The following is a 72,089-nucleotide window of genomic DNA, read 5'->3' on the forward strand; positions in this document are numbered from 1 at the left end:
TTCGTTTCTTTTTTTACATTTTTTGTTCTCGTTTCTTTTTTTAATTTTTTGTTCTCGTTTCTTTTTTTACATTTTTGTTCTCGTTTCTTTTTTTTTGTTCTCGTTTCTTTTTTTAATTTTTTGTTCTCATTTCTTTTTTTTACATTTTTTGTTCTCGTTTCTTTTTTTAATTTAAAAAAAATTAATTTTCGTTCCTTTTTTTCTTCTCGTTTCTATTTTTTTAATTTTTTGTTCTCGTTTCTTTATTTTAATTTTTTGTTCTCGTTTCTTTTTTTTCTTTTTGTTCTCGTTTCTCTTTGTAATTTTTTGTTCTCGTTTCTTTGTTTTAATTTTTTGTTCTCGTTTCTTTTTTTTCTTTTTTGTTCTCGTTTCTTTTTTTTTTAAGTTTTTGTTCTCGTTTCTTTTTTTAAATTTTCTGTTCTCGTTTCTTTTTTTTAGTTTTTGTTCTCGTTTCTTTTTTTAAATTTTTTGTTCTCGTTTAATTTTTTTAAATTTTTTGTTCTCGTTTCTTTTTTTAAAATATTTATGTTCTCGTTTCTTTTTTTGTTCTCGTTTCTTTTTTTTAATTTTTTGTTTTCGTTTCTTTTTTTTACATTTTTTTGTTCTCGTATCTTTTTTATAAAAATTTTGTTCTCGTTTCTTTTTTTTAAATTCTTTGTTCTCGTTTGTTTTTTTAAAAAAAATTTTTTTTCGTTTCTTTTTTTCTTCTCGTTTCTTTTTCTTAAATTTTTTGTTCTCGTTTGTTTTTTAAAAAAAAATTTGTTTTCGTTTCTTTTTTCTTCTCGTTTCTTTTTTTAAATTTTTTGTTCTCGTTTCTTTTATTATGTATTTTATTTTGGTTATTTCAATTACTTATTTTCAGATCAACAAAACGAAATGTCAAGTTAAAAAAAATGTGCACTTTCGACACATCCTTCTCTTTGCATTTAATCGAAGTTTCATTGCTGCAAAAACTGCTCGTGATATTTATGTTGTGTATGGGGAAAATGCTGATATTTGTTGTGCATGGGGAAAATGCTGATATTTATGTTGTGTATGAGGAAAATGCTGATATTTATGATATGTATGAGGAAAATGCTGATATTTATGTTGTGTATGAGGAAAATGCTGATATTTATGTTGTGTATGAGGAAAATGCTGATATTTATGATATGTATGAGGAAAATGCTGATATTTATGTTGTGTATGAGGAAAATGCTGATATTTATGATATGTATGAGGAAAATGCTGATATTTATGTTGTGTATGAGGAAAATGCTGATATTTATGATATGTATGAGGAAAATGCTGATATTTATGTTGTGTATGAGGAAAATGCTGATATTTATGATATGTATGAGGAAAATGCTGATATTTATGTTGTGTATGAGGAAAATGCTGATATTTATGATATGTATGAGGAAAATGCTGATATTTATGTTGTGTATGAGGAAAATGCTGATATTTATGATATGTATGAGGAAAATGCTGATATTTATGATATGTATGAGGAAAATGCTGATATTTATGTTGTGTATGGGGAAAATGCTGATATTTATGATATGTATGAGGAAAATGCTGATATTTATGTTGTGTATGAGGAAAATGCTGATATTTATGATATGTATGAGGAAAATGCTGATATTTATGTTGTGTATGGGGAAAATGCTGATATTTATGTTGTGTATGGGGAAAATGTTGATATTTATGATATGTATGAGGAAAATGCTGATATTTATGTTGTGTATGAGGAAAATGCTGATATTTATGTTGTGTATGAGGAAAATGGTAATATTTATGTTGTGTATGAGGAAAATGCAATGGCCAACAGAACCGCTTGTTACTGGTTTGCCAAGTTCAAAAAGGAAAATTTTGATCTGAACGATTAAATCGTTGTTAGTTCTTATTTTGCTTTTAAAAATATAAATTTAAAAAAGGCAAGAACTTAGTTGCCAACCTAATACATAGAAATGAATGTAAACATACATGCAATTATCCAATGCTTTGTATAAGTATTTCTTCTGTCATTCAGTTTGTCATATTTTCTCAAGTTCTGTTGTTTTGATCCAAGAACTGAGACCAATTTAATTCTGAAATACATTCTTAATACAATAATTTTATGAATTCAACAAATCATTATGAGAAGAATAATGGATTCTCTTGTAGTTAACAAATTAGTGTTTATAAAATCAAGAAAATGGTAAAACATAAAAAAGATCGAATATGTTTATGGATTCAGATTTTCCAAGTTTTAGCAAATTTGATTTGCCAGGTTTTATTAGAAATGAAGTTATGATGTATGTTTCACTACTTTACGTTGATATATACATAAAATTATTTTTTAAGTGCCATTTCTGTCTTAATTTTAATTTTCGTGCATGCAGACTGTTTTGCAAATTTTAACCATTTTGTTTTTATTTTTATTTTTTTTTGCCAGGTTTACTTCAAAATGATGTATTTTGAAATACAAAGGTCATGATTTTACTTGAAAATATGTAAAATATAACACTGTGCGTATTATGTATACATACAAATCGCATGTTGCAATACAACATCTACACCAGCACAACAAACACGACGTTAGTCATGACCGCCATTCTTCTACTCTTGACGATAGTGACAAAGAGTTGTTAAGGCAACCAATGCCCACAAGTAACCGCCTCCATATAGCAATAACTGACAATGTCCGCCAGTACCCCCAGGTGACAGTAACCACCTAAAAATATCACTATTCCACACTTACTGCTGATAACAGTCATAACCGCCAATGGATGACAAGTAAAGACAGGGGATTTCATTTCGTAGCAATCCAATGGACGCCGTGCTTGACAATGAACGATTGTTGCAGAGGCAGCCTGTGATCATCAAACACTTCAAAATAACACTACAGGCCAGTGACCACGAGTGCTCACCACTGGCATCGAGTGACAGACAATTCAACCACCATGAATGGACAGTGACAGTCGCAAAGGCAAGTTGCAACGACAATCACCAGTAACTGCCTGTGCCAACAATGGGAGTCAATGGAGTCCGCGACCTGACACTGCCAAACAATGCACGACAGTAGAAGCCAGATATTTTGGCCACTGCTGCCAATGCCCACAATTTTCTTGAGCCGAGAATGGCTACCACTAGCAACCACTGCTACCTATCTGTGTTCTATATTAATATTTTTTAGGTGTTTATCCATGGTCAATAATTTACGTGGCATATACGAACATGTACTAGATAATTATAAGTATTTTTTGTTTTCAGGGAGGAAGCTTCATTGTAGCCGTTCTGGCTTTGAATCATACTTCCACTGGGCAACGCTGGTACACAGGTCCTGTTATATATATATATATATATATATATATATATATATATATATATATATATATATATATATATATATATATATTATTAATGAATTATTATGGTCACGTGTAAATTTGTTATTTCATCATTTATGTTACATTACAATACATATCATGATCCATCCATTTGTGTTAATGCAACGGACGTCTTAAGAAGCTGATTTTGAAGAAGCACCCCGATTATTTTAATCGTTGCTCTTCTTTATATAGTTTTTCTATTCGCATTAATCTTGACACGGCCACTTTATGTAGTATCGACTGAAGATAATTCCCAACACATATATTCATGTATGTCCGTGCATTGTTTGATTTAATTTTGGGTGTATTAGATTTTGGAGAGTTTCAGTTCTCTTGGGATCGTGTGATATTATTTCTGTATAATTTCTATATTATTCAAGCATCATTATGGTCACATTTAAATGTTATTTCACATTATAATTCGTCTTATAATCCATTTCTACATTATCTCTTTAATTTGCATGCATTCATCTTCAGTCCATTTTATTCACACGTATTAATCATGCCCCCACCCTCCATCGACATCGGTGTTCAGTCTCTCTTTCCTCAACATAAGATATCTCTGGTTCTTAATTATCCGTACTATTAAATATATAAATATATATATATATATATATATATATATATATATATATATATATATATATATATATAAAAAGCACACAAGAAAAGAACAAAGACATAAACGAAAAATAAAAAGACAAAAATAAAGATAAAAAATACATAAAAAGACAAAAAAAATAAAGAGACAAAAAAAAAACACTCATCGTAAGCAGTAGTGAAGACATTAACGGCTCTTTTCTCTTCAAAACTAACGATATAGATTATTCAATTATCAATTCAGTAATTGATGCTTGTGATTCAAAAACGACTGGTTTCTTGTCCGTCGAATGAAAGACGACGAAAGGGATGGCTATTCCGATATTGGCTCATTCATAATTCATCTCTCGCCAACATCTGAGGATGAACGTTGTTGTTGTTCGCTGTAATTAAAGTCTCTACATTTAAAGGCAATCTCTTATCTGAAAACTTAAATGTAATTATCCAAATGACAATTTACACAGCTTGCCAAAAAACAAAAACAAATATATGTGTGTGTGTGTGTGTATATATATATATATATATATATATATATATATATATATATATATGTATATATATATATGTATCTCTATATATATATATGTATATATATATATATATGTATATATATATATATATATATATGTATGTATATATATATATATGTGTGTGTGTATTTTGCGGTATGCGGGTATACCTACTACCTCAGAGAGATGAACGCCTCTGCCTTGCATAGTTTCGGGTCACCCTTGGGCAAGTTGTAGTACCTGTTAGCCTCCCTCTCAAGTTCTGGAGGGTTACTATATTGTGAGAACTAGGGATATATATATACATATGCATATTTGCTTGCTTATGTGTATGTGTGTGTATATGTCCAGCTGCCGGAGAGGTTAAAACTCTGTGATAATAAAACATGCACACTATGCCACAGTCATCTCACTATTTCAGTTTGTCACTGTGCAACCAGTGGTAGCGTGCGAGAGGGTACAATATGTGTGGCACAAGCATGTTGTGTCGCGATCGTTATGTGCAGATATTTTTTGAAGAAAAAAAAAAAAGTAAAAGTCCTATGGCGATAGGTGAATGGCCACGTGCACAGGCTTAGTGGGCTGGAAGTGCAAATCTGCACATAGGCGGCCAGTTATTTATCTAACATCGTCGACTAAATCGCTTACAGGGTGGAAGCAACTTTGGTGGATGATCTGGCGGCTGAGCAGCCTTTTCTAGGGATACACTGCTCACCCATGAATTTGGGAAGGGTCTAGAAAAGGTGACCTGTAAATTGTCTACCCTTTTATTAGCTGGTCAGCTTCCTGCGGTTGGCGGCTGCTCTATATTTGCAGGAGAAACAAGATAAAGTTGAAGAAAAATAATAAACAAGGAAAATCAAAATTTTATCAGATGAAGAATAACCTAACTGTTGCTACGTGGAATGTGAGAACATTGCTAGATGTCCTGGATAGTGAAAGACCTGAGCGTAGGACAGCTATTGTTGCAAGAGAAGTCGCTAGGTACAGCATAGACATTGCGGCATTGTCTGAAACACGATTGAGTGGTGAGGATCAATAGGTGGAAGTGAGCTCGGGATACACCTTTTTTGGAGAAGAAAACCATCGGGGCTGAGACGAGAAGGTGGAATTGGTTTTGCTGTGCGTTCTGATTCGGTGAAGAGGATTGAACAGCCAATCTGTGTAAGTGACAGAATTATGATGATGCGCTTCCCCCTTGCACACAGTAGGTATATGACGATTTTATCTGTGTATGCCCCTACCATGGGTCATGATGAAGACACCATCATGGCGTTTTACTGAGATCTCAGTCGTACCATTTCCTCTATTCCTTTATCTGAGAAGATCTTACTCATGGGTGATCTAAATACAAGGGTTGGCAAGGATCATCACACCTGGGACTTACTCGGCCGGTTTGGTGTAGGTAGGGTCAACAGTAATGGTCTGCATCTTCTCCATCTATGCACTCAGTTTGACCTTGCTATCTGTAACACTTTCTTCGGCCACAAAGAGGTTCATAGGTTTACCTGGACACATCCTCGTTCAAAACAAGATCACTTGATTGATTAGATTATTTCCAGGAAGGCAGATTTGCGGGACGTCTGTAATGTGCGTGTTATGCATGGAGCTGAATGCAGCACAGATCATTTTTTGGTATGCGGGAAGTTGAAAATCTGTATAAGGAGGAAGTGTAGGTTGGGTGGTGTTGGGATTCCCAAGCGGGTTGATGTGTCCAGGCTGGATGATCCAAGCGTATGTGAAAAGCTTCGATCCATAGTTAATTCTGCTGATTTTGATAGGTCGTGGGCACATTTTAAAAATACAATCTATGAAATAAGTGTAGATGTTCTTGGCTTCCGCAAATCTAAGCATCAGGATTGGTTTGATGATAATGATTCTTAAATTACTCAACTCTTAAGTGCTAAAAATGAGTTGCACCATAAGATGTTGTCTACCTCTGATGGAGGTCGAGAGTCCCTCCAACAGTCACTTAAAGCAAACAAGGGTATTCTCCAACAGCGACTCCAACAAATGAAGAATCAGTGGTGGGCTAAACTCGCCAACCAAATCCAGATGGCTTTTGATTGTAAAGACCTCAAACGCGTTTACCATTTGCTTAAAAAAGCTTTTAGTCCTCAAACACTATCTAGACCTCCCCTACTCTCAAGTGATGGAATTGCCCTTATAAAGGATCCTAACAAGATTCTCCTTTGTATGACCGAGCATTATTCTGATCTCTTTGACAACCCCTCTAATGTTGATGAGGACGTCATCAATGAATTTTTATCACAACAGAAGCTTATCCATGAAATGTCCATGTTCCCATCTGAGAATGAAATTAGAGATGCAATCAAGGAAGTGAACGTTGGGAGGGCTCCAGGGCTTGATGGTATTCCTGTGGAAGTCCTCTTACATGGAGATGATAAACTTGTTCATGAAATTCTTCATCTTATCACTGATGTCTGGAAGGGTGTTCCCGTCCATCAGGATTGGGTTGATGCAATTTTTATATCACTGTACAAGGGAAAGGGGCCCAGAACCAACTGTGGAAGTTATCGTGGGATAAGTTTGTTGGAAGTAGTTGGCAAAGTATTTTCCAGAGTTCTACTCAATAGATTGTTAAAGTATATTTGTCCATCCGTCATTCCAGAAAGCCAAAGTGGCTTTCGTCCGGGCAGAGGAACCACGGTCATGATCTTCTCTGCTCGGCAGTTGCAGGAGAAATGTACTGAACACCATGTTCCGTTTTATCAGGTTTTTGTTGATTTGACCAAGGCGTTTGATACGGTGAACAGAAGTGCCCTATGGATAATTCTGGGGAGGTTGGGATGCCCACCTCAATTTCTACGATTACTCAGGGAGCTCCACACTAATATGAAGGCTCGCCTGAACTTCAACGGATGCCTGTCGGAACCCATATCAGTTGACAATGGTGTGAAGCAGGGTGATATCCTAGCACCTACACTTTTTTCAATTTATTTTGCAACTATGTTATCGTATGCCTTTAGGGAATGTTCTTTAGGTGTTTATTTGCAGAGGTATAAGTATTCATACAAAGATCAGTGTCTATCAATTTTGTATTTTACCATCCCTGCTTTACGTTTCTGAGGCCTGGACAACTTATGGTAGACACATAAAAGTCATGGAGAGAGTGCACCAGAAATTCCTGAGATACATTCTGGGCATCAGGTGGAGCACTTTTATACCTGATATGGACGTTCTCATGCGGGCTGACGTACCTTGTAGCGAGAAGTTGATTATACGCAACCAGATGAGGTCGGCTGGACATCTGACAAGGATGGACGACGATAGATTGCCAAAGTGCCTGTTCTATGATGAAATTACACAGGGAAAGCGTCCACAACATAAACCGAGGAAACGCTTTAAGGATAACATCAAAGATAATCTTAAAGCTCTTGGTATTGACGTGTTCAGTTGGGAAAGTGCTTCCAATGATCCTTAAAAGTGGCGCTCCTTGGTCTATCATGGCTGTGAGAGTTTTGAGAAGAAAAAATATGAGCATGCAAAAATGAAGCATGATATCCGGAAGAAAAATCTGTCAGATATATCAGGTCTGTCGGAGGATTTTATGCAGAACCACACCTGTAATTTATGCAGTAAAATGACTTTATCCGGAGCTGGCCTAGCTAGCCACAAGCGTTCACATGGAGATCAATCTTTCTTTGATAGGGGAAAACATTGCAGGGCACAAATGTTCTGTTTGCTCTGTGGTCTGTAAATCGAGTGGAGGCCTGAAGCGTCATATGAGCGTCCACAGTAGAGCAGCACCAGTTGGCATCCCTCAATCTCAGCTTAAGTGTGACCTTTGCAACAGACTGTGTAAGAGCAGGGATGGTCTGAAGAGCCACTTGCGTTCCCTCAGAAAATAGGAATTGATGCATCTTGATCACATCTCCACATGTATATACGTACGTGTGTATAAGTGTATATATGTGTATATCATTTAAAAAAAAAAAAAAGAAAAGATATTTCAAAAATACATGAAAATGAATGAGTAATCAACAATAAAGCAAGGGAAAGATGGTCTTCTTCTCTCAAGAAGTGACAATCACCATATATATATATATATATATATATATATATATATATATATATATATATATATATATGCACAACTTCGAATATTAACCACTTACCCACTCACCGTAATCCACATAGATAGCCATCCATTTACAAGCACCTATGTTACTCAAATGTTAAACATCTATGCTTCTAACTCCCGTCCATTATAGCCTTTGCTAAAACTATGAAATCTGGTCAACTTTCTGTATCTTCAAGCTGAATAATATATTATATAAATCTCACCTGCCTGTGTTTAACAAAATAATAAAATACAAAAACTGGGAAAAAAAGATTACAAAAAGAATACATTTTTCTCCAGAAATTAGGATTTAAAAACGATCTTACTAAAACTGCATTGTTAACTGCTTTTATTTTTTAAAATAATTTCAAATAAAAAAAAATGCTTCTTGAAAGAATATCTCTTTCATTTATAAATATATTTACTCAATTGACCCTTTAATATTGAGCACTATCAGATAAGATCGATATACTAACTTGATTATTGAATAATAATAATAATAATAATAATAATAATAATAATAATATAATCGGTCTTTAATTTTCATTTTGTCATCTATATGAAGAAGTTCAGCTAGTTTAGAGCTAAAACTAAAACATTCTTGTAAATGTGTTGTTGAAAATGTTTAAAGGAAAAGTTTTACACCAAATATACAGCTCTATATATTATTGAGCACTTTTCTATAAACATAGTGAAATTGAAGGATTAGCCTTGTGGATATAAACTTATCGTGGTCATAGTGTATATATATACATATATCAGTATATCTGTTCCAGAACAGGTAAAATTCATTCCCCAAATAAAACGGCTTTCCACCACTTCATATCCGTTTATATAAATTAAAATCAAAATATAATGATACTAAACCTTATGTCTAGAATCTTTATTCTAATCTTAATCCAACATCCATGACTTGTCTAAAATTTAAAACTTAAAAGTTCTAAATAAAAAATTAAAATTAAAAGTTGGAGAATTTTGCTTAATTAGTGTTTAATGATTATGAATCAAACTTAATGCAAATCTGAAATATTCAAAGTTTCAAACGTGAGATCATGTACATCGTATCCCCTCCTCAACCCATTAAAATACTCCCCACCCCAAAAATGAAAGTTTGAAAATATTTATTAATTGATGTTAAATATTATTGTTAAAATTTCACCAAAATCAAAGATGTCTGAATTTCCACTCTCTATAAATATAGCCCACATTACCAGCCTTAACGCTTAGCAACTGAGTTTCAAAATTCATTCGAAATGATCTGTTAATTAATTTAGGAATGAATCGTGTACATATTTAGACATATACACATATGTAACTTTATATATATATATATATATATATATATATATATATCATCCACATACAGTACTGTTTCGCTGCTTCACAGCTCATCGGTACGACTAGACAAGTAACTACCTCAAGCCAGGATCGAAACCCGACCGCCCATATGACAGTCAGAGCTTCTAACCATTGCGCTATTCGGCTGTTACTATGCGTGCAGTGAATTAACAATATTTTGACATTGTCCAAATACCTAAGCTCAATTTGTTTACACAAAGAGCATCGCTTCATACGTAATTTGTATATCACTTCCCAATATGCTCAGCTCAAGATAGGGAGCATCACTACTCATCAGTGTGGTTAGATATAGCCAATACCTCAACACTGAAATTTGAAACTGAGATACTAAGCACCCTCAACCATAACAACTGGTGTCTAATTCTCTAACATCTAGGCTAACAAACCTGTTACTGTGAGTGTACGAAATGATATTGTTTTTAAATGAATTTTATTCATTTGTTTACAGTTCATGATACTGATAGCCGAGAAAAATCAATTATTTTTAACGAAGAATATTGTGTTATTCTAAGTGGAAATATCAGATACACACGATATCTATACTTGTATCATTACTAATGTCGATATTATCGCTAAATATATGGATATTGTTTTCAAGTGGGTTAAATCTATATATATCAGTATTTGCACCAAACAAAATAAAAAAGATCATTTTGAAAAAGTCAAAGCCGCCGATAAATTAATCTATATCAGTTGCTATGGTAACCACATAAACGATTAGGCTTCCATTTAAGCATGTTTTTTTTTTTTAATCTCTATAAACATTTTGATATATGCGGAAGCCCAAATATCTGTATGTGTGCATGCATAATTATTTCCATAACATAAGATTGAATCGCAGTTAATAGGAATTTTTTTTTTCATATATTATCGTTTGTTTCCTTAATTAGATTCCTCTATCACAACATTAATCCATTTCACCAAACACTAATCAAAAAGAATCCCAATCTTAATTTTATTACATCCAACATTCCAAGAGCTCTTTATAAAACTTTTGATGCAATTACAGTTGTTTGGGAGCTTATCGGTGTTTATATCATTATCATTTCTGTTAATATCACATACTCTCATTATCATTGATATTAACACCATATATTATCGTTATCATTAATATTAATGACATATACTACCTTTACTATTAATATAATATACTACCATTATCATTACTACAATATACTACTATTATTAGTAGTATTAAAACCATATACTACAATTATCATTACTATTAGCACCATATATTATCGTTAATATTAATGACATACACAACCATTGTCATTATTTTTAATACCATATACTACTATTATTATTATTACTACCAGCTGTACCTGCCTAGCCACACGTTGCCATGGTTGAGTCTGGTTGACACAGGTATTAGATTGAGATGTACCACACAGACACACGCACACACACACACACGACCAAAGACATACACAAACACACACACACACACACACACACACACACACACACACGCACAAGCATATACACACACACACTTTGTAAATAGTCAGGAATAGACAGTTGAAGGCTTTGAAATCACACATAAGTAGATTTTGAAGTCTATGAACTGTCACTTTCTGGTTATAATTAAATGTGAGAATCAAGCAATATACGTTACTGTGTAAGTTTTTGGCAAAAACCGGGTCTCGGCTACATTATTCACTTAATCAGTTGTATTTTTTTATTTAGCATAAAAAGAAAGAATTTTAGTCAAATGGTAAGTTATAGACAGTTTAAAGGCTTCCAAAGCCTATATAAGGAGCTTTTTGAAGTAAATAAACTGTCAGTTTCTGGTTTGTCAAAAAGCTTGGTCTATTCCGTTTTATTTTTTATTTAGCGTAACTAAAGAAAGAATCATAGTAAATCGTAATTTTAAAAAAAATTATGTAATTAATAAAAAAGATGAAATAATTGATTATCAGTATGTGCTGATGTATTGGAAAACAGTATTCACTAAATGACGCCATATTTGAAAATTTCTGGAGCGTTCGTTTTTGCAATAAGATTTAGATTCTAGAATGAACGAATTGTAAGCTGTCAGCCAATGAGATTTGGAGCAACGTGAGAAGGGAGAATTTATTATTTTTGGATTTGGAAATGGAAAGATCATGGTATGTCTATGAGTATAAGATCCAGTTAATAAGGGTGTCACCCCAGATCTGTCAAAAGTGCAGAATTCCTCCTGGTGATGACTGGGGGCGGTAGAAGGTTAATTAGAGGGAAAAGTAAGAACTACTTCTTCTAAAGATGGTTGTGATTGTGATGATGTTGCTCCTAGGATGTAATGTAGGATTTTATTAAAACGACTAAAATGGCATTCTAAAGTTGCATAAGATAGTGGCTAATAGACATAATAAATTTGTATGTGGCATCTATTGTTACAAACCTACGGTACTTTGGTCCAGAGGGGGATTTCTGCAATAAAAATATTATATGGGAAATTAATGCCATATACTACCATTATCATTACTATTAATACCATGTACTATCCAAAAAGGTGTTTTATTGGGTTCTATCAGAGGTCTGTTGGGACTTAATCATAATTAGTTTCTGAATTTTGGAGATGAGGATTGATAATTTGTATTTTTTTTTTTTTTTTTTTTTTTTTTTACAAAGGCATCACCACATTATCAAGGCCCAGAGGCCACTCAAGGATAAGGGTTAAAGAGTGTACAGTAGAAGTTGGTCAATATAGTAATCATTAGTAATGAAAATTTGGTAAATTTAATAACTTATATGGAACGGCTCACCAAGAACTTATTTACTTTAGACTTGAACAAAACCATATTGTAGTCAGCCGGAAAGCAGGAAAACGGAAGACAATTCCACAGGCGTGCAGTTCTAAGAAAGAAGCTTTGTTCATGGAATCTACGTTTAGGTTTAGGCACAGATAAAGAGTGGGGGAAATTATTGATAGTGTTTACAGCTAGACGAGTGTTTCTTGTGAAAGTTTGGCGAGGGGGGACCATAGATTGAAGCTCAGTTGAACACTTTCCATGAAAATAACGATACATCAGAGACAAACTCGCAACATCTCTTCTGTGAGATAGAGGTTGCAAGGAGGAGAAAAGGACATCTCCTACGAGGCTACGAAGTCTATTTTGAACTCTATCAAGGCAGGACAAGTTCTTTCTAGCAGCTCCTGCCCAGATGTGGCAACAGTATTCCATCCTTGGACGTACCTGGCTCTTATATAGATAGAGAATAGCATCAGCAGTGAGATATCTACTGGATCGATAGAAAGATCCCACCATTTTTCCAGCGGCCGTGGCAACAGATTTGATATACGTGTTCCATTTAAGATCAGGAGTAATGGTCAAGCCCAGAAGCTTGTCAAAACTTGAGGCCTCCTGAAGACGAGAGCCATTCATTTCAATTGATGACAAATGTGGATTAGAATGTTGATGATGTAAAGAGAGAAGCTTGGTTTTAGATGCATTAAAAGTAACCAGCCACTCCTTTCCCCATTGTACTACGTGCTCAAGATCAGAGGAGAGAGAATTGGAGAGAACTTGCTCGTTTACTGTCTTAGATGTGGTACCATAAATGGTAGTGTCGTCAGCATAAATGTCTACAAATGATGTAAGGATATGATTTGGAAGATCATTAATGTAGATCAGGAAAAGAGTTGGGCCCAGGATGGATCCCTGAGGGACACCGGCATTAATATTGTGAGCTTCTGATTTTTGCCCCTCAACTACTACTCTTATGAATCTATCAGAAAGAAATGATTTAATAATTGAGAAGACTTTTCCAGCTATACCATAGCTAGTGATCTTATGAAGTAAACCTTTATGCCATACCCTATCAAAGGCTTTAGATATGTCAAGAGCAATTGCCCTAGAAAGATTGCCACCGTCGAGAGATTTGCTAATCCTATGCGATATAACTGTAAGGACATCTGCTGTAGATCTAGCAGAACGGAAACCATATTGAGTGTCACTAAGAAGGTTATTTTTGTTGAGATGTTTGATTACTTCTGTATTTAATACAGATTCTAGCAACTTACTCATGACGCACAGGAGACTTATTGGCCTGTACTGAGAGGGGGATGAGCGATCACCTGAATTCTTAAATACAGGGCATACTGATGAGATTTTCCAGGGAGATGGGAAACTATTCTCCTTAAGACAACGTTTAAACAGTTTTGTAAGTATGGGCGCTAGTTCAGGTTGAAGTTTTTTGAGTACTATGATTGGAATACCATCAGGGCCAGTTGCTTTACTGGAATCAAGGTTTTTGATTAGTTTGGCAACATCACGTACAGATATACGTATATCACATAGCGTGTTTTCTGATACAAGAGGAAATATTGGGGGTTGGCGGTCTTGGTCGCAAAGGGTAGAATTAGCTGCAAAGTTCTTGACAAAGAGTTTGGCTTTGTCTGATGCTGACGAGATTACCTCAGATCCATTGATAATAGTTGGGATGGAGCACACGCTTCTGTTCAGGATTCTGTTTGCTATTTGCCAAAACTGGTGGGAACCAAGCCGCTGCTCAGCTACTTTGGACTTAACAGATTGAGCATACAACTTTCTTGCGTTCCTTATTACTTTCTTACAATGGTTGCTGGCAGTCCTGAAAACGGCTTTAGTTTCCATACATCTATTACGTTTGAAGCAGTGGAAAAAGTGATTTCTGTGCGCAATGGCAGCAGCACATTCTGGAGAGAACCATGGCTGGCTGTTAGGTTTTTGCTGAAACTTTTTAGAGGGTATGAAATGGTCAATGCCTACAATTAACCATTCAGTTAGGTCTAATACTATAGAGGACACATCCTTTTTAAACATGGAATGCAGAGGTAGATCAGATATAAATGTACGGAAGCTATCCCAGTCAGCCTTAGTGTATCGATATACTGTACGATGAAGAGGTACGTCTGGGGACTTATTACATTTCATTTTTATCTTAATTGATACAACAGAGTGGTCGGAAGATCCAAGAGGCGACAGAACAGAAACTGAACATAGTTCAGGGCAAGTTGTGAGAAAAAGGTCTAGTAGGCTCGCATACTGGCCGTCATTATCGGGCACACGGGTAGGTTCCTGAACAATCTGAGTGAGGTCATAGGCAATGGAGAAATCATGACAGAACCTCCCCTCATCATCGGTCTTGTTTGAGTGGGTCAACCATTCGACGTTGTGAACATTGAAGTCTCCACATACGTGAATGTTAGCTGCAGGATAAGTAGAAAGGACTTGGTCAATTTTCTCAGATATGCTTTGAAAGATAGTAACTCCGCTGTTGTGGGGGCGATAGAGAGTAAATATAAATGCAGTAGTGTGAGCTAAAGCAACCCGGAAGCACATATAAGGTAAGTTAGGATCTTCCCTGGAGATGTCCCTCCCACATGGAAAGCTATCTTTAATATAGGCACATATTCCATGCCCATGGCGATCTTGGGGGTCAGATTTAGAAGTTAAGTTAGAGTATCCTGTAATTGCAAACTCATCAAGGGAAATAGCCTGTCCAATGCCAGTTTCACTTAAAAATAAAAGGTCTGGTTTAGTCTCCTGTAATTGGGTTTCAACCTCTGGAAGGTTAGAACGTAGACCCCTGATGTTGGAGAAGGAGACATGGTAGTAGGGGTCTACGTTGGAAGTTGGAGAACCGGGTTTAATCGTGTATTTTTTCTTGAAACTTGTCATGATGAAATTTTGGAATTTGTGGACTAGGTCGACAGATTTACTTAGAGCAGGACAGAGAGGGGAAACTAAGAGAGAAAAAGAAACGAAGAATTTTTTTTTTTTTTTTTGTACCACATGATAAGGTAAAGCCGTAACAATTACCCACTAGTATGGCATCGAGAGGCCCCACCAGAAGCTACTGCATGGTCCAGATTCCATTCACCAAATGGCAATACAGCAGCCCCAGTACTTTGCACCTGCTGATAGGACAGCCTCCTTAGTGGTTAATCCAAGGTTCGGGTCCCTGACTATCAGGCGGATAACGTCAGCCCAGACAAAACGTTTACCTCCAGCACCCTTACTAGTGACATGGCTACAAGGATAGACATAGAAACAGAAAATTTCCACCAACTCTGCCAACTGTTCGCGCAAAAATACTGCCAACCTAGAAAACAGCTTTTTCTTCTCCCTTTGTCAGAAAAATCACTCATTTAAAAATGAGGACTGAGGGACAAATAAGAAGAAGCGAGAGTAACAGGAGCTGCCGATAACGCATCCACAATGCGTTTTCTACTCTCCATTAAAAAAAAAAATAAAAAATAAAAAAATAAAATAAAAAAATAACTATTAAGTATTGTACTTAATAAAAGTCCAACGGACCTGTTTAAGGGAAAGTATGGTGATAGATTCCCCTCCCACGAACTAAAAATGAGTACAATTAGGTAATCTATTTTTGCAATCAACTCGGTAGATAAATAAACATTTATGGACGAGAAAAAAAAAAAAAAAAAAAAAAAAAAAAAAAAAAAAATTAAAGCTAGCATTTAATACAACAGAAATACATAAATTAAATACTGAAATAAAATGTAGTTATTAATATTTGAATCTTAAAATAAAAAGTGCGAATTAATAGAGAAAATCACTTATCACAACAACGCATTCCGTCTCCAAACTAGTGAAGAATTTAACTTTTAATAGCGTTCAGAAGATTTTTTTTTTTAAATTAACCGTTAAGAGAAAGCGTGATTTTATTCTGAACTTTAACTAATCACGTTTTAAGCAACTTATGATATAAAACAAAATCGGATGGGGGGGGGGTTCTTCCGAAGTTAGTTGGTGACGATTATAAGTAATTGCGAGATAAGATGGGAGCCAGAAATTAGGGGTGGGGGACTGAAAATGATAATATAATGGATTGATTATACAATATTTAAGATCAACTTGGTAGATAAACATTTATGGACGAGAAAAAAAAAAAAAAAAAAATAAAAAATAAAAAATAAAAAAAAAAATTAAAGCTAGCATTTAATACAACAGAAATACATAAATTAAATACTGAAATAAAATGTAGTTATTAATATTTGAATCTTAAAATAAAAAGTGCGAATTAATAGAGAAAATCACTTATCACAACAACGCATTCCGTCTCCAAACTAGTGAAGAATTTAACTTTTAATAGCGTTCAGAAGATTTTTTTTTTTTTAATTAACCGTTAAGAGAAAGCGTGATTTTATTCTGAACTTTAACTAATCACGTTTTAAGCAACTTATGATATAAAACAAAATCGGATGGGGGGGGGGGGTTCTTCCGAAGTTAGTTGGTGACGATTATAAGTAATTGCGAGATAAGATGGGAGCCAGAAATTAGGGGTGGGGGACTGAAAATGATAATATAATGGATTGATTATACAATATTTAAGATCAACTTGGTAGATAAACATTTATGGACGAGAAAAAAAAAAAAAAAAAAATAAATAAATAAATAAATAAAAAAAAAATTAAAGCTAGCATTTAATACAACAGAAATACATAAATTAAATACTGAAATAAAATGTAGTTATTAATATTTGAATCTTAAAATAAAAAGTGCGAATTAATAGAGAAAATCACTTATCACAACAACGCATTCCGTCTCCAAACTAGTGAAGAATTTAACTTTTAATAGCGTTCAGAAGATTTTTTTTTTTTAAATTAACCGTTAAGAGAAAGCGTGATTTTATTCTGAACTTTAACTAATCACGTTTTAAGCAACTTATGATATAAAACAAAATCGGATGGGGGGGGGGGGGGGGTTCTTCCGAAGTTAGTTGGTGACGATTATAAGTAATTGCGAGATAAGATGGGAGCCAGAAATTAGGGGTGGGGGACTGAAAATGATAATATAATGGATTGATTATACAATATTTAAGATCAACTTGGTAGATAAACATTTATGGACGAGAAAAAAATAAATAAATAAATAAATAAATAAATAAAAAAAAAATTAAAGCTAGCATTTAATACAACAGAAATACATAAATTAAATACTGAAATAAAATGTAGTTATTAATATTTGAATCTTAAAATAAAAAGTGCGAATTAATAGAGAAAATCACTTATCACAACAACGCATTCCGTCTCCAAACTAGTGAAGAATTTAACTTTTAATAGCGTTCAGAAGATTTTTTTTTTTTAAATTAACCGTTAAGAGAAAGCGTGATTTTATTCTGAACTTTAACTAATCACGTTTTAAGCAACTTATGATATAAAACAAAATCGGATGGGGGGGGGGGGTTCTTCCGAAGTTAGTTGGTGACGATTATAAGTAATTGCGAGATAAGATGGGAGCCAGAAATTAGGGGTGGGGGACTGAAAATGATAATATAATGGATTGATTATACAATATTTAAGATCAACTTGGTAGATAAACATTTATGGACGAGAAAAAAAAAAAAAAAAAATAAAAATTATTATTATTATTATTCAGACTACTAGTCTCATCTTGAGTGTTAGTCACACAGCGTTTCTTCAGGTGTATCCTGTCAAACTCAGGAATTTTTCTGTCAAACTCTGGAATCTGCATAGAATTTTAGTAGAAACCTTTATTTGCAAGGACCTATGGCATAACAGATAAGGTACTAGGTAAGTTTAGTTGTAAGTGACACTCTTATAAAGGTTGACGGTTCAATTCTCAGTGCAGGCAGTATCTAAAATACAATTGTAAATTACTCAAGGAATAAGAACATACAATCGCCTTGGATTAAATAAAAGGTTCTATTCAAAATTTCGTGCAGATTTCAATGTTCAACAGAAAGATTTCCAAGTTCAGCAAGACACACCTGAAGAAGGTCGGAGATTACATCGGCTGAAACGTTGTATGAATAATACTCAAGATGAAAACGGTAGTTGAAATAATCTAAATAATTCATTCTAACAAGTATTCTCGAATTTATTACATCCAATATTCCAAGGCCTCTTTATGAAAATTTTGATACAATAACAATAATTTGGGAACTTATAAGTGTTTGTAATAGTTATTAATATTACTTGCAATATATTTGGTATTTCCCTTCAGATGAAGAAAGAGATTTTATGAGGGAGAAAAAGGGCAGTCTGGATGAAACAAAAAATAAAAATTAGTCCAATCGAGGATTTTTTTTCCTTTGATTGAAACCAGAACAGAAACTACAATTTGATCCAAAGAAGAGGAAGCTTGTTTGACACCCCTATGATATACTCAGCATAATAATGGCTCTTCATGCTGAATTTTGTGCAATTCTGACCAATCCTTTTGGATGATCTAAGTGTTTATTAATAGTCCTAATAAGAATAGCAGTAGAAATAGTAATAGTAGTAGTAATAGTAGGAGCTACAATTTGGACCCTCTATGACGCATAACATTTTCAGGGTGTTTCATGCCAATTATGACGGAAATCTTCACTAACTAGTTATTGAACCACAATTTTTTTTTTTTAGCACAAGCAATAATAGCCATAGTATAAAGAGTCAATAGTTTTGCAGCGATGAATTCATCAACTCTGCTACAACAGAGGTAATTTTACAGCTTATTGAGGAAGCAAGATTGGGCAAAACATTTGTGATAGAGTTTGGATAGGAATGTGTATAGTTCAACAAAGAATTTATTTGTTACTAAGACTTTGTTACTAAGATTTTGTTACTATGACTTTGTTACTATGACTTTGTTACTATGACTTTGTTACTAAGACAGAGATAAAGTCAGGAGGACATGCTTTGGATTTGTCAAGATTTTATGACGTCATGGACATAGGGGTGATGATTATATATATAAGTTGACTGACCTAACATTGCCTTGATGTCAGCTATAATATGAACTCGAAACCGACTCGGCCAATTTTTATTAAATTTCACACAAAGGTACTTAATGTGTCTGGCAGTGTTCTTAGATATGTTTTGCATCAAATATCTTCTATAAGTATCAATAAAAATTAATCCGATGAAAGAAGGAACAGGCGATTTTGACCAAAGTTAACATCTTACACAGCCTAACATCACAAATGCATTTGAGAAGTTTTATTTCCACACAAGCCAAAAGGCCCGACATATAAAATCAACAGTAGGTTCTTTGATGTAACAAGGACACGTTCGAAATGAATGTTTCTGTTTAGAGCACAATTGAACTATGATACTTAATTTTTGCATTTTAAACTTTAATTCAAGCCATTATAAACTTAATCGATCATTATGAATTTTAGAAAATAGCTTCTAGGCATAAAAATGTGTTCGATCATAGTCGAAAGCAAACAAAAAGCTTCAGTTTCATAATCTACTAAAAGGAGGTATATGGTTGAACGCTCCTCCTTTCCCAGGATTACTCCACTTATCCTTGACCATCACTTTATAATGCCTAGTGTTTAGTAAGAGGCATCAAGTTTTTTTTTTTTTTAGTCTTTTATATGATTCTAATGAGGATCGAACGTTGGTCGCTCAGACTATTAGTCAACAGTCTTACCATTATGTCAAATGACCTAGTAAGAAGTCATAATGTGGGCTATATTTAGTTTTAGTTTCATGCAAAGAGGCTAAAAAGAGGATAAAAGCCGTATGAGAAAGTTGTGATACCTCTGATTTAAATGAAATTGGAGCAATAAGTATTAGCCATCACTTATATATACTCTAATTTATAAAACTCACTTTGTCTGTCTCCATTTTTTTCAAAGTGCATCTCCTCCAACACACAAGGTCGTAGAGAAGTATAAGATGGGTCAAATGATTGCATTTTTTTGTGAACCATTCTTTTATACATTCTCAGTCGATAAAAATAGCTGTTAAGAGGTGAAAATCTTTTAAATTTTCAACTTGGCAGGCGTAAGTTGATTTTAAGTGCTTTTGTACGCATGTGCAAATATACATTTATACTTTAAAGTTGGTTCATTTTTAAACTCTTTCTTATCCATCTGACAATAGGTCAAATGTGAATGACTAAGGCTAGAGCTATAAATGTTTTGTTTCGATTCTAGCTGATGGTACCTAATCTTTTTCTTTTTACTAATCGTGTCAATGTATTTATGTATTAATTTGCAAAGCCTACCGAGTCATCTTCCAGAAATGGCATCGTTTCAACACTTAAAGGATCACTGAAACGCTAAAGCTATGGCACACTCATCAGCTATAGACTAACAAGTCCTCCCATATCTGGTTACTTTTCATTCTTTTCATAAAAAATGCAGGCAATTCTATTCTCCTTATTTAGCTATTATATGACAATATTACTATAAAAGAGAAAAATGACTAGCTTTTTATTAAATTAGCCAAACAGGATCGATATTTGCCTCAAAACAGATGTAAACAAGCCTTTGTGCTTTGTCATTAAATGATTGGATGAACCATAAAACAATGAAGGCCAGATTTATTATTTTATTATATTTCAGCAGTGGATAAACTTGAAAGGGTTGATATGCCATAAAAATGGGATAAACCTTTTTATTGTCTTTAGGCATTAAATAACCATAAAAGGCATCAGATGTCATAAAAACCAAATGTGTGTCAGCTAAAGCATTTTTTTTTTTTTTGAAAAAAAAACAAGAATCTATTAATAATCGCTTTTATTGATAAATTATTAAAACGTATTTACATATTTCATCATCTAAAAAAATCATAAGTGGTATGCCGAGGACTCGTGATGTCCTGGAGATGACTCTTTGATGCTTTACCCCAAAGACTAAAGTATAAATCTTAATACTGAGAAATATGAGAGTAATATAGTGTTTGTTAGTTTGAAGAGGATTAGATGACCCCCGCCCCATACACAAAAATTGGTGCCTGAGGCCATTCTTCTATCCCCCTCGTCTCTACGCGTCACTGATGTACACCCTTTATAAAAAAATGATGAAAAAAATTATTCTTCGCCATTGTTCACACCAATATTCATGTAAAATAACGTATAAATCGGTATAGTTTAAAAAAAAATGAGAAAACATTTTTAACAGGAAAGTTTTAAAAAGAAAAAGAAACGGTTCAATCAGTAAAGAAAGGAAGGAGAAAGAAAACGTTTCATTCTGGAAATAATTTGAAGGATTTCTTTTCTAATTCATTTCGGAACAACAGGGGAGTTTGTCTGTCTTGCCATTTGCTTTCTTCCTCCCCCTACATATTTGAAATAATTTCGTCCGGCAGGCAGGTTTTTCTTTTACTCGTTAGTTTTTGTCCGATTGTAAATCATATCGATTAATACAGTTCTGTGGGTTTGTTGCTACAAAGGTGGAGTTTTGATCATATTAAAAATAATCGCCCTCCCAGGCTTTACCTTCTCTTTAAGAAGAGGTTAGTTTATTGCTAATCGCCGTTCAGGAATTTGATGTAAGGCAGAGTGCATTTCACGTACAGCGTTAGCTTTTCAAAACCCCACCCGACCTTGTGTCTCATCTGTAGCAGAGGAGGCAAATATATATAAAGCATTTAAATCGCAAATCTCTTAGATCACATAACTATTTGCCTACAAACTATGGAAACAGATAAAAACACAAATACAAAAACCACTAGCAACAGCTGCTATTCTTGCACTCCTATTATTACGAGTCTTATTTAATGATAATTCAATTTATATTTGTCTTCCATATTTTCAAAACGGCTAATTAATGTTTTCAAAATTGAATAAACCTTTCCACCTTATCAAGACTGGTAAAAAATTACTTCTTGACCCTTATTTGAACCTTTCAAGCGGTTACACATTAAATTAAAATCATTTCTTTTCGAAATAGTCTATAGTAATTAGTTTACCTGTCTACCACACCAGTAATGTTGGAAACAAGATCAGTTTATGGTGAGGAACTGACTAGGTGCAATTTGAGCCAGAATTACATCAGACGGCAGTCTATTGTGAGGATGCCACAGGACATAAGTTAACCGTGTTCTAAAAGACGAAGTGATGTTCTAAATGTTTTTGTCAAAGTTGCTGGTGTATTTCATTTATTTCTTGACAATACTTATCCACCGTAATGGATGAGTCTGCAGTTGAAAAACTGTAATGGATGAGTCTGCACTTAAAAAACTGTAATGGATGAGTCTGCACTTAAAAAACTGTAATGGATGAGTCTGCAGTTGAAAAACTGTAATGGATGAGTCTGCAGTTGAAAAACTGTAATGGATGAGTCTGCAGTTAAAAAACTGTAATGGATGAGTCTGCAGTTGAAAAACTGTAATGGATGAGTCTGCAGTTAAAAAACTGTAATGGATGAGTCTGCAGTTAAAAAACTGTAATGGATGAGTCTGCAGTTAAAAAACTGTAATGGATGAGTCTGCAGTTGAAAAACTGTAATGGATGAGTCTGCAGTTAAAAAACTGTAATGGATGAGTCTGCAGTTGAAAAACTGTAATGGATGAGTCTGCAGTTGAAAAACTGTAATGGATGAGTCTGCACTTAAAAAACTGTAATGGATGAGTCTGCAGTTGAAAAACTGTAATGGATGAGTCTGCACTTAAAAAACTGTAATGGATGAGTCTGCAGTTAAAAAACTGCAATGGATTAGTCTGCACTTAAAAAACTGTAATGGATGAGTCTGCAGTTAAAAAACTGCAATGGATGAGTCTGCACTTAAAAAACTGTAATGGATGAGTCTGCAGTTAAAAAACTGTAATGGATGAGTCTGCAGTTAAAAAACTGCAATGGATGAGTCTGCAGTTAAAAAACTGTAATGGATGAGTCTGCACTTAAAAAACTGTAATGGATGAGTCTGCGGTTAAAAAACTGTAATGGATGAGTCTGCAGTTAAAAAACTGTAATGGATGAGTCTGCAGTTAAAAGACTGTAATGGATGAGTCTGCAGTTAAAAAACTGTAATGGATGAGTCTGTGCAGTTAAAAAACTGTAATGGATGAGTCCGCACTTAAAAAACTGTAATGGATGAGTCTGCAGTTAAAAAACTGTAATGGATGAGTCTGCAGTTAAAAAACTGTAATGGATGAGTCTGCAGTTAAAAAACTGTAATGGATGAGTCTGCAGTTAAAAAACTGTAATGGATGAGTCTGCACTTAAAAAACTGTAATGGATGAGTCTGCACTTAAAAAACTGTAATGGATGAGTCTGCAGTTAAAAAACTGCAATGGATGAGTCTGCAGTTAAAAAACTGCAATGGATGAGTCTGCAGTTAAAAAACTGTAATGGATGAGTCTGCATTTAAAAAACTGTAATGGATGAGTCTGCAGTTAAAAAACTGTAATGGATGAGTCTGCACTTAAAAAACTGTAATGGATGAGTCTGCACTTAAAAAACTGTAATGGATGAGTCTGCAGTTAAAAAACTGCAATGGATGAGGCTGCAGTTAAAAAACTGTAATGGATGAGTCTGCAGTTAAAAAACTGCAATGGATTAGTCTGCACTTAAAAAACTGTAATGGATGAGGCTGCAGTTAAAAAACTGTAATGGATGAGGCTGGTCGTAGACCACAAAATAGTCAACATGACCTTTTTTTGGTGCAACTTTAGCTTCACAAAATGTGAAATTTTGTCGGCATCTAACCACTTAGCTGAGCATCACTGGTTGTCATAAGGAACACACTTTTCATCGCAAGTCCGCACATGTTCTTGTTGCATAATAGAAGGGAAGATGACACTTCATAATGGCGTTTCTTTTAGTCGTCATTCAATTTGTGAGGCACCCATTTAACAAGTTTTTTTGTCTTTTCAATCTCTTTCAAGTGGTTGGAAATCATTGTATATGTTACGTCTAGTTCTTGAACTGTTGTGCATGGATTGACGTCGACCAAGACTCTTAATTGATCGTTGTCAACATCCGATGACCAACCACTACACTCATTATCTCCAAGACTCATCGCCACCACAAAATTTCTTAAACTACCATTGTGCTGTGCCAAATGCTTCATTGATATTGTGAGTTGTTACAGCAGCTTTTCAGCCTAACTTGAATTGGAATAATATTGTGTGAATTTGCATTTCCATTTTCTATTCAACGTTCTGAAGAGAAGACCTAATTTGTTTTAAACGATTGTAATTTAAACTTAGATAAAGCGAAAAACGCTCTTTACAATGGTATATAAAGCAAAGGTATTATACCGAAAACTAATTTGAAAATACATCAATTGAAATCAAAATTAAAAATCCAGCACGAACCTTCTTTTCAACCTAATAAAATTCCAAGGTCCATTTAAAATTTCTTTGTTTTTGTTATTTTAAACGTTCATTGTTTTTTGTTATGTTAATGTTCTGTTGTTTTTTGTTATGTTAATGTTCTGGTGTTTTTTGTTATGTTAATCCTCTGTTGTTTTTTGTTGTGTTAATGTTCTGGTGTTTTTTGTTATGTTAATCCTCTGTTGTTTTTTGTTATGTTAATGTTCTGTTGTTTTTTGTTATGTTAATCTTCTGTTGTTTTTTGTTATGTTAATGTTCTGTTGTTTTTTGTTATGTTAATGTTCTGGTGTTTTTTGTTATGTTAATCCTCTGTTGTTTTTTGTTGTGTTAATGTTCTGGTGTTTTTTGTTATGTTAATCCTCTGTTGTTTTTTGTTATGTTAATGTTCTGTTGTTTTTTGTTATGTTAATCTTCTGTTGTTTTTTGTTATGTTAATGTTCTGTTGTTTTTTGCTATGTTAATCTTCTGTTGTGTTTTTTGTTATGTTAAACTTGAAACTCTGTATGAATCGGTTGGGTAGGATATTTTGTCTAGCTTGATTGTTTTTTTTTTATTGGCATTTGTTGCAGCGATATAATCAAGTGTTCAAAGGCGGGACAAATAAAGGCTGCCAATGAAAAATGCAGCAATGTAACTGGCAGAACTCGAACATGGAACAAAGAATCCTCAGCCAATATTGTCAGCCACACCGCCACAACCACCACCTCTTGTTACCATGATATGAATTCATGAGATTCTTACATTAAAAACGGACAATATTTTTGTGAGTTTCATTCTTTTCTTGTGTTTTCCAATTGAGGCATAGAAAACTCCATGAATGAAATGGTCGCTGTCCACTGCTCATCTCATTCTCTACAGATCGCATAATAGAGCCAGGTCAGGAAAAAAGGGGGGGGGGATTGTTGGAAAGCATGTGACCCACAAATCCACAAAATGAATAAGATCTATCATCTGAAGAACTCTTGGAATAATAAAAACTGGTATAGAACAACAAACTTTATTGTATCTCGCGAATCAAACTTGGATTTCTGATTTTCATGTGTCCTTGCATCTATTTTAGAAACTTTGTCTATCAGTCATTAGTTGGGCTGTCAAATACAGTTTGTAATAGTATATTTGTCATAAAACCTGCAGGATAGCTATGCAATATATAATAACATTTTTCCATTGGAAAGTCAGTCATGTTTTACTTTGGAATAGCATTTTAGTTATTCTGTTATAAATAGCATTTTTGGTTTGTCATGCTTAATTTCAAAATGGCATTTTTTATGTATCCGTTAAGTTTGAAATAAAATTTTTGTTGAGGTGTCACCCTTACATTTGAAATCGTATTTTTGGTCTATTAAATAAATAAAAACATATCGATCTATAATGCTCATGTTTGAAATAGTATTTTCATTGGTCTGTCATGTTGCATTAGTAATTGTATTTTTGGTCTATTAAATAAAAAAAATATCGATCTATAATCCCCATATTTGAAACAGTATCTTCATTGATCTGTCGCGTTACATTAGTAATCGTATTTTCAGACTGTTATGCTTAAGTTTAAAATCGAATTTTCGTCAGTCTGCCACGTTTATGCTTGAATGACCATTTTAGTCACTAAGCTAAATGTGTGGATCTTATTTTATAGTTTCTATTAATCAATTTGAAATAAAAAATTTTATCATTAATTTCAATTTTATTTTAAGTTACACATCTGTTTAAAAAGTTTTGTTCGCCTGTTGGTCTGTCATGCATTTGAAATAAAAAAATTTTATTAGTCTGTCACACATCAATTTAGAATAGCATTTTTGGTGCTTCTGTATTGTTATGTACACATAAACTATTTCTGTCTTTAATTTAAAAGAGTGACATGAGAGAGGGAAATAATTCAAACTAGGAGGGGATGATAAAAGAGGCAGATAAATAATCAAGTAAAACTTGTCAAATCTGATTTCTCCAAATATGGACTTAAACGATATGAACCAGAAGAACTGTTTTCTTTAATTACAGATAAGTGCAAGTTAATTCATTTTTTGCAAGCACATATACTTATTTCAGGTACTGAGACTTGCGTTCAAGTTAGGTTTAGTTAAACTTTACTTAAAATCAATCACCTATTTATTATTATTATTATTATTATTATTATTATTATTATTATTATTATTATTATTATTATTGGCTCACATGGAGCTTTCACACAAGTCAACAAACGATCTGATTGGAAACCTGTGGTGTTCTCTGGAAGCTGAGTAACAACAAGTCTCCCCAGACGTCCAGCTCTCTCCACCTCCTTCGATAGCATTTGCAAATGAATTTGCGTCATCGTAACAGCCTCTTACTCTTGATTTCTAACTAGCAGTGACCATTGGTTTATACTGGAATTTGAGTGGCACTAAGCCTCCCCAAGGTCCCAGTTCTCTTCGCGCTTGTCTAGCCGAGGTCTGGCCAGTGCTCTCTCCTTGGTCTTTCAATTCTTGACGCTTCTCGGCTCTTTGATATCACTTTTCTATTGGGAGGAACGATGGTGAGACAATAGGGGGGGGGATGCGTGATGGGGGTGTAGAACTTGTAGATATGCAGCTTTGGTGTTCTTCATTCCCTGTAACGCTTATTCGTTATATTGTTTTCTTGTATTATTATTATTATTATTATTATTATTATTACCACTACTACTACTACTATTATTATTATTATTACTACTACTACTACTACTATTATTATTATTATTATTAAAACTGGTTTATTAATTATTTTATATTTCATAGGTGAATAACGATGCAGAAGCACTTAATTTTCATCATTGAACACGTAAATTGAATGGACGTTTCTTCTTTTGCATGCGTCTAGCCATCTCTTCCAGAGGCTCTGTCAATCAGGAGTATCACGCTTAAGTCTGAAATACTATTTCTATTGGTCTGTCACATTTACAGTAGAAATAGCGTTTTTTGGTTTTTATATACTTAGATTTGAAATAGCATTTGTCGCTCTACAATCTTTAAAGTTGAAAAAGAATTTTCGTTTGTCTGTCACAACTGTATTAGAAATAAAATTTTCAGTATATTTAAAATAGGATTTTCGTTGGTTTTTTACACCTATATCAGAAAGAGGATTTTCGTCATTCTTTCACATTCAGAGTAAAAATATCAGTTTCATCATTGAACGTATAGATTGAATGGACGAATCTAAGTTGAGATGCGTCCAAACATCCAAAATAAGAGACTGTCCGTCAGTCTATCGCACTCAAATTTAGAATAACAGTTACATCACTAAACGTGCAGTTTGAATGGACGCATCCTAAGAATATTCCTTCTCATCTTTTTTATATAGCGTTTTTTTTTTTTTTTTTTTTTTTTTTTCTAATGACAATCGTAGACAGAAGGTGAAGTTTTAAGACCCAGCAGAGCAGGATGTCATCTTCCACAGAAAAGGATTCAAAGAATGGCTACGCACGGCCAGGCTGGACATCAAGCAGGACCGGGGAGGAAAAGCATAAAGACTATACTAAAGGATATTTCAGTATTAAAGAAGAGTTCAAAAGTCAACACCGGCCAAACATGCATAGGAGACATACAAAAACGCATCTGCATACTGATTTCCATGAATGGAATGTGTACGTGTCCATGGAATTTGGCCAAGATGATATCTATACGTACTGGAAATAATTTGTTACTGGTATATATATATATACATATATACATATATATATACATATATACATATATACATATATATATATATATATATATATATATATATATATATATATATATATATATATATAAATTTTTAGTCATTCAATGAATTTAAAAAATTTATGAAGTGAAATGTTTAAGTTTCAAATCATAAGATTTTTATTATTCTATGTAAAACAAAGAATACATTTGAAATATAGTAACTCCTTATCCTTTAGGATTTCGATGTCTAGCATCTCTTTAGAGGAGAAAATATTAGCAAATAGTTATAATGGTTTACACCTTATTTGCTAAAGTCAGTGAAAAGACATGGAAAAAGTAAGGGGAAGTTAAAGAAAAGGATATATTAAAGTGTTTTTAACATGTTTTATTAACTCTTAGCTCATATATATATATATATATATATATATATATATATATATATATATATATATATATATATATATATACAATTTTAGTCATTCAACGAATTTAAATATTTATGATGTGAAATGTTTGAATTTCAAATCAAAAGATTTTTATTATTCTATGTAGGACAAAGAATAAATTTGAAATATTATAACTCCTTATCCTATAGAATTTTGATGTCTACCGTCTCTTCAGAGGAGAAAATATTAGCAAATAGTTATAATGGTTTACACCTTATTTGTTAAAGTCAGTGAGACCTGAAAAATCACAATTAAAAGTTGTTTAAGTATTTAAATGTCATAGAGTAAGGGAAGTTAATGAAAAGGATAAAAAAAATTCACATCCAAATTGCATGGTAAAATCCGAAGTGAATATCTTTGATAGCAGTGTGATAAAATGATCCAAACTGTATTTTGGGTCACCCACATCACAATGTAATGATCCGGAATGCAATTCAACGATCCATATATAGCAAAGTTGTATTTTCTTTTTAAATAAATAGGACAAAAAATGAATATCAATACACGAAACACCAAATTTATAGATATATATGTGTTTGTGTGTGTGTGAAATATGAATGAAAATAACGGATAATGCAAAGACGATCCAAATAAAACATATAAAAGTCAACCCATGAAATTAATATTTCACCTGAAATTTTATTAAGGCTTTCTCAAGATATTTTGGGAGATATAAAAAAACATGAAGTATTTATATATGCATAAGTGATAAGAAGTAAGATTTAAAAAAAGAAAAAGAAGCGTTTGGAGTAAGGAGAGATTCCAGGATTCCCATCTCACTACAACCTTTGCAAACTCTTCTCTCCCACCCCCATGCACATTTTATAATCACACTCACCACCACTAGCGTTTTTACAAATACTTTGATACAAAATACAAGCAAAAGATAAAGAATCTTGTAAACAAAAGGTTTTAGGCAACATATTTTTCTTTTAGATGAGAATCATCAATTATCAAGGCCCAAAGGCCACTCAAGGAATGAATGTAATGAGGTCACTGAGACAATAGCATAATGATCGTTGGCAGTGGAAATTAAGTAGAATTTGTTTATTTTAGGGGGCAGCAAAACAATAACTTTTTTACATTAGACTTTAAGCCGACCATGTTGTAGTTAACTGGAAAGCAGGCCCGTGGAACAGAGTTCCATAGGTGGGGAGTTCTATAAAATAAGCTTTGCTCATAGAATTTGTGTTTAGATTTAGGTGCAGATAGAGAGTGGGGGAAATTGTTGATAGTGGTTGTAGCTAAATGAGTGCTTGTGAAAGTTTTGCAGAGGGCAACCATAGATTAAAGCTCAGACGACCACTCGCTATGAAAATAGGAATAGAGCAGAAATAAACTAGCAACATCTCTTCTGTGGGAAAGAGGTTGCAGTGAGGAGAAAAGGACACCATCTACTAGGCTTTGAAAACAGTTTTGAACTCTGTCAAGGCAGGATAGAATACTCCAAGCTATTCCTCTCCAGATGTGGCAATAGTTTTAGGACGTATCTGTCTCTTATACAGGATTGCGTCGGGGAAGAGATATCTTCTGAAGTGATAGAATAATGCAACTATTTTTCTAGCATCCTTGGCAAGAGATTTAAAGTGTCTTGCATTTCAGGTCAAGAATGAAGTTTAGTCCTAGAAGCTTGTCAAAACAGGATGCTTCTTTGAGACGAGAGCCTTTCATATCAATTAAAATCTTATTCTATATTTTTATTTTATTCTTCATATTTCATTTCATTAATACATTTGTGAGAGTTTCATCCATTAAATCATATACATTTAAACACTTTGTCCTGGAATGGCTTTTGGTCTTGATAAGTTTAAAAAAAACAATAAAAATATCATATATTAAATTAAAAACAAAAACGGTTTAAATTTTCTGGAGTTCTCATGGAATATAAAATATTATTGGTAGGAAAATTGAACAAGTCGGAAATAGTCCGAAAACAAAATATCCATTTTTTTTCATTATATAATTCAAGTTTTGATTATTCTAGTTAGAGTCAATTAAAAAAATGGATTTTTTTTTAAACAAAAATTTGCGTTTCTAGATTTGTGTGTTTCACATTTTCAGATTTTAAAATAATTCTCGTGCTTACAAAGAAAATCTTTTAGGATTTAATGTGATTTCTATTTGATTCTTTACTGTTTTTTTTTAATTTAAAAAAAAAAAATTTTTATTTTATTTTTATTTAAAAAATTTGTTTTTTTATTCTTTTTAATTAAAAAATGTATTTATTTTATTTTTTATTTTTTTTTTAATTAAAAAAATTTTTTTTAATTTATTTTTCATTTTTTAAAATTTAAATGGAAAAAATTTTTTTTCCTCGCTTTTTTTGTGTTCTCCGCCATATTTCCATTTCATATATATTTTTTAATAGTAATTATACCTTGATTTAAATCAGTCGAGCAAGGTACGAAATCGGTCACGTTTTAAATACATTATGTTAAAATTTGGTCTATATCAAGCTATCATAAAATTATGTATCCTAAAAAGATATATCCTTCCCCAAACCTCTAGCCTTGATGGAGGGGAGACTAAAACTTGCTACTGTGGTTTCAAATGATCTGAAATAATAGCAAGGGGAGACTTGATTCCAAATATTTCTCATATGTTATATCTTCACTCATTTCGAAATAAGGTATGGTTATGAATATCTCCAGTATCAAATAATCCTTATACACTGTGAAATTTACTTTATGCATAAAAACCAAAGAGGGAAGATATAACATATGAGAAATATATACATACTAGCAAAAATACCCGTCGTTGACTGGGTTCAAAAACAGCATACAGAAAATGGACTCTGATTTATGAAAGTATGATAGGTTATGAAAAGGAAGGATTGTAAAGAGATAGCTTCGAATTTGGGGGTATCAAAACGAAAGCAAAATGAAAGTAAAAATAAAATAGATAAACCCCATAATTTATTATACCATACCTGTTCACACTGTAACACTTATCACAATATTCTGTGGATCTATATTAAAAAAACCTTGTTAAACTTTGTGACATATTTCCATTCTATGGAGGTCAGGCGCGAACGAACACTATAATTTATTATACCATATTTCTTCAAACTGAAACATAATTATCAAAGTATACTTACGCAGATAGATATGAAAAGTCTTTATTAAAGTTTGTGCCTATTTCCATTCTATGGAGGCCAGGCGCGAATGCAGACCCCACAATTTTATTATATCATCCCTATTTAAGTTAAAACATACTTATCAAAGTATTCTTATGTACATCTATATCAAAAACACTTGTAAATGTTTTTTTTTAATTTTTTATTTCCATACTTTGTGGACCAGGCGCGAACGCAGACCCCACAATTTTAATGAACCACCGTTCTGCCAGATCAAACATACCCATTCCTGTGTCTCGATACATCTTCTATCATTATATGTAATCAGTTTTTTAAAATAGTCAACCATATAGGAGCCTATTCGTGACCACACACACACACACACATTCAGCTTTATATTATATATTTATATATATATATATATGTATATATTAGTGACCTGGAAAGGCCACAGGGGAAACAACTAAGCAAAAAAAAAAAAAAAAAAAAAAAAACAAGCAAATTCATTCCAAAACAATAAAACTAAAGGTGGCTTGCCATGAGATTATATATACAAAAGTAGGCAAATTTGTGCATATTTTATTGGTTTGAAAATATAGGTCTTTTTTACCAATTGTCATAAAATTTATTCCCTTGGGTTAATATTATAATCTTCAAAAAGCCTGTAAATTTTCATGTGGTTTCGTCCCGTAAAACTAAAGATATAAACATTTCAATATTCAATTTGCCTGTGAGAATATATATATATATATATATATATATATATATATATATATATATATATATATATATATATATATACTACCTTTTCGGTAATTTTATAAGTTCGAAATCCTAGTTACTATTGATCAGAATTTTTCAAATGAAGGCTCGTTGAAAAGCTAACGACCTGTTATATATATATATACATATATATATATATATATATATATATATATATATATATATATATATATATATATATATATATATATATATGAGTACAATAAATTGTGGTTTCACTTAATGCCTTAACTAGCAAATTCTAGCGTTGCTACAAATATAATTTGCTGATTTCTTTATCCCCTCGGATGAGAAGAATAACAGGAATAGCATTCTTTGAAACTCCGCAGAATAAGGACTTTGTAAATTGTTTTTTGGAGTATTCAGTCGAACAATAAATATTGATTGTAAAGTTCAACTTATAGTTTTAATTTTCTTTCTCTTATAATAAGCTCTGCTCTCTATTGCGTATTGAACTTTTTTTATTCGGTTGGGATTAAATTTTCTATATATGAATACTGTTATTTATATAAGTTTACCATTGCGTATATCAAGTAAACACTACATCCCTTTGATTTCATTAATATATATATATATATATATATATATATATATATATATATATATATATATATATATATATATATATATATAGTTACGCTCCAAAATTCTAAAATTTATTTTTTATGCAAAACAGTTCCCCAGCATGTTAAAATTTCGGTACAATTTTAGAGATCCGTTTCGTTATGTAGAAACAAGCGATTATTATTATGTCAATACTATCTCTTTTTCGTGCATATACTCTTCAGAAAAATGAAATGAAAAATTCTTAGATAGAAAAAATGCATGACAATATAATGCTGCAGGAAGAAAAAAGTTCACAGAAGACTCTACATCGTGTGCTTGTTCCGACAGCCGCCCCCGCCGCCGTCGTCGTCGTCGTCGTCGTCGTCATCATCATCATCATCATCATCATCATCATCATCATCATCATCATCATCATCATCATCATCATCAACTATAGTTTATTTACTATTAAATATCATAACGTTTTATAAACTCTCTTTTTCCCCCACTCTTTTCTATGTATTAATTGTCTCCACTTGATATTTATTATTTTTAAAACGCTAATAAATTTTGTCCCACAAAAAATCTTATAAAAACGTTTTACAATTTGCATATCCAAAGCAGTCATAAACTTAATTGTTGTTAATAAAACAAAATTAAGACAATCTTGCTCACCGAAGTGGCATTTATCGATTTTCAATCTAAAAGCTGATCTATGAGTCAATAATCAATATTAAAATAATTCTCTTCAAATCGAGATAAAATAAATTTCCTTGATTTCTGCAAATGCTTTATTTTTCATATTAAAATTTGCAAAATTTATTTTACAAGTATATAAGTAGATAACTTGGTCTAAGAAAATGTTACAAACCGAACACAGACGGATATTTTAGTTCGTAGATTGCGAATAAAAAGGACTTGTGAGTTTGGAAAAATCCTGTCTATTTTTTGGCGTTGTTTTTACGTATATGAAAGATTTATCTGTTTTTACGTATATGAAAGATTTATTTGCGTCTGTGCGTCCAAGTTTGCGACTCTGGCCATACACGCGCGAGTCTACAACTCTATCTGCGAATTTTGACAAATTACTTGCTTGTTTTGTAGTGTGACCGTATTTGCATAAATTTATTGATACACCGTTGAAGTTTTGTAGCTACAATTCAATCTTGGGAGAGCAACATGACGAGATTGAAATTACGCTTCCAGAAAACAGCTTGCAAAACAATTCCGACAAGACTACAAGTTCTGACTAAACAGATTCCCAACTTTGTCGCAGACATCAGATCTTTTAGTAAAAAGAAAAGATCTAACAGATCAGCTCGAATCACGTGGCTATTATTTGGTTCCATCATTTTTTATTACCATTCTACACGGCATAATAATTGATTGACAATATTGGTCGAGATGGACGAACAGATCGACTGAAGAGACAATGCGTGATGAGGCTTGTTCATCGATTTTAAAGATTGCAGGATCTTAATTAAAAATCGCCGCAAGAATAAGATATTAAAAAACGAAATAAAATATATACTTTGTTATGCAAATGAGATTTTCTGGTAAAGTTTCATGTAATTTTAGACGATTTTTACAGTAATTTTTTTTTCTAATTATATTATTTTTGTGATGTCTCTATCGACATCTCTTTTCAGAGATGCAGTTGAAAAATAAGTCTTGTACAAAAATTAAAATTTTCAAGAATTAAGAAACGAATGGCGGTGTTAATTTTTGGACCTTTATCTTTTTAAAAGAACTCCGCCACTAATGCATTTTGCAAGAAAAATTTCATCATAATCCCTTAAAGAATTCTAGATCTATAAGATCAGAATATTCTTAGCCCATGTCTACAGATCTATATACGATTTATGGATTTTACCAAGTTCCAATCAACTTCACTGACTGAATCATGTTATTCTCTAAATATATCTTCGTACGTGGACTTTAATTTAGATATCCTTTTTTGAATCTGTATGTATATCTTTCGAATATTATTTCTTTCAAACGTTGAAGATTTAATTTTTTTTGCTAACCAGCAAAATTATAGCTAGTCTATATAAAAGGTCTTTTGCTAACTTTTTTTCGTCTGAAGAAAAAGGCCAATTTTCGAAACTTCATGGAATAAGGAAATAATTACGTTTATCTTGTATCCCTTGTGTGCGAACAATAAATGTTGGAAATCATAATTTGCAAATATTTTAACTCCTTTCATATACTCATGCTCTATCTTGAATATATATATATATATATATATATATATATATATATATATATATATATATATATATATATATATATATATATATAAGTGAAAGTGTCTGTCTGTGTATCTGTGTGTACATTTCCCTACGCAATAACTCTGTCAATTTTTAGTCTACAGACTCGAAATTTGATATACAGGGTACTGAGATTGGGAAAAATCGATGTGATCGGTTTTCGCCCGGAAATTTGGCGATTAAGGGGTCAAAGTTCAACGATTTGACCTTTGAGAACTCTACCAAACTCCTCCGACAATTTTGTGTCTAAACACTTGAAATTTTAGGTATAGGTTAATTGGACATGGATCTAACATAATAACTTTATTTGAGCCCAAAACAGTAAATGTTAAGGGGGTCATAATAGGAGTCAAAGTTAAAAAAATTGACCATTTTTTTTTTTTACTCAATATACATCTCCAAATACCCGGGCAACGCCAGGCACCCATGCTAGTATATATATATATATATATATATATATATATATATATTATTACTATTATTTATTTATTTTAAATAGTAATCTACTGACACGCGTGTTTCAGAGCCCTACTCCTCTTCAACGAAAGACACGAAACACGCCTGTGCGTAGATTACTGTTTTAAAAAATAATAAATAAATAATACGTCCAAATAAAAAATGGGCGGCTTTATAAGAAAAATACCGGATCTCCGAGGCGAAGACGTTAACCTTAATATCGTTTAAAAAATCGACAACAAAACTACATATATACGTATATTAGTTAAGAAAACTGATAAAAAATTTATGAAAATATTTATAAATTTTTCTAAATTTATTTTATTTATATTTACTACTAAAAATTTCACAACTTCTAAATGGCATAAAATATAAGCAAACTTTGATCCAAACACGTATATGAACACTGTAAACAAAAAAAAAAAATATACTCAGTACAATTGATTAATAGATGAGTAAAATCTTATGAAAGAACATCCCAAATCAGGAACATATGAGGAATCTTGTCAATAAATTAAAAAATAAAAGCATGAAAAAAAAAAAAAATAATAATAAAAAAAAATTTGATATGATTAGTATGATTCAAAAAAATCAGTCAATGATGTTAAATCACTTCTAATCTGACTTTAATTTGAAAATGGCCGCCAACAAAATGTAACAGGCGAATATTGAAAGAGATTATATAGTCTCAACGTCAATAACACTTGGAAGTACTTTAGGGATCAAGTTACAGTTCATATTCTTTGTCTTCCTTGCCGATTATAATTTGGTCGTTCTTCAAATCTAATGTCAACAAATTCTTATCTTGAATAGCTTCAAAAGTAATCCAACGCAGTTCATACCATTGATCAATATTAGTACTTTCATAGTGCTCATCATCTTTCGGCTGGAAAACATTCCCATCTCATTAACCTTTATCCTCGAATCTCTCCTGTAACCCCAATAGTGATAAAAAATTGAATTTATTATAACGATTCTTACACCAGTCACTTGCTAGAATCTAAGTTCACTCTATCACTCTATATGACAAGTGATAGAAGCCGACTTTTTTAATACTTCTATAACAATGCCAGAAATTGTCAAGAAAGCCTAGACGAACTACAAATGCACCCTACAACACACACTGAGCAATGTAGGAATATATCTTCTGATATCCAGCAAGCTTTTAATGCCGAATCTAATAATGATATCAATATTGTCTAAGCATAAACATAAGTCTTCCAAAGATAGAAGAACTTTGTTGAGGATTGTGGAACGAATAAACCGTCAACTATGGAGAACCTCTTTTGAGACAAACAAAGTGTAGTATATGTTCTGATGCTTCTTTGTTATTGTCGTTCAGTGAAAAACAAACCTTTATTGGTATTTTTGTTTCAATCCAGAATGCCTCTTTTTGGGAGAGCAGGATTTTCCCCACATTAAAAACCAACCTTATATTTAACTATTCTCAAGAGGAGGTAAGTAAGTAGAAAGTATATAGAATCTCCCACAGTTTGACATTGCTTCAAATGGATCAACTTTCCGTTGCTGACATGGTTAGACTGACAATTCATAATCCTCTGTTTAAAATATGTTTTATATTCATTATTATTTTTGACATCTAAACCGACCTATCTCTCATCCTGCTACAGCAACTGCTTTATAACCCAAAAACTTTCACCCATTCTTTTGATGTGACCATACCAACAAAGTTTCCTGTTCTGTATGCATCACCCTATACTGTCCATATATAAACTTCTTCCAAAGTCATTAGTCTTCTATTCTGCAATAACTCAGATTAACCATTGCAAAGCACTTGGTTGAGATGGTATGCATTGTTAAAATGTTTAAGGTTGGAAGTTAGAATGCAACAACCGTCATCCACCTTACTTGGCATGGAACTCAGATTCTTCAAAATTGGATCAGATTATCAAATGAGAAGGATGGTAACAATATGTGGTGACTATCATTAAATACCTTTGAGACGTTTGACAATGTGGTAGGATGGAAAGAGAATAGTTGATATGGTATTTGCCGCAAGAAAGATAAAGCAGAAACGTACATCAGTTCAGGTTATTTCAACTTTGCCAAAGCATTTGTCAAGATAAATGTACTCTGGATAGTACTTGCAAAAGTGCACTTAAGTTTGTGAGTATGGTCAAGCAGCTTTATATAGATATGAATGTTCATTTGTTGATTATTTTGAATACTGTGTTTATCATGGGTGAGATTCTCACAAAATTTCGGTCGATGTAATCTCCTACCTGCTTCAGGTTTATCTTGTCAAACTCATGGATTCTTTCTGCAGACTTGGGGAATCCACACGAATTTTCGAAGTGAACCTGTTATTTAACATGCTTTCAATCTGTCACCTTTAACTGAGTAGAAATTTTAAGTAATTTGCAATTGTAATCTTTTAACCTTCAACTTCCAGAAGAATGCTATTTAAAACTAGATTTTATTTAGCATTTTATATCACAGGTCCGATATGGATAATTCTAATATGAATTTTAGTAGCCTTAAACTTATTCTTGTTTTCAGGTGTAAAAATCTTACTAGAGATAACTATGGATCAATACTTATCACTGTAAACCACTATAGACCACTACCTATCATTATAATTACTATGTATCACTATAGACCACTACATATCACTATCGACCACTACATATTACTAAAGAAATCTACTTATCACTATAGACCACTACATATCACTATAGACCACTACTTATCACAATACTCACTACATATCACTATAGACCACTGCATATCATTATAGACCACTACATATCACTATAGACCACTACGTATCACTATAATCACTACATATCACTATAAACACTACATATCACTATAGACCACTACATATCAATATAATCACTACATATCACTATAAACACTACATATCACTATAGACCACTACATATCACTATAGACCACTACATATCACTATAATCTCTACATATCACTATAAACACTACATATCACTATAGACCACTACATATCAATATAATCACTACATATCACTATAGACCACTACATATCACTATAGACCACTACATATCAATATAATCACTACATATCACTATAGACCACTACATATCATTATAGACCACCACATATCACTATAATCACTACATATCACTATAATCACTACATATCACTATAGATCACTATATATTACTATAATCACTACATATCACTATAATCACTACATATTACTATAGACCACTACATATCACTATAATCACTAAATATCACTACAGACCACTACATATCACTATAATCACTACATATAACTATAGACAACTACATATCACTATCGACCACTACATATCACTATAGACCACTACATAACACTATAGATCACTATAGATCACTACATATCATTATAGATCAATGCTTATCACTATAGATCACTACATATCTCTATAGACCACTAAATATCACTATAGACCACTGCATATCACTATAGACCACTACTTTTCATTATAATCACTACATATCAATATAGACCACTACATATCACTATAGACCAAAACATATCACTATAATCACTACATATCACTATAGACCACTACATATCACTATAGACCATTACATATCACTATAATCACTACATATCACTATAGTCTACTACATATCATTATAGACCACCACATATCACTATAATCACTACATATCACTATAATCACTACATATCACTATAGACCACTACATATCACTATAATCACTACATATCACTATAGACCACTACATATCATTATAGACCACCACATATCACTATAATCACTACATATCACTATAGACCACTATATATCACTATAATTACTACATATCACTATAGACCACTATATATCACTATAATCACTACATATCACTATAGACCACTACATATCACTATAATTACTTCATACCACTATAGACCACTACATATCACTATAGACCACTATATAACACTATAGATCTCTACATATCATTATAGATCAATACTTATCACTATAGATCACTAGATATCTCTCTAGAGCACTACATATCACTATAAACCACTACATATCACTATAGATCAATGCTTATCACTACAAATCATGGAAACATTGTGCGAATTAACAGTCAAGATTAATAAGTGAAATAATACAAATTATCAATCCTCATCTCAAAAATTTTATTTTAATGTTCAGCTGTCTGTTAACAATGGTGAAGTGTTTTCTTCATTTTGCTATTTTGTTTGCACTGTACACAACGGTGACATGGACATCGATTTGCGATTTTCAACTTCTGTTGAAGTTTGCAAATAAAAAAACTTTCCAGACTCTAATCAGAGAGCTTCTTTATGCAGACGAAACTGACTTCTTGTCACACTCAGAGGTTAATATGTAACACATCCTGAATTGTTGCTCAGATTTGTGTGCAGCATTTCATCTTATAATTAACCATGCAAAGATTAAAGTAACGTGCCAGCATCTGGAAAACTGAATACCAAGTCTTATAATTTTTATTTTTCAGACTATTATTCGCATCTTAAGTGCTATTTTAACAACATTTCGGTCGATGTAACCTATCACCTTCTTCAGGTGTATCTTGTTAAACTCGAGAATTTTTCTGCCAAGCGTAGTAATTTGCACGGAATTTAAAATGAAACTCTATATTCAATCCATGGCAGGTAGCATACACTCGTTCTGTCAGCCATTCAATTGTATTTGGAGCATTGACCACATCGAGGATTGAACCTTCAACCTCGAGAAGATTGTAACTTCACCACTGAATTTCACTAAGTATTTTATCCACTATGCCATGGGTCAGTAAGAATGAGAACTGTGATAGAGCAAAACAGGCGATCTGTGGATGACTATATAAGTGGAAATATTCGTTTGTAAACAGAGTCAACAGCATCAGATGATTAGCAGGTTCTTAGCTGCCATTTTTTCAAACTTTGGAAACCATACCTTTATAAATATAGCAATGACTTCCTTTAGTCTAGCATGTTTGACCCGATGGTCTAGTGATCATCAATTTACTGTTCAGATACCTCGTTATTATTGAAGAAGGTCAAAGTTTGAATCGACCGAAACATTGTTAAAATGATACTTAAAATGAGAACAGTAATCCAAAGAATCCAAATAATATGAAAAATTAATCCTCATCTCAAAAATTCGTAAACACCAAGTCTAATGTTTTGGTTCATGAAATAAGATTGATTGACATGTTTGTCTAACTGAGGTAGCTTTTGACTTCGTAGGCTAGCATCTTTTCTCCAGACCACCAGCAATTAACATACAAATGGAAAGAAATTAAGTGCCCATAAACGCCATATCGACGGGTGTTCACAGTAAAGGTAAATAGTCAGAGAGAGTATTCAATGACCACAAAGTCGGAATATTACACATGCTAGCTGTATCTATGTGATGTTACACAAGGTTGAATAATATCATTTTAGTTTTTATTAGTAAATCACATATTTTATTAGATATTAAAAAAAGAGATCCTAACATAAGGGAGATAATTCCGATTTAAACCTTCAAACTAATATTTTAGATTATTTTAGTTATGCTTAAAAATAAAGACATTGTTTATGAATCATGTATCTGCCGCTTGCATCAGTACAATAAAAACCGTTTAAGTAGTTGCTTTAAGAGGAAAAAGTGTTTTACCTACTTCTATGTTAATTAAATAGTTATAAGAAATGAATAGGCAATTATCTGGTGAAACTAATATAATTGTTTATTTTCTCACTAACAGAAGGCAAGAATGAATTTTCTTTTTCAAGAAATAAGCTGATTTTTGCATTTTCAGACCTTATTTAAAAGTATCTTCAGAATATCAATCCTTTGGGCTGGAATACGTTTTTTTGGAAAGAAAGTAAAGCGAAATATTTTAAAGCAAAAAAAAAAAAAACACTTTACAAGAATGATACATAAAAATTGGTTAGGCAGAATCAAATATTGATTTGTGAGATGCATTGCTATTTAGCTCTACTTTGCAAAACCCAACTAACACACACACACACACAAACACATACACATATTTATATATATATATATATATATATATATATATATTAAGGAGACAAAGGAAGGGAGAGAGAGAGGGCGAGATGTGTGGGTAGGGGAAAGCAAGCTATTTATTCATAGATATGTTATGCATCCCAAACTGAAGCTATATAAAGACGTTTATGCTTGCAAAAAAGCGTCTCTATTGATGACCGGCCATACTTATCACCAAAATACAGGCTACTTATCGCTCGCACTGCTTATATATATATAATCCTGTAGGTGTGACAAGTATTTATTATTGGATGGCGATGAAAATGGACAAAATTAGAAAAGGAAACATCTTACAAAAGGATAAAAATTCCAGGTTAGTTCTGCATTCGGAAAGCAGCATTATTAAGAACGTGATAAAGTACACATACACACATGCACACGTGATAATTCTGAATAATAATATGATGAGATATGTGCAGCCATGGATATTTCGATGGCCACGGTGAAAGAATGGAGATATGTCATTCTCTCCCACTGTAAGAACTTTGGCACCAGGGTCGGAAAGTGGGATTGAGACGTCAGCACCCGGGAGAAGGGGCACTTTGATCTACAAAAGTGCATGGACAGCCTCGTCAGCATTCCCCGGCAAGGGCGCCTCAGACGACTAGCAATAAAATAACCTCTTCTCAAAGAAAGAAGGCAAAGCCTTGGAGGGTAGACCTCCTAGAATTGCACAGGAACAGCAATACACCACAATCAGCAGGGACCAAATCATGACAGGAATGGTGTAATCTCTGTTGATTTTGGGGTCCGAGGATAAAAAAGTCCAGGACTGAGTTGATAAAAGAATGGATTTCAATTTTTGGGTTAGCTGATGCAAGACCAATTAAATGGGTAGGTTCAGTTCATAAAGGAAGCCCCCCCCCAAAAAAAAACATGTGAGAAAGACCTGATCAGAGATAGGTAAGTTTAGAAGTCAAGTTTCTAAAAGCCAGCATTTAAAACAGACATTAAAGCTAATATATGGATCATGATAGTGATGATATGGCTTCCATTCTTCTGCAGTGCACATTTACAATTTCTCTTCAATCCTTTCCCTCCAAAATAAATTCCATTTAAGAATATCCGAGAAGAACAGCTGCTAACAATCAGTCTGTTTTATTAATTTGCTGTTTTGAGAAAAATATTTTTTATATAATTAGTCTTTCTCTTATTTCGTTTTAATTGATTAATACTGTACATAAAAATGTCTCCATCGTAGCTTGATATATGATAGGCATAAGAAGCAATAAAAAATGAAATCTCTTCATCATGTGATGTTTATTCATCGCTTGCAAAAATGGCGATGATCATGCAATTGTTTTGTGGTTCATCAGTCAGATTCGAACTCTGAATTATCTCCTGTATGTGGAACGCTTGTGGGACGATTTTGTAGCAGATTGCTCTCTCTTTTCTAGTCGTACTTTACTCTCGAGTTCTTCAATGTGTGAAGATTAAGCAATCATAGCTCCTTCATGGCTTGCAGTATGCAAGGGACATCTGTTTTGGGTTGGGCTTTCCCACAAGTTGTAATACAAACCGAATTGTTTGAGGGTTGGTTGGTTGGTTGTTTTTGTTTTACGGCATGTCAATCTTTTTCAGGTTATTTAATGCCAAATCCAGTGATTTTTAAGAATTTTTTTTGAATAGAATATATATATATATATTTTAAGTCGGTTTCTATTTAACCCATAGTTGGGACCCTAACAGGTACTACCAGTGCGGGTCAGAGTGGACCTGGGAGCAATGGCAATTAAAGGGTGGATCCACACTCCCCAAAGCCTGCAAGCTGGGGCCTCACCATCTGATATAGTTTAAGGTCATATACATGACCAATTGTTTGAGGGAGACCTTCAAACTTTCTTTGAACTATTTCTGCTACGTTGTCCACACTTTTTCACTGGGAAAATATCTGGATTCAATGACAAACCATAGTTGAGGCGACTGGAGATTGTTTCAAATGCAGGAGTTGCCAGAAATTTGCCAAAATTTAGTCAATGTAACTACCTATGGGATTCCATTCTGAAATTTCTTTCAGGGTTCTTTCTCTTATAGTAGACTGCTAACTCCACCTATCTGAATCATCCAATGTACATTAACAAAAGATTCCCTTTAGATAAAACTAATTTGATAAGTATGCTAAAGTTTATTGCTTGAATTGAAGTAAATAACTCCATTTATATAAAGTTAAGCATGTGTTTATTTATACTATTATTATTATTATTATTATTATTATTATTATTATTAGTAGTAGTAGTAGTAGTAGTAGTAGTAGTAGTAGTAGTTAATTTATTTCACTTTACAAAGTACCTATTAAACCAAGGATCCTTCATGCTAAATTCAGTTAAAATCTGACCAATACTTTTGGGTACTTTAAGTGTTTATCATTTACTGTACTATAAGTAGTAGTATAATTTGAATGAAAACTGACGTCATATCTGGCATGTGAAGATGTGAAATTTGTCAGAAACCTGTTGAATGTTTGCAAGTCTCTAAGCATTGATACTTGGACAATTAAAGAGACATGCCCCTAATTTCTTGGGTTTTGTCTGCATAACAGAACAGACATATTTTCGAGGGTCTCCTCTCTCCTCTATGGATGGCGGATAGGGCGTGTACTACGAAATAAAACTACACTAAAAAGAACCATTAAAGTCCAAAGTGAAAATGTGTACTGTTATCAATGCATATCGAAAGAATGATTACATCTTCAGTTATGAACAGAAAGACATATGCAACTCTATAGTCGATGCTATCATAAATAACGTTTTACTGGTGCATCATATGACGTGTACAGGTCATCTGTTGAGCTGACAAACAGTTGAGAAGATGGCTAAAAAGGAAGGTGTCTCAGGTGGCATAGAAAGCAGGTTATACTAAATTATTACCTGCCATCAACAGGTGTGCCCACTAGTTTATAAAAACAACAGGTATATGCTTATGTCTTTACACACAGGTACATATAAATATTTAATTACGAAAAAGGAAGAATTGGTCAATGACATTTCAGTTTTTGAAAATCTATTAATGAATTATTATTATCATGAAAATCTATTTATTAATGAATTATTATTATCATTAAATTCTATTTATTAATGAATTATTATTATCATGAAATTCTATTTATTAATGAATTATTATTATCATGAAATTCTATTTATTAAAAAAGAGAATGGACACAATGTAAAAAAAAAAATTAAATACAAATAAATGATGTCGCTTTTGGGCAGTACGTGAAATTAAAATATACCTTCTGCATTTTCTGGCTAGGATCTAAGGATATTATCTGTTCTATCTAAAGATGGTATAATGGTATCATGGGGTTTCCGTTCGCGTCCATACAATGAGAATATGGGAAATCCCATTAAAAATCTTTGGGGATGGATGGCAAAAGAAGTGTTCAAGGATGGAACCCAGTATGATTCGATAAAGGAACTTTCTGATTCAGTTTTCAGTACATGGGATAAAATTCCTTTGCAACTGATAAAAAACTTAGTCGCAAGCATGCCGAAGAGAATTTTTAAAGTAATTCGTAATAATGGAGGCTATACTAAATACTGAGACCCTTTTTAGTAATTTATAATTGCCTTTTGTTAGATAAATTATCAGTGGTCTTATCATTTTGACCAGGTGAAAATGTTTGTTTTTTAAAAAATAATTATTAGATCAGGGTTACGGTTTCGAATGAAGCAGATTTCATTTTTTTCCATCATATTTTCCCTTTTGGCAATGGTTTCAAGCATTTGTTTGATTAAAAATTCAATAATATATGTAAACGCTTACTTTCTTAAGTGGTCTTATGATTTTGACCAGATGACCAGAACTGTACACACACACACACACACACACACACACACACACACACACACACACATATATATATATATATATATATATATATATATATAGTACTGATTTCAAAAGTTTTAAATAGTGTCTTTGGTGCCATATGCTATAATCGAAACCAAAACATTTAGCACTCCATATACGTTCTCTTTCGTTTAAGTTATCGACAAGTAGATATAAAAGATATAAAATTAAACCACTACAAGTTATGGATGAATTTGCGCTTGCACAAAAATAATGTAAATATCTCGGCAAGTTGAAATGAACATTTTTCATTTTAACTTGCCAACATATTTCTGTAGGCGTTATTCATCCACCCCAACAAAATTGTTACTCTTTATAAACTGCCCTTGGTGTACGATTACTGTTTCCTGTCAATTTCAATGTTATATAGCCAGTAGTTAAAAAGTTTATCGGTTAAATATTTACACACATACATACATACATCTACTGTTTTATTTATATAGATTATTCGTTATTTCCATGGCAGGTGCTCGTCTGAACTCCAATCTCTGGTCTCCCCTCGCCAATCTTTCACGAAAAGCACCCGTCTAGCTGAATCCACTGTGAAAAATTTCCCCCACTCTATCTGTGCCTAAATCAAAACGTGGATTCCATGAACAAAGCTTCCTTCTTAGAACTGCACGCCTGTGGAACTCTGTTCCGTCTGCCTGCTTCCCACCTGACTACAACTTGGATGACTTCAAGTTCAACGTTAACAAATTCCTAATGAACCGCCCCCTTAAGTAAACACTTCATCAAATCTCCACACTAACGTACTGTACTTGCAATAACCCTTATCCCTGAGTGGCTTCCGGGCCTTGATAAGTGGTGACCACTGTGTAAAAAACAAAAAAAAAAAACGCAAATGTTCAGAATTATAGAAATAAAAAAATTAAATTGAAATTATAATATGTGATCAGGTCTGGGAGCATAAGTACACAGGGGAGGTCCTCATTTCATTCCCAGATAACGCTGGAACTTTCTGTTAGTCTGCTGACAGCTCATCAACATTTATTTTAAGCAGTAGCTAAAGTTGGATAAGTAGAAAAATTAATGTTTTTCTTTTTTTACTTTTTCTGCGGCGGGGGGGGGGGACTATAAAGAACTTCGGCTCCTTTACGATTCTGACTAAAACTGGAATGGCAAAGAAGATGGCGGCTTCAAAAGAGATAGACACTCCCGTTTTCAGATTAGGAATGATTGAGCAGAATTTCCAGAACCATTTTTAGATTTTTGTCCGTGAGACTGTAAGAAGGAAGTTAGTTTGCGCATGCGTGTGTGTGTGTGTGAGGGTGGGGAGAATTTGATCTTAACAAGCAGAAAGAATAAAAAAAATAGAAGAAATGATAATGAAAAAGAAAACAATAAATGAAAAGACGAAACGAAACAAAAGAAATGTTGGTCAATGGTGCTACATTTTCGATTTAGAATTATTGTGCACGATTAAAAATAAAGACAACGTCAGCATTTCTAAGACTTCAGAAATACTTAGAACTCTCAAAATATTATTAATGCTAAAACACAATAAAGGGATTGACTATGGGTGGTTTTATGGCATATCAACCCATTTTGGGGTGATTTAATCTCTCTCTCTCTCTCTCTCTCTCTCTCTCTCTCTCTCTCTCTTTGATGGAATGGTCATTACTGACCAGCCTTGGAACTCGTCACAAATCGTCACTATTGACTCTGGTACTGTGCCATTCTGAGCAACTCAACCATGCTAATGTCCACAATTCCTTCATCTTGTCTGGCATTCTTGTTTTTGGTCTTCCACGTCTTCTTTTCCCAGGGGTTGTACCAAAGAGCAGATCTTTTGTTAGGCCGTCTGTTCTGGCCACGTGTCCCAAAAATTGCAATTTCCTGTCATTGATGTTGTCCAGCAGTCTCCAACCTTTAATAGTGAAACAAACTAAAAAGTTTGTCTTATGTTTTTTTTTTTTATTTTGGGAAATCACTCCAGGCAAGACATGTTGCTACTTGATGTAAGAAGCTAAGAAGAACAAAAGATGATTATCATAAAGACAGGAGATATCTATTGTCTTTACTTTAGAAAAAATACAAGGTCATGAGTAGGAGGAAAACAATCAGTAGTAAGAGAGTTCCACAAGTCTGCAGTTCTTGGGAAGAAGCTACTGGAATAGGAAGATGTACTATATACGGGCATCAAAACAACTAATTTGTTAGGACCACTAAACAAATGCGTCACACAGAATAGGAACAGAGAATAAATAAGACAATATCATGATAATATTTACAGACAAAATTGATACGAGTAAAATCGTGTCAATGAGAGACAGAGAGAGAGAGAAAGAGAGAGAGAGAGAGAGAGAGAGAGAGAGAGAGAGAGAGAGAGAGAGAGAGGATGCAGAGAATAAAGTTTTATGGCATATCAACCCCTTTGGGCTTATTAGTTTATATCGTTACTTGTAATAAGTTATTTTCCTTCAAACCACCGCAACAAAACATATTGTTTAATTTGGATATGGATAACTCTTGAATCAATCACCATTATACCGACCATCCACTAAAATATTAAATGACATTTTCATACTTACAAAATATACAGAGGCATTAAAATTGTTTATGAGAACATCAAGATGATACATTGAAAAAATAAAAATAAGTTTACGTTTCTTTGTTTAGAACAGCAAACATTTTTTTTTTTTAAATAGGGATCCCCACATATCAAGGCCCGGATGCCACTCGATGATAAGGACTAACCAATAGCCAAGTAATAATTAATTGTGGAAATTTCGTATAATTAGATTATTTACTAGGATGATTCAATAAGAATTTGTTTACGTTGGACTTGAAGACGACAATATTTTAGTCAGCTGGAAAACAGATCAGCAGAAAAGAATTCTACAGGTAAGCAGTTCTAGGAAAGAAGCTTTGTTCATGGAATTCACGTTTAGGCTTAATCACTGAGAAAGGGTATGGAAATTTATTGATAATGATTTGGGCTAGACGTGTTTTTTTTGTGAATGATTGACGAAGGGAAACCATAGATTGGAGCTCAGTCTAACACTTGCCATGAAAATAACAATAGAGCAGAGACACGCTTATAACGTCTCTTCTGTGGGAAAGAGATGGCACCAAAGAGAAAAGGCATCACCTTCTAGATTATGAAGTCGGTTTTGAACTCTGTCAAGGTAGGATAGGGTGCTTCGAGCAGCTCTGAGCAGCTCCGACCTATATGCGGCAACAATATTCCATCATAGAACGTGCTTGGCTCTTATACAGTTAGAGGATTGCATCGGCAGTGAGATATCTGCTGGAGCAGTAGAATGATCCAAACTTTTTTTCTCCCACAAGGGCAGATACGGACACAAGATCAGTTTTTAATGTGGGAAAAAATCCAACTCCCAAAAAGAAGCACTGAATTGGGACAAAAATTAAAATTTTACCTCACGTCTAAAAGGATTTCCCCTCTTACTGCTCAAGGACAAGAAATAGCAGTATTAGAACAAATACTCTGTTCCGTCTGCCTGCTTCCCTCCGGACTACAACTTGGATGTCTTCAAGTCTAATGTTAACAAATTCCTAATGAACCGCCCCCCTAATTAAACACTTCATAAAATCTCCTCACTAACGTGATGTACTTACAATAACCCTTATCCCTGAGTGGCTTCCGGGCCTTGATAAGTGGTGATCACTGTGTAAAAAAAAAAAAAAAAAAAAAATACTACACTTTGTTCAAAGGCAAAAAGGTCAAGGGAAGGTTGCCACAATAGAACACTGTAGATATAAACATCCCATTCATTACTTATTACAGTTTATGTTATTATTTCAATATTCCCGCTTTTTTTATTATCATTACTGTTATTATTAGTAGTTCTCTTAGCTAAATAATAATACTCATCTTCATTTTTGCGTTTTGATCCAAGTTTCATCACATCATATTAGTATCAAGTTCCAATATAAACATTAGCTGGATGATTGTCAGTTTTACTATTATCTATATAATAGTCTGCATGTTTCTTCCTTAGTTAGTCCATACGTTACGCTTTCATCATCATATCTTATCACAATAGAAATTAACCCATCGCATGGCAGTGCTGTTTGCCTCCTTAAGGTCTTGGTTTGAGCAATGAGGACCCAATCGGCAGTTTTCCCTAAGGTGGTGCATCGTTTGTACCTCTCCACATGGACATAAAGGTGAGGTGTCTAGGCCCCACTTGTGGAGATTGTCTTTTGGCTCTGGCTCTATTTAGAGTCATCCAGTTTTTTCTACCAAGGTTTGAACCCTGGAGGAGTGTTTCTTTTGGGTCTGGTAGGGCTTCATTTTTATTCCTGCTGTTATAGTCTCACCATCGTTCCATCCTATAGGAGGCAGCTTGCCTGGGATCGATTTCCTCTATATTGATAAAGCTAGTGCGAGATTTTAGTCTTTGTCTCACTGATTGGTGGCCAAACAGTGAATGCCTGTGGTCGTTAAGCTGTTTGTACCGTTCTATTCTGTTGATGACTTCTCGCCTGATATGTGATGGTGGAATACCAGTTAGGCAGTATAGAGCTGACAAGGGAGTTGGTCTTAGGGCACCAGTTATTGTCCGGTATGCCTTGTTCAGCTCTACATCAATTTTATGGGCATGGCATGATCTTGCCCATACTGGGGCACGATACTCCGCTGTGGAATGGCACAGTGCGAGAGCTGTTTGCCTCAGTGTTTTGGGGTCGGCACCCCAATTGCTGGTGGCAAGCTTACTGAGAAGGTTGTTTCGTGATGACAGCTTGCCTTTCAATTTGGTAATGTGTTTTCTAAAAGAGAGTGTTCTATCCAGAGTTACCCCCAGGTAGACTGGGAAAGGTTCATGTGTAAGCATGTTGTCATTCCACATAACTCTTAGTTTTTCATTGAAGGTAAAACTGCTTTAAGAATGTGAGAGTGAACTCCCTTTGAGATAACATCGTTTAGGAATATCATTATAATAATATCACTGTTGTAATGGTGTGAAAAATGAATGCATAGTTTCGACGTACAGCGGTTCTTCACTGAAGAAAGAAGTCAGCAAAATGTTATATAAAAAAAGGAACATTTGAAAAAAAAAAAACGGGGGGAAAAAAGAACATTGTCTGCCAAGAGGTGCTGAACTGAAGGAGTAAATTAAAGATTGTCCCTTAAAATGTGATTTTATTATTGTGTTTAACTATGTAGCACTATATTATTTTCTTAGTATTAATAAATACTAATAAATTTGAAAATACAATGAACACTATTTTCATAGAAATGTTAATAAATTCATATCTGCTGCGTGTTACTTGTTTTTATATAAAAAAACTCATTTTTTTTCTACCATCTATAAAAAAATTTTTTTCTGCCATCTATAAAAATATTTTTTTTTCTGCCATCTATAAAAATATTTTTTTTCTGCCATCTATAAAAATATATTTTTTTCTGCCATGTATAAAAATATATTTTTTCTGCCATGCATAAAAATATTTTTTTTTCTGCCATCTATAAAAATTTTTTTTTTCTGCCATCTATAAAAATATTTTTTTCTGCCATCTATAAAAATATTTTTTTTTCTGCCATCTATAAATATATATTTTTTTCTGCCATCTATAAAAATATTTTTTTTTCTGCCATCTATAAAAATATTTTTTTTTCTGCCATCTATAAAAATATTTTTTTTCTACCATCTATAAAACTATTTTTTTTCTGCCATCTATAAAAATATTTTTTTCTGCCATCTATAAAAATATTTTTTCTGCCATCTATAAAAATATATTTTTTCTGCCATCTATAAAAATATGTTTTTTTCTTCCATCTATAAAAATATATTTTTTCTGCCATCTATAAAAATATTTTTTTCTGCCATCTATAAAAATATTTTTTTTCTGCCATCTATAAAAATATTTTTTTTCTGCCATCTATAAAAATATTTTTTTTCTGCCATCTATAAAAATATTTTTTTCTGCCATCTATAAAAATATTTTTTTCTGCCATCTATAAAAATATTTTTTTTCTGCCATCTATAAAAATATTTTTTTCTGCCATCTATAAAAATATTTTTTTCTGCCATCTATAAAAATATTTTTTTTTCTGCCATCTATAAAAATATTTTTTTTTCTGCCATCTATAAAAATTTTTTTTTCTGCCATCTATAAAAATATTATTTTTTTTTGCCATCTATAAAAATTTTTTTTTTCTGCCATCTATAAAATATTTTTTTTTCTGCCATCTATAAAAATATTTTTTTCTGCCATCTATAAACATATTCTTTTTCTGCCATCTATAAAAAATTTTTTTTTCTGCCATCTATAAAAATTTTTTTTTCTGCCATCTATAAAAATATATTTTTTTCTGCCATCTATAAACATATTTTTTTTCTGCCATCTATAAAAATATTTTTTTTCTGCCATCTATAAATTTTTTTTTTTCTGCCATCTATAAAAATATTTTTTTTTCTGCCATCTATAAAAATATTTTTTTTCTGCCATCTATAAAAATATATTTTTTTCTGCCATCTATAAACATATTTTTTTCTGCCATCTATAAAAAATTTTTTTTTCTGCCATCTATAAAAAATTTTTTTTTTCTGCCATCTATAAAAATTTTTTTTTTCTGCCATCTATAAAAATATTTTTTTTTCTGCCATCTATAAAAATATTTTTTTTCTGCCATCTATAAAAATATTGTTTTTTGCCATCTATAAAAATATTTTTTTTCTGCCATCTATAAAAATATTTTTTTTCTGCCATCTATAAAAATATTTTTTTTTCTGCCATCTATAAAATTTTTTTTTTTTCTGCCATCTATAAAAATATATTTTTTTCTGCTATCTATAAAAATATTTTTTTTTCTGCCATCTATAAAAATATTTTTTTTTCAGATTTCTAGCATTCTCCACTTCTTTTCAATAACTATTTCAAACGACCTGCTTGCCATTGATTAGTTGGTTGGTTGGTTGTTTTTGTTTTACGGCATATCAACCTTTTTCAGGTTATCTAATGCCGAAGTAGTTATTTTGAGGAATGATTTTTAATGGAGTATATTTTTTTTTAAAGTCAGATTCTATTTAACCCATAGTTGGGACCCTAACAGGTACTACCACTCCGGGTCAGTATGGATCTGGGAACAATGGCAATTAAAGGGTGGCTCCACACTCCCTAAGGCCCGCAAGGTGGGGCCTCACCATCGGATATAGTTTTAGGTCATATCCAGGACCCATTGATAAGTTGCTGGAAACAACCATTGGTCAATGAGCCATCCCAAGATCTCAGTATTAGTACCACCTACACAGTGGCAAGACATAATTCTATAGCATTAATGAAGGAAATACATCTTTTATTAATTCACTTCATTATTGTTATTAGCATGAGTAATGTTTCTACCCGTTTTGTGCTAACGAGAAGGTTAGCGTATGTTTTGTTCAGTCATAAAAATATTTCATTCACTGATAATCCTTCTTCTAATGTCCCTACCTCACTGTGAAATCTGAACTACGCATGTTCATTGGTCCGGATAGATAATCTAATGTAAGATAGGAAGTTGCTCACCGAGTAGAAATCACAAAGCCTATTATGAACGCTATTTCCTTCATGGCTATGAACCAACGCTCCAACTATTGTGGTCAACGAGAAGCTTCCTCATCAATGTCGAGTCCCTAACATCTCAGGATGAAACTAAACTACACCTTTGAACCCAGCAGCTAGAGAATGCCGTCCCCTCACCTACTGACATAGGAATTCCTCCATCTGAGTCCCACTCTCCTAGTTCGGAAGCACTTAAGCTAAGTGGAAAACACTCAACCACATGAGAACAAGAATAGGTTGTTATAACCAGGTAGGGCAACAAAACTAACCCAACTATTTGCAAATGTGGAGGGGAGAATCATACCATGCAACACTGTTTTGTGTCTCATCTACTGCTCAACTGGTACAGCTTAAAAGATGTTGCAGAATACAGGGTTTTTCAGAAGTCTTGGACAAATTTTAAAACTTTATATTTTATATTTATTGAACTATGTATGTTGAATAAAAGTGACATGATTTTTAAGCTAAATTTATCAATTGCAACTTTTAATATTAATGATTATATATATATATATATATATATATATATATATATATATATATATATATATATATATATATATATATAGCCATGATGTAATATACTGTTTTGTTTTTAAATCCCCGAAACAGTGTTTCACGGTAAACAACTGATGATCCCTTAAAAAATAAATTATTAGTACTATAGTAAATTCGAGAGCGAGTTGATGCAGTGATTGCAGGTGATTAAATGACTTACTGACTAGATGGTTTTCTAACGAATGATAAAAAATATTTTTTTGTATAGTTTTAAAGGTTAAAAACTTCAAAGACTATATATATATATATCGCGGTATACCTTTTATATCCTTAATAATTTGGAGATATTTAATGTCCAAATGTGCTCATGATTTGTGGAACACCCTCTAAAACGATAATGCAAAGAACGGCATAAAAAAATTGGAACGTCTTGTTTGACAACATGCTTCCAAAACTCACCAGAAAAAAAACCCTAGTTATTAATAAATTATCATTAAATCTTATTTAATGTGTTTAACTATTATAGCTGATTAATAATTCTCGCAATCTAAGAGGAAGAAACTAATTTTGTGGGCTTTTTTTTTCTCTTAACATATCATAGTTTTAAGTTCAGGAATAATCTTCTGATTCATTCAGGTTGAAAAATAAAAACATAATGGACGTCTTTTCAGCTAATCTAGCAATTTAGGTGTCTGTCTCATGGCAAATTCATGAGGGTGACCCAGTGTTCTGGTGAAATGCCAACCGGTAATCATTGGAACGAATCCAAAGAGTCAAGAGTTCTTCATAATCGTTGGCAGGAAATTATAAAATATATATATATATATATATATATATATATATATAAAGAATTACAATTATAAGAATATATATATATATATATATATATATATATATATATATATATATGTGTGTGTGTGTGTGTGTGTGTGTGTGTGTGTGTATTACTTCTAATAAAATGAGGTAAGGACATAATATATATATCACTTTAAAAAAATGAGGTACATATATATATATATATATATATATATATATATATATATATACTAGCAAAATTACCCGTCGTTGACTGGGTTCAGAAACAGCCTATATAAATGGACTCTGATTTACGAAAGTATGATAGGTTATGAAAAGGAAGGGTTGTAAAGAGATAGCTTCGAATTTGGGGGTATCAAAACCAAAGCAAAATATGATGAAAGTAAAAATAAAATAGATAAACCCCATAATTTATTATACCATACCTCTTCACACTGAAACACTTATCACAATATTCTGTGGATCTATATTAAAAAACCTTGTTAAACTTTGTGACATATTTCCATTCTATGAAGGTCAGGCGCGAACGAACACCCCCTAATTTTATTATACCATATTTCTTCAAACTGAAACATAATTATCAAAGTATACTTACGCAGATACATATGAAAAGTCTTTATTAAAGTTTGTGCCTATTTCCATTCTATGGAGGCCAGGCGCGAACGCAGACCCCCCAATTTTATTATGCCATCCCTATTTAAGTTAAAACATACTTATCAAAGTATTATTATGTACATCTATATCAAAAACACTTGTAAACGTTTTCTTTTAATTTTTAAATTTTTTATTTCCATACTTTGGGGGCCAGACGCGAATGCAGACCCCACAATTTTTATGAACCACCGTTCTGCCAGATCAAACATTCCCATTCCTGATCCTTTATATCTTCTATCATTATATATAATCAGTTTTTTAAAATAGTCAACCATATAGGAGCCTATTCGTGACTAGACACACACACACACACACACACACACATCGACATTGACACATGGGAAGAACTTATTCTGCTAAGGCTAAAGTGGCGAAAGCTTGTACGTGAAAGTTGTGATGCTTTAGAGAAAAGAAAGCAGGCCCACAGCAATCTGAAGCGAGAGCTTTGCAAAGGTTTAATTGATGGTCTTAACCATGACACACAGAGCTGGAAATGCGACACTTGTAAATGAGCGCTTTTGTTAAAAGCTGGCTGTCAACCACCTTAAGTAACACAAACCTCCTGTTCAGATCAACTTTGCACCTATTAGTCCGAACCAAACGATCTGTTTAATATGCAGCAAAGTTTGCAAGTCTACTGCTGGTTTGAGAAGACATGTGATTGTTCATAGGATTATCCTTCAACCTCCAGAGGAAGTCAACTCAATGGAAATTGCTCAATTTGTATGTCACATCTGCTTCAAGATGTGCAAATCTGCGGCGGAAGTGCAGAGTCATCTGAGATGGCATGGACGACAAGATTGGGAGAACTCAATGTGACGGCGATCATCTGGAAAGATACAGCAATCATCATATATATATGAATATATATATATATTATACGGCACAATTACATTGATATACCGGTTCTCACCAGATCACCGAAGTTAAGCAATGATAAGCCTGGCCATTACCAGGTGGGTGACCATTTGTAAAGGCTAGGCATTGTATGACCGCATCGAGATGTAGAAATTTTAAGGTTGGTATCTGAATGTACTGGGAGAGATGCACCTCCAGTGTTCGATAAGACATGGATCTACGAGAAGGAAAACACCAACGTGAAACCTGAGGTCTATTGTCTGCTCTGTCTTGTGGCAACCATTGCACTGACTGAGATGAGCGTTTGTACCAAAAATGTGGTTGGTTCTATACAAAGCCTTCACCACTATAAGCAAATCATCTGTGTGGACTTCCAAACAATTGGTTGTTGTGCCGGAGCTCGTATATCACAATCGATGAGCGGTATGCATCACATATATATATATATATATATATATATATATATATATATATATATATATATATATATATATATATAACTGCCGACTGTCAACACGACGGTTCTAGGTTCAATCCTTGGCTTGGGAGAGATGCTAGTTTAGCGGCACTGATGAGTTGTGTTACAACGAAACAGGACTGTATGCCGATGACTACAAATATATTTTAAGCCCCCCTCTTTGGGTAGAGCAGTGTCGTAAATAATCTCACCTGCTACTTCATTGGCTGAAAAATGCGAAGTTTGTTGTTTGTTTGTTTACAAACAGGCGGTTTGTGCACTGTAAATGTGGTGGCAGATGTCTATTTAAATAGACATTCGACGAGTTATATGCGGGCGTCGCTTCTGTGGTCGAGTGGGAGAACTGTCAACTGTCAACACGACAGTTCTAGGTTCAATCCTTGGCTTGGGAGAGATGCTAGTCTAGCGGTACTGATGAGGACTGTATGTCGATGACTACAAATATATATATATATATATGGACACTGAAAAGAAGAGCTTAAGCATTGATAGCTTATGTAATGTGTTTGATTTCAATATAAAATCAAATCACAGGCAGTGATGGCAGACGTTATTTTTTTTTTATATTGAAATATATGTTTGAACAATTTTAAATCCAAAATTGCTCTTATAAACTGTAGGAATTCAGGAATCATGATAAAATAATCGTTTTTGCTATGTTTCTCGTGAAATATTTAAGACAATTTCGTTTGCATATTCAGACATAGTTTTAAAGCTGAAACGGGATTAGAAATTAAGAGATCACCAAAGAGGAAACAAACATGAAAACTCAAATAGAAAAAAAATGCTTGACTATTTGGTTTTGTATTTCGTATGACAATCACAAAGGATTAGTGAAAATCGTTCACGGAAAATTGTTCACTTTCTAGTTTTTATTTCTCGCAATAAAACAGATTTATGTTTACACTGCGCACAAATCAGCAAATGTTTTTCTCATTATTTATTCTGAATTCATTTTTTTCTTTCTCAATCCCAAAACTGAAGATATTAGTGTGTCGCTAGCACTAATTAAGGCCAGAAATGCGTCTTGATTGTTATCTGAAGCACTTTTTTTTCTATCGGAAATAAAGGAATATCAAATTGTTTTACTTGACTGGGTAAGAAAGCAATCAGCCAGTTCACGCACGCTAATTACAAGATGAGGGACATTAGTCGTATTAAATGTGCGATTGCCACCGATGCTTCAGTGCACAGCGAGCAAATTACGTTCGACACCTGCAGTTTATTACTGTTTTTTAAATATCCAGAAAAAGTGAGGGGGCACTTTATTAAATCAGTGGATTCGAAAGTTATACGCTTTTTTATGCCTGCCAATTATAAGATGACATGAAAACAAGGATAATCTATATATCAATGCCATTTACCTACCTACCTACCTACCTACCTACCTACCTACGTAAACTATTGTTAACCCAACAAACCCGTTTAGCAACAAAATTCCACCTCTTCAATGTAGAGGTCTCTAGATGCCGGAAAGCCTGCTCAGGATGGCATGACACTTACTTGTGCCAACCTCCAGGTATGTCATCAGTATTAAAAACCACATCGGGAGTTTTGGGCTTGCTCAGCAGGCTTCCTCAGTGTTAGTATTTGGCCCATATCTGGAGTGAAAATTTCTACTTGTGCATACTTTATAGAGAAATGGGGTTTAGTTAATTGACTACCTCGGGCCATTTGATGTTATTAGTCGGAGGCGATAAAATATATATATATAACTTCTTTTGGATGACTAGACTTTGGAATTCTCTCTCTGTTACCCGATTTTTTGACTGTACTAACATGCAGGAGTTTAGCTGTAATGTAAACCGAGATCTTGCTCATTTCCCTTAAACATGGTCTTAAATAATAGCCCTGACGTCCAAGTGGCGATATGCTTTGTTTGAGATGAACATGAGTAAAAAGAAAGAAAGAAAAAAAAAACAGGTTTAGAGATATGATAGGTTGATAATTAATAGATTAGGGTCGTTTTTATGAATTATCAAAGTAAAATTGGATGGTTTGGCAAAACGATTTATATGAAAAGACTCTGCAACCAAAAGTATCGAAAAATAGATGTACTTATAAATAATGCTTATATATACTACGTTTATGTAATACTTATATATTAGACTAGCTGAACGTGTGTTGCTCAGAAAGATCGAGGAAATGTAATGTTGCTCAACACGTTGTAGCCTCAGTCGCAAAGTATGCAAAGAATAGAAAAGAACTTCAACATCATTTATTTCCTCATTCTCCTGCCAGGCATGACTTCTTATTACGACTGTGACGTCACCCATGTGATCGTTTTCTCTAACGTTATCATCTTCTCAAATGTACTCTCTCGTTTTATAGTCTTCCTTTTCCTTACACACACGTCATTTTGTTCACAGCTCGGTATTTGCATATAGCCGTCCGTGCTATGTTACAGGCTCTGAACCACAAGAAGTAAGTTAACCAGAAAAAAAAAAAGAAAAAACTCTTTGTAAAAACAAGCTAAATATTTGCAAATAGATCTTAGTGTTACATCATAACGAAAACAATCGTTGCATCAGAAAACAATAAAAATGAATTGTTAATTCATGAGATGTCCTTTGACAAAGAAATATGCAAATTAGATCATACAGACAAGATCAATATATTAGGAAGCTGTTCTATTGTGAATATGAACTTGGTATTTAAATCTCACTGTCAGTGCGAAAAATTGCACAACTTAATAAATATAGATATAATCTATAGAATATCATTGATTTCCGATATAACCGTCGGTAATGTAAATAAGTTAATCTTTTACTGTTTAAATCCTGAATTTGATACAAAAATGAACTGAAAGATTAAAGCATTTATCAGTGAAGCATTTTTTATGAGAAAGTGATATTAGAACGTAGATTAGATCGGACTTTAATACGCCGACACTAGTTTCAGCTGAACTAGAAGAACCACAGGTGCGTGATTAAAGACGGCTTAAAAAGAATGCTTCAGGGGGCTACAAACATGGCTACTGGATTGTACTATGGCTCCAGTCAGTGGCACGTTGCAAGTCAGACATCTTCTGACTACAAACAAAGATATTTTGGAGGTGAAATGGAAACCTACTCTTTATGGTGCAGTTTGACAACTTTTCACATGTTGAAGGGAACGAAGTGGCTGGATACAAAATGTGCCTAAAAAATGGATGAACTCGTAAAAGGTATTGGTACATGTTGAACTAGATAAGTTTTGCGGATACAACAACGTGTATTTGCGGCTGTCGTCCATATTTATCCCATTGCTGCCTGGGGTTATTAATTCCTGCTTTAGAAATTTGGTGCATTTCTTAATACGAGGAGCGTTCCAAAAGTAATGCCTCCCATTTTTATTGCACCCGAATGGATCAGAGGGGATTGCAAGTTGCATTGTTATCATGACTGAACTTATGCATCCATGACCTAAAAGTTTCATCTCTCTGTTGCAGATATTAATAGTGTGAGACTGAGAAAGCAACCCCGGGCATGGATTTGTGTCAGACGCAGAGGTGCATCATCGAATTTCTGGCAAACGTGCATTAATAGTGGTGACTATGTAGAAAAGCAAATTCTGGGGCACAAACGGCCACTCGTTTTAATGGTTCTACTTTCGTCGCCGTAGCTCTTCAACATCTTGAGTAAAAAAAAAAAGCTTTTACTTCTGAAACGACCTTCGTATTATACAAGAAACATCAAATTGCTGACTTAACGCAAAGATGGCGAAGATGGAATAGATAATTGTCTGTAAAATATTTTGGCCAAGATTTAAGTCAACTTTATGCCGGCTGCCATTCTTAGTCTAATTAACCCCAAACAAACTTGTGCTGTGGAGGCCGAATTATTCCTGATAACTTGCATATGGTATATACTTGATTATGTATTTGAAAGGTTAATGAGATTTTGTCTCAATAGTTACTTAGAGGTGGGGATGTAGTGATTATGTGCAGAGAGTTTATAATGTAGAGATTTGCGACCACTTCCATTGTCTTCCCCAGAAAAATTTATACAGAGGAGGAGATCATTTTAATAAAAAACAGAATATATTTTAATTCTTGTGCATAGATATTCGGAAACACTTTTATTTTTTTCTTCGGCAAAATTCACATGAAAATATATGCAGATTCATTAACCTTTTTATTTTACTACAGTGAAAACACATAAACATAACACGAACACATATACTCAGGCATTGAATTTTATATAAATATAAGATAATAATATAAATATATACAGTATTTTTTTAAATATAATTATCCACTGACGTGTGTTTCGTCGTCTACAACTCATCAGAGTGGCTGTTCAGGTACGACTTATCAGAGTGGCTGTTCAACCACTCTGATGAGTTGTAAACGAAGAAACATGTGTCAGTGGATAATTATATTTAAAAACAAAATAATACATATGCCGCTCCCCATTTGGGGGTACCAAATTGGTCAAAGGGGAAATTATTCCCAACTCGCATTTAGGTAAAAATGCAATTTCGTATAAATAATTGAATTTATTCAGAAAGTATTGCTAACACAAACAAATAAGCAACATCTCTCTCTCTCTCTTTCTTTCTTTCTCTCCCTCTCTATACACACACACACACACACACACACACACACACACACACACACACACACACACACACACACACACACACACACACACACATAGTAAGTTATAAAATATATATGGCGATTAAGCTACACTGAACATTCCGCATTTTATCCACTCTAGGACTCTTCAGGCTTATATACGAAATAGGCGCTGTCAAGAATTGAACATTTTAACACGCTGAAAAAAATAAACGATAAGATGAACAACATTTTAAAATTTGGAATATAGATTTTTGTCATTTATGTGCATATGCTCTGTCGTTATATTTAACACACACCATGCTTCATAAATAACATGATTGCTATAAATCAAGAGTGAAATATAATTGAATAACCATATGTGTGTGTGTGTGTGTGTGTAAAAAAATGAATACGAAAAGTATAAAAGTATATAATTTATCTTTATTCGTTTTTTGACTTGCAGGAATACAAAATGTTATGAAAACTATCAAAAAACTTTTTTTACAAGAACATAATTTTCGACCGTATTTTCGGTCTTTCTTAGCGTAACTATGTAGACATAAGTGAACTTATCTATCTGCCTGTGTCTAAGGAATGGTCTCTGCCAAACTACTCTGTCAATTTTTGGTCTACAGACTTACAACTTTATATATATATATATATATATATATATATATATATATATATATATATATATATATATATATAGAGAGAGAGAGAGAGAGAGAGAGAGAGAGAGAGAGAGGGGGGATTTAGATCTATGGAGCAAATTCAATTTCGTTTTTAGCCGGTAAAAATAGCTGCTAAGGGGTCAAAATTGAAAAAAAAAACAATGGACTTAGAAGGCATACCTTGGCTTAACATGTACCTTCTATGGATGCGCAAATAAAATTTATGTGGTAAAGTCAGTTATTTTTTTTAAAGTTCTGACATCCATCCGTTGTTAGCTCAGATAATAACGAATAAGGTTGGAAAGCTACATGATTTTGTTTCGATTTTAGCTGATGGCACCCAAGTCGTATTTTTTAAACTTTTATAATGACTACTATATATTGGGTACCATATAATAATTAATAGTGTATGGCTCTATAATAAATACGAAATCTGCATGAATTAAAATATCATATTTTTAAATGTATTTTACGACCAGGCAATGCTGAACGGTTTGCTAGTATATATACATACGTGTGTGTACGTGTAAATAATGGTTCACTATTGAATCCAACCAATTACTATATGTATGTATCTGCATATAAATATATAGTACAAGAAAATTATAGTGATCAATACAAAAAGAGAATTATTGGGAATATTAACACATCGAACGATTGTGACAATAAATTGCTTCAGCCAACCGTGATTCCTGCCCTTTTCATCAACTTCTGGCCCATTATCTTTCGTCACGAGAGAAGAGGCTGAATTGAAGCTGTTGAGGGTATTTTTTTTTTGTTCGCCAAATGATCAGTGTCGGACAACAAAATGCGGCTGTTAAAGATTTCATGTTATTCGAATCAAAACTTTCATAAATATTCATAGATGACCATGTTGTTACCAAGCCAGACAAAAAAAATGGAAGGAAAGAAACAGCAGAAAACAGGAAGCAAAAAGAAAAGGATGGAATAAAAAGTAAGGAAAAAAAGGAATATATATATATATATATATATATATATATATATATATATATATATATATATATATATATATATATATATGCGAGAAAGAAATTATTATTCTCTCTAACTCTATGAATTGTATGGGGTCAAAAGTACAAATATCTGAATTCATACCAATCTTTTCAATTCCCGACCAGACCACTAACGTTTGCCTTTCTCATTAATTACTTCATAAAACATCGACCGATTGAACAAACTTCGTAGTTGTAACAATGATTCAGAAAAAAAAAAAACGAAAAAAAAAAACCCAACTTTTTTTCTGTCTTTCAAAATTTACGTAGTCATTTTGAATTTTCAAATTACGCCAGTTTTCTGTTTTGCCTCTTCTTTATTGAAGAGTTTTTTTTTTTTTTTTGGTCTTTTTTCTTTTGTTTATTTCTATCTGCTGGTCATTGTCTGTTCAGACGTCCATTCATTCCCATCCTCGATAAATAGGGAACCATTTTTGTGATGGCAGCACATTAAAGATGATGATCATTTATAGATAAGGTCAGAAATCGTCCCATTTATCATCCGCAACCAAATCCGAAGTCTCGAATAGAACGAGTAAAAAGAAAAAGAAAAAGAAAAAAAAAACGCCGAAGAAAAAAAAAAAAAAAAAAAAAGTAAAGTTAAAAATAACAGAGATGTTTATCTTGCCAAAATCTCGAGGTTATTAAAAGGTCTATATTCTCTTCTAGGAAAAAACTCCGAAAATCTAGAATTTAAGAGAAAATTCTTGTCAAACGAATTTAAACAACCGACCCACCAAAGCCAATAGGTTTTACAGTTGAGCAATTCTTGCGATTTATGACATTGTTATTTTCTTCGACAAATGATATAAACTTAAATCTTACAAATATTTCCTTTTAATAGCGATTTATATGTTCTAAAAATATGCCTTTCTAAAAATATGCCTTTCTATTTATCTTTTACAATTGGAAAGGCAAAGGTTAAATAAATCTTAATTTGAAAATCTCAAATTCGAACTTGTAAGTCCAACAGAGATTGGATCATTCCTGTATAGATCTGGTCTCTGTTAATTGTGGTGGGATCTTAGTTCTGTGCAATTCTAGGAGGTCCACTCTCATAGGCTTTGCTTTCTCTCTCTGAGGAGGGGTTAGGCTATTGCTAATCGCGATCCAATACTCAAATTCAAATATCTCAAATCCAATACCCAAAATCAAAAATCTCAAATCCAATACCCAAATTCAAAAATCTAAAATCCAATACCCAAATTCAAAAAACTCAAATCCAATACTCAAATTCAAAAATCTCAAATCCAATACCCAAATTCAAATATCTCAAATCCAATACTCAAATTCAAATATCTCAAATCCAATACTCAAATTCAAATATCTCAAATCCAATACCCAAATTCAAAAATCTCAAATCCAGTACTCAAATTCAAAAATCTCAAATCCAGTACTCAAATTCAAAAATCTCAAATCCAGTACTCAAATTCAAAAATCTCAAATCCAGTACTCAAATTCAAAAATCTCAAATCCAGTACTCAAATTCAAAAATCTCAAATCCAGTACTCAAATTCAAAAATCTCAAATCAAATACCCAAAATCAAAAATCTCAAATCCAATACTCAAATTCAAAAATCTCAAATCCAGCACTCAGATTCCAAAATCTCAAATCCAGCACTCGGATTCCAAAATCTCAAATCCAGTACCCAAATTCAAAAATTTCAAATCCAATACCCAAACTCTATAATCTCAAATACGAAACACTAAGTAATTAATCTTGAGTTCATTATTTCAAGCCCAAATTTTAATTCCATTATGCAAATTAAAAATTTTTTTATTCCAGTATGAAAATTTCAATAAATCTCAGATTCATATTTACAAGTTAAACAAAACCTGGAGTCACATTTGTTTATATACGAAAAAGTCATCACTTAACATGATTAAAAGATGAGCAAAAGTTAATAAGATTGTCAGTTGGATGATGAACAATATTATGAGAGGTTTGAAAAGGATGGTTGGAATGGGAAGAATTTAGTAGGACAATAGCTTGATAAGTATTTGTTGACATTAGATTCGAAGATGACCATGTAGTATGCTGGGAAGCAGCCGTGCGGTATTGTGTTACATATATGAGAAGTTATGGGAAAGGAAATCTGTTTATGAAAGTCCCATTTGGTTTTAGGTACATCGAAGAAGAAAAGAAAAATTCTAGGCGATTTTTTTCTAAAATTCTTTTAGTTTGATTAGCAAACGAAATAAACACCATTTGAAAAATGGTTTACTTTACCATTAGCGAAAGTGTTGCATTTCCTTAAAATCAATTTTTACAGAATATCCAAATTATTTGGTGTTTTCAATTAAAGCAAGTTTTTATAGGCAAACTAACAGGAGACCCGGCATTGCCCAGTTATAAAATACACTTAAATATGATATTTTACTTCATGCAAATTTCGTATTCATTATTATGAAGTGAATTCTCTATTGATTATTATATTGTACCCAATATATAGTAATGATTTCAAAAGTTTTAAAAAAAAAATGACTTGAGTCAGTTAGAATCGAAACCAAAACATTTAGCTGTGCATACAGCTATATGCAAATTCCATGAACAAATATTCTTTCCTAGAACTGATCGCCTGTTAAACTCTATACAGTAGACCTGCTTTTCAGCTAATTACAACAAGGTCGTCTTCGAGTCCAATGTAAACAAGTTCTTGAGCCGCTCCTTAAAATAATAAAATCTTAATCTATTTTCATCACTAACCCTTTTCCTCAAGTGGCGTTCAGGTCTTGATTAGTGGTGACTCCTTTGTAAAAAAGAAAAAAAATTTGTAAGTAAATTTTATTTCATTCTTAGCATTAAACCCTCAAGCTTCACAAAATTGATTATTACTTAACACTTTATCCGTTGCGCCATGTATTCTAATAATCCAAATAATATAAAGTATCAATCCGTATATCAAAAATTCTGAAATATTATTTGTGCCATTTTCTAACTCTCCTGTTCTAACACTGCTGCTGCTGCTATTTCTACTCTCGCTATTCCCCTTCTCCAACCATTTCTTGAGCTACTGACCATTATTGTCAAACATTGCGTGTTGATGGTGGCTGCAGAGAGGTCATACACGTGGCAGGACTCAGTTCTGCGTCACACTTCAATGAAAATCCAAAAATGTGTGGATATCTGAGAAATTCTACAATTTCATCAGTCCAAACTGCATGGACTGTTATGTGTGCATTGCAGTTGAGAAAGCTACCAATTGTATCAGCAGCAGCACGAAAGATGAGCTGATTGTGAGGAGCAAACTAGTGTCCGGATATTTCTCAAAGGACAACATGAAGTCCACATGGTTCAGCTCCAATTTAGAGATGTGGTGGAAGCGCATGGCATTTTTTTTTTTTCTTTTTACTTGAACTACTTATCAAGTCCCGAAGGCCACATTTTACTTGAATTACTTATCAAGTCCATGGCATTTTTTTTTCTTTTTACTTGGGGTCACTACTTATCAAGTCCCGAAGGCCACTCGAGGCTAAGGGTTAATGAATGTAAGGTGGAGGTGTAGCAATCACTTATAGTGTAAATTGGGTAGAATTTGATTATTTATGAGGACGACTTAACAAGAACTTATTTACATTGGACTTGAAGGCTACCATATTGTATTCAACCGGAAAGTATGCCAGCGGAAGAGTTTGGCAAAAGATTTTCTAAGAGATACGCTTTGAATTTGGAGAAAATAACAATTATCGGCCAAGATGATATGACTTTTTTCTTTCCTTTCCCAAAAGTGTCAATTTTTATCTTGGATATCTTCCACATATATATTACTAGTAGCATCAGTTTTAAAACAGAACCATGATTCTCAAAGTTTCAGGATTAATATCCATGTTAAATAGCTTTGGTTAGATACACATGCTGCAGCTCCATTACATTAAAATACTCTTTTCCTCGGTTCTCACAATTCCTCTATTTATTTAATGGTTTTCTTTAGCGAACGCAGATATGCACTTGTAAGCTGAAACCTAGATTTATCTAAAATAAGACTTGAATAATTTATTGCATTGGCCTGTTTGATTTCAGAATTGTTTCAGCTGTTTCCAGTCAAAAAGTCATTGGCCGTTATAAAGATCGCCGTTTAATATTGCATGACAGCAGAATACTTGAAAGAAATAATGTATCGAAGATGATTTCTTATCTAAAACTTAATAAGTGATTGAGTATGAAAAAATATTGTGCACATACAATGAACTTTAAAAATCTTATAGAATTCTAGTTTACCAAAAAAATAACAAGTGAACTGGAGTTATATTGGCTTTTTATTTATTTTTATTTATTTATTTTTATTTTTTAAAATTTATTTTTATTTATTTTATTTATATATTTTTATTTATTTATTTATGTATTTTTATTTATTTACTTATTTTTATTTATTTATTTATTTTATTTATTTTTATTTATTTATTTTTATTTATTGTATTTATATATTTTTATTTATTTTATTTGTTTATTTTTATTTTTTTAAATTTGATTTTATTTATTGTATTCATTTATTTTTATTTATTTTATTTATTTATTTTTATTTATTTATTTTTATTTATTGTATTTATATATTTTTATTTATTTTATTTGTTTATTTTTATTTTTTTATTTTTTATTTTATTTATTGTATTTATTTATTTTAATTTATTTTATTTATTTATTTTTATTTATTTATTTTTATTTATTTATTTTTATTTATTTTATTTATTTATTTTATTTACTTTTATTTATTTATTTATTTATTTTTATTATTATTTATTTTATTTATTTATTTTTATTTTTATTTATTTTATTTATTTATTTTTATTTTTATTTCTTTTATTTATTTATTTTTATTTATTTACTCATTTATTTACTTATTTATTTATTTTATTGATTTTTATTTATTTATTTTATTTTAATTTGTTTTATTTATTTATTTTATTTATTTTATTTATTTACTTTAATTTGTTTTATTATTAATTTTTATTTATTTTTATTTATTTATTTATTTTTATTTGTTTTATTTATTTATTTTTATTTGTTTTATTTATTTTTATCTATTTTATTTATTTATTTTTTATTTATTTATTTTTTATTTATTTATTTTATTTTAATTTGTTTTATTTATTTATTTTTATTTCTTTTATTGATTTACTTTAATTTGTTTTACTATTTATTTTTTATTTATTTTATTTATTTATTTAGTTTTACTTGTTTTATTTATTTATATTTATGTATTTTTATTTATTTTATTTATTTTTATTTATTTTATTTATTTATTTTATTTGTTTTATTTATATTTATTTATTCATTCTTTATTTCTTTAGTTATTTATTTTTTGTTTATGTATTTAACACTGTCTGTTATTTCTTATCCACTAAACTATTTCCCAATATGAGCTGCCAAATAATCGGGTTCTCATTTAATGCTTCGATATTCAACGAGGCAGCATCTTAATTATAAAGCCATCTATATGGGCAGCTTCAAACAGAAGATCTCTTTCATTCTGAAATAAAGGGAAAATTATTACTTGGTTGACTTTCCCTTTTCTTGCACAACGTTAGATGCAACAAATTAAACATCCTCCCTCACACAGCAGCCTCATCAAATTGTTTTACACCAATATAATAAGGATTAGCTACTCCTGTACCATCAGTAAAACAATGATCACATGCAAATGAATAACAGAAACACCCCTGCATGTTCCTGTAATCCAAAAATTACTGGCCTCTTGGGCAGCAATTGGTTTGCAAAGTTCTTTTTATATGATGCAACCAAAGAAAAAAAGGATAGAACAAAAAAAAAAAATTGTTTAAATCACATCAATATGATGCAGGGTAGCGTTAAGCAGCAGTTTTTTTTACACACAGCACACGAGCTATTATATCAAGACTCTTGAAACTGAAGAGACCCACACCCTAATCCTCAGATCAATTCTTATGGGTCCAGCTCAAAATGATGCATCCAGTGTGATACTGAAAAGTTCAGAAAATCATTTATTACTAAATTTTACTACTACAGCTGAACATAATTTCTACCAATTTTTTTTAAAAAAAAATTATTTCTTTTTTTTTTTTTTTTTACATGGAGGTCACTACTTATCAAGGCCCGAAGGCCACTCAGGGATAAGGGTTATTGCATGTACAGTAATCAATGAGATAGTATTGTAGTAATCATTAGTATTGGGGGTTTTGATAAAGTGTCTTACTTAAGTGGGCGGTTTGTCAGTAGTTTGTTTATGTTGGACTTGAAGACATCCAAGTTGTGGTCAGGTGGGAAACAGGCAAGCGGCAGAGAGTTCCACTGGCGTGCAGTTCTAAGAAAAAAGCTTTGTTCATGGAATCTACGTTTGAATTTAGGCACAGATAAAGAGTGGGGAAAATTATTGACAGTAGTTTCAGCCAGACGGGTGTTTTTCGTGAAAGATTGGTGAGGAAGGACAAGGGATTGGAGCTCAGACGAGCACCTGTCATGGAAATAACGATAAAACAAAGACAGGCTCGCAACGTCTCTTCTGTGGGGGAAAGGTTGCAGGGAAGAGAAAAGAGCATCCCCCACTAAACCACGAAGTCTATTTTGTACTCTGTCAAGGCAGGATAGACTGTTTTTAGCAGCTCCTGCCCAGATGTGGCAGCAGTACTCCATCCTTGGACGTACTTGGCTTTTATACAGATAGAGAATTGCATTAGTAGTGAGATATCTTCTGGAGCGGTAGAAGGATCCCACCATTTTCCCAGCGTCCTTGGCAACAGACCTGATGTACATGTTCCATTTCAGATCAGGAGTAATGGTCAAACCCAGAAGCTTGTCAAAACATTGAGCCTCCCCAAGACGAGAGCCATCCATTTCAATTGATACCAGATGGGGATCAGAGCGTTGATGATGTAAAGATAGAAGTTTGGTTTTGGATGCATTAAAAGTGACTAGCCACCTCTTCCCCATTGTACCACGCGCTCAAGATCAAAGGAGAGCGAATTAGAGAGAACTTTGTCATTTATGGCCGTTGATGTGTTGCCGTAGATGGCCGTGTCATCAGCATAGATGTCAATGAATGATTTAAGTGTGTGTTTTGGGAGATCATTGATGTAGATCAGGAAGAGAGTTGGGCCCAGGATGGACCCCTGGCAGACTCCAGCATTAATACTGTGGGCCTCTGATTTCTGCCCATCAACCACTACTCTTATGAACCTATCAGAGAGAAATGATTTAATGATTGAGAAAACATTTCCAGTAATACCTTAGCTGGAAATCTTGTAAAGTAGGCCCTTAGGCCATACCTTATCGAAGTTCTTTGATATGTCAAGAGCAATTGCCCTGGAAAGGAAATCTTTGTCAAGAGATTCACTAATCCTATGTGATATAGCCGTTAGCACATTTGCTGTAGATCTTGCAGAGCGGAAACCATATTGCATGTCACTAAGAAGGTTGTTTCTCTTGAGGTGGTTGACTACTTCTTTATTTAATATGGATTCCAACAACTTACTCATGACACACAGGAGACTTATTGGTCTGTACTGAGGGGGAGATGACTTTTCACCTGAATTCTTAAATACAGGGCATACTGATGAGGTCTTCCAGGGTGTTGGAAAGCAATTCTCCTTAAGGCAACGCTTAAATAGTTTAGTGAGTATGGGGGCAAGTTCTGGTTGGAGCTTTTTCAGCGCTATAACTGGAATGCCATCAGGGCCAGTTGCTTTACTGGAATCAAGGTTCTTGATTAGCTTGGCGACCTCACGCACAGATATTTGTATGTTGCATAGCGTGTTGTCTGTTGTAGGAGGAAATACAGGGAGTTGTTCTTTCTTTACCTTTAAGTCGAAATTCGTGCGAAACAGCTATAACGCACAAGAAATAAAAATATTTTAATAAAAATTCTAAGAATTTTTCTAATTATGTGTTGAAAAAAAAAAAAGTGAATTTATGTAAAAATCAGATGTTTTTAATTTCATTCATATACTGTTTTAATAAAATATTGTTTTTAGGTTGGTTCAGAAAAAATGTTTTACAATTTGAATAAAGTGGAAAAAACAAGGAAGAGACAAAAAAAAAAAAGGAAAAATATATAACATAGTATACATAAAATTATGAGAATTAAAAAGATAAAGTGGGTGGGTATTTAGTTCTCTCCCACTGCAAGAACTATGACACCGAGGTTGGAAAGTGGGATTGAGAAGTCAGTGCACTCGAGGAGGGGCACTGTCCTGCAAAAAGTGTCAGGACAGCCCCATCAGCATTCCTCGGTAAGAACACCTCAGACGATTAGTAATAAACTAACCATTTCTCAAAGAGAGAAGGCAAAGCCGGTGAGAGTGGACCTCCTAGAACTGCACAAAACCAGCACTATACCACAATCAACAGGGACTAGGTCATTATAGGAATGGTAAAATTTCTTGATTTGGGGGGGGGTTAGAAATACATACTAGCTAAGAAAAGGAAAGAAGGAAAAAAAAAAGGAAAAAAGCAAAAAATCTCCATCGATCATCATCATTTGTTATTATTATCATCATTGTTTTTAATTATATTATAAGGCCATAACATGCATTTCATAATTTGTCGTTTTTCAAATGTAGAAAAGTGATTAAAATTAGATACATCGATTATAACTACATTTGTGTTATTTGTTTAGTTGTTCATGTTTTGATTATTATTCCAATGCGACCAAACCAACTAAGTCTCCTGTTCTGTACACATTTACCTATACTGTCTAGATTTAATCTTTATATCAATACTGCAATGTTCTAAAACAAGGAGATGATCGATTAAACCAAGCGAAATAGCTAATAGAGCAAAACAAAAAACAAAAAAACAAAAAAAAACTGTTAAGACAATATCCTTTTCTTACTTATTGATGTATTTGCCATCCACGTTGATGCACACACTCTCGTCCATTTTCAATAATACTTTTGCTCATGTCTCTATTTTTTTTAATCACAATTTCCTTTTTTTTATTTCCTTATCGATATTGTGCGATATTTCAAATAGAAACGCATTTTATACAAATTTATCGGATTATAGACAAAAAATATACACATTATGTGGATTTATAGGATTTCTT

Source organism: Euprymna scolopes, chromosome 21 (assembly GCF_053919585.1).
Source record: "Euprymna scolopes isolate OS-2025 chromosome 21, ASM5391958v1, whole genome shotgun sequence".
NCBI classification, from domain to species: Eukaryota; Metazoa; Mollusca; class Cephalopoda; order Sepiida; family Sepiolidae; genus Euprymna; species Euprymna scolopes.